Consider the following 72089-nt stretch of genomic DNA (forward strand, 5'->3'; position numbering starts at 1 on the left):
TGGTAGTGATGATCGGGGCCGGTTCGAGACCATTTTTCCACACACGTGCCTTATCATTAGGCGTCTGACTCCCTCCACCTACCGACCGGTCTCCCTCTTTTCCCTTACGCAATTTCAACCACGTAAATTTTCGCTGCTGTGATACGCACATGGACTGTCTAGGCGCTTGTGTCAACTTGGCGCACCTCACAGGCACTACTAAATGTTGTATGTCCTGTATGTAAGCCTCTGGCACCACTCTCAACTTGGCGCCGCAAGCGTCAGCTTTTGTCGCTTGTGCCTTAAACCAGAGCTGGTGACGACACCCTAAATGTTTTAGCGTAGCCTTTGATTCTCATGGAGGTTAAAAAGCTGTAATTTTAAGCTGACCATCACAAGACAGTAGTTAAACATCCTTGCTAGAACTGCACTAAATATTGCATTAACCCTCTCACATTTATAAGCATAGAATGAGATACCATAAATACCTTCAGTCTCCATGTATACCTGAAAAACAGGCATACACTACAAATTTCTTAAATGATCCAATAATATATGTATTGTATACTCTGGTACAGTGCGTGCTGAAGAGGAAACACCTTTCTTATATCAATCTTTAGAGTTTTGCAGTAATAGTTGAGAATAGTGAGTAATGATTTAATAATCTGATTGTGTTAGTTACAGTCTGATTATAGTCAGAGATTGTGCTGTGACTATGAACAGAAGGTTTCTTTCCTTATAAACTTAATGTTCGAGAATTAATTTTAGCAAGATTCAGCATTTTCAGGTACCACATAATTGTTTCTGTTATCTAATTTCTACTACAGATATCTGCTGTTGAGACAGTCTGTGAAAATGGAAGGCAGTCATGCTCAGTCCTGCTGTAAACACGTTCGTGTATGGCTCACTACATGCAAAATAAACAGATCTGTATCTCCTGCCACCTCACACTGACCTAATGTTCCAATCTGGTGTAACACCTGAAACTGTAAATTCAATATATCCGCCATGAAAGTATACCATTTACAGCTCCTCTAATATTACGCATTCTGAGAAAAGTGATGTTCTTCATTCCATCTAGATCCTTACACTGTAGCTATTAAAACTCAAATATTTGACGTATGTAAGATGATCCTTCCAAAACAGAAATGGCTTCGTATGTCAGGAGGTTTGATGAGTTGTGATATCAGAGTGTATAAAGTTGTTTGAGTTCTTTACCAAGCTAATGGAACATATGATTCTGTTTATGAATAGATGAGATGATTGGTATACAGGTATGTTCAGAATGAAACAGCATCGAACGAGATGAAAGTGTTATGACTTGGAAAACAATCGTTGTGCACCAATATAGGGAAATGAATGACTTCGGTTTCTTCCATTTTTAACTTGTTGCATAAAATGGTACAGATAAAGTATTCACTGGAGTAAGACATCAGGAAATATTTTGTTATGTTTTATGATGTAGATTTGGATCTTCTGTATTTTGGCTTCATGATCTTTAGTTCCTCAACACAGCTGTAAACGAAATAAAATGATTTAGTTGGTGTAGCATGACTATGGTTAAAATGTTGTTATCACCTCTTTACTATATCTTCATTTTGTTTTGGTACTGTGAATGACTTGCCCAACTGTATAACAATAACATTAACATATATTAAACAAATAATTTAGAAAGTTTGTTTATTTGATATGTCGTAAGTTACTGATGTGAGGAAAAACCGTTGAAAATTTCTGTGTAGTAGCGAACAGACCAATCAAATAAGCGTAAGTATTACATGCTACCCAATTCTAAACTGTGTCTTAAGAGAGCAATTACATTTTTATTTCAGTAAGTAAAGAATGTAATTAAGTATTTTATGTTGCTTTTTTCCTTCATTCAAAGAATGCTGTAAGTTTATTGACTGCTGTACACTCATTGAAATGAAAATCCAGCTTTATTTAAATTTTTAGTACACAACAGATAGTAAAAAAGTTACATAAGAAATGTTGGTATTCTAAAAGTATTATTTACTACGAATACACATGGCTGTAACGTCCACCATGTGAGTAATGTGAGATATCAGTTGCTGCCATCAACATTTTAACTCTGGGCAGCACTGTGGGTATGGCAAGTTGGGATTCGGTGTGTCCAATACACATCCAGCCGCAACACCTATACTACCACATCTGCAACAAAATAACAAATTTTGAAAGAGAATATAATAACCATGACTTAACCACATAAAATATATAAAGCAGTGAATGCTGTAGACCAACAACTGGAGCTAGAAATGACAGTGGTGAAGTATTAAAACTAAAAAAAATTAAAAGAAAATATTTTTAATTGTCTAGATCACGTACTTTCTAAAACAATAACGTGTGATGACAAGTATCAATTCACTAAGCAAGTATCTTCAGCTCTGAGAACAAACTAAGAACGGAAAACTGCCTTAAGTTAAATTTTACAGACAAAACACGGAACTTATGACAATTTTGAAAGTGGTGAAGTAAACAAGAGTTAATGTACCACTCATGAAAAAATAAATGTCAGCTTGCAGCGTACTGTAAACCCTGCATCCTATATGTCGTTGGTTCTACTTAAGAGACTGGAAATGATAAGCGTGGACCATATATAAATTAACAAAGTCACATCAAAAAGGTTGTGTAAAACGTGCCATGTCCATATGTGTGACACTTTCAATTTAAAACGGAATAACCAGCAACATAAAACCAACTATTTCAAAACCTTTAATAACAAGAGAAACAAACAAAAATTTGTTCTAATCTGACATTGACTACAAAGATAAAAAAACGGTAGTATACAAAAAGCAACCCACCATGTCTAATTAGATTGCAGTCAATCAAAACATGTGTCAAGTTTTTACAAATCTAACCAGATAATAAACTGAGGTAGCACGAGAACATGAGTACATACATTACCCAAGAAGCTCAGTTCTGCCTGATTTGCACTTACAAATCTTTCCCACTGTGTGAAATTGCAAACAGTATTTCTGGCATGTATAATGATAGCTGAACACCTTGAAAGTATCTTTAGGGACCTAGTGATTCTCATACTTGAGTGGCAACACATTTACTCCTAATAGTATTTATACTAAATACTGAGTGGATTTAGCACGAACTATGAAATGCACAAGCACAATACCAGAACTGGAAGCTTTATCCATTATTCTCGTTGGGGTGGCTGTTATGGATGTGTTTTACCCTCCATATCAGTGTTCTTGTATCATCAGCCAATGTCACTGGTCTTAAAAAGTCATCCACTGTCTTTGAGAAACAATTCACGAGAATGTAGGTCAAGAACAGGAGTGCGCCAGGCGTCATACTCTGTGAGGAAACCATTTCAGAGTATCGTCTTTCCGAAATTAGTTTTTCTTCTGGACCCTGTTTCTGTTCTGAAGCTACTACCCCATCAATACGAGGGAAACGTCTTCGATGCTGTACTATTTTAGACTTTTATGACGTTCGCAATTGAAGGGTTTGGTAGCATCATTGAAATGCCTACAGGATATTTTTTCTTCTTTAATTTAGCTTAGTTTCAAGACAATTGAGAGATATTTACAGTGAGACATATACCACTGACAAACTGCCTGCTGGCTTCTTTCTCGGGTTCTTCGGCGGACGTTAGTCACATGATTTTTCTGACGTTTCGCCAGTACGAGTGGCTGCCATTGTCAAAGTTTCACCCTCCATTGCTGGTGGTGGAATGGAACCGAACTCGCAGCCGCAAACTTTATGTACCTGGCGCGCCAACGTCCAAGGGCTTCTCCGCAGTCATTTCCAGTGCGGTTCTCCTCTTGCTATCTGCGACGGTCGTTCGCTGCACCACGGGAATCCAGGACCCGTGTGCCTTGAGACTTTCTTCTTTGTTGTTGAAGCTGTACTGGTGTTTATGTATTTCTACAGCTTCTCTGAGCAACGGATGTGTTAGTTCTTCTCTACAGCCACAAGTTCCTTGGCGGCGGATATTACTACGTGGTCCTTCTCACACAGCGCGTGTTCTGCCACAGCCGATTTCTCCACCTGACTCAACTTGCAATGCCGCTTATGATTTGTGATCCTGGTGTTAGTTGATCGTCCAGTCATTCCGACATAAACTTTTCATATGTGCATGGTATGCGGTATATTCCCGACATTGCAAGTGGGTCCCTTTTTTCCTCTGCCGATCTGAGACACTCATCTTCACTGTCGGTTTGTAAATAGTCTTTACGCCGTGTTTGCGCCATATACGGCCGATTCTGTCTGTCTTTCTTTTTCTAATTTGTCATTTCGCCGAGTGTTGGGTTCTGTTGTACTTCTAATATAACTTGTGGAGTACCCATTGTTCCTCAGGACGCTTTCCAAGTGTTGTGTTTCGCGGCTAATGTGCAGTGGCTCACAAATTCGTCTTGCTCGCGTTACGAACGTATTGATCATGCCATTTTTCTGGCTCGGTTATTGATTTGAAAGTTTGTGCAGGCATCTGTCTGAGTGTGTCGGTTTTCGGTGCGCGCCGTGTCTCAGGCTTTCACCAACCCTTGTGACCAGCACATCTAGAAATGGCAGTTCTTTGCCCTTTTCTACTTCCATGGTCAATTTTGATTTGGCACGGAGGCAGTTCAAATTTCTTAGGAAGTCAGCGAGCTGTTCTTCACCATGGTTCCACACGACGAAGGTATCATGGACGTATCTGTACCACATCTTAGGTTTACAAGGTACCAAATTCACTGCCTATGCTTCGAAATGTTGCACAAGGAAATTGGCCACCACTGGACTAAGATGACTACTCATGGCGACGTCTTCCAAGTGTTTGTAGAAGTTAATATTATACTTGAAATAGCTCGTGGTGAGACATGCATGAAAGAGCTTTGCGATATCTTGCGGGAAAATGAACCGATGTGCTCCAGAGAGTCACTGAGCGGCACTTTCGTAAACAAAGAAACAACACCAAAGCTGACCAGCATGTCGTTTGGTGCAGGTTTGAATTCCTTCAGCTTCTCAATGAAATGTCCTGAGTCATTTATGTATGCGCCAGTATTCCCCACCTACTACTGGAACAGAGAGGCCAAGTGTTCTGACGGTTTATACATCGGTGAGCCAGGAGCGCTAACAATCGGTCTTAGTGGAGCGCTATTCTTATGCATCTTAGGTAATCCACACAGCCGAGGTGGTAGGGCTTCTGTGTTGCTCAGGTTCCTCTGTATGTCCGCAGGCAGACAAGACACCTTGATTAACCGATTCGTATCCCTTGTGATACGCTGTGGAGGATTTGTCCTTAGTTTTCGGTACGTCGTCGGATCTAATAGGTCCCGGATGTTCTGCTCATAGTCTTCCGTCTTAATTACGACGGTACCATTTCCGTTATCGGCAGGCAGTACCACATCCTCTTGTCGGCGTTAAGATCCTTGATAGCTTGTACCTCTTCTTTCTTCAGGTTCCAAGCTCCTTTTTGAAGCACGGATACTTCCTCTTCGGTCAGTTGTCGTTCAGTGAGGTTGACCACTATGCGTGACATGTTGGGAATCGCCTTGTCAGTCTACTGCCGGCATCTTGCAAATTTCTTCTTCTGCTGCTCAGTGCAACGCAAGAGTTCGTTCTGCATAGCCGCGCGGGATTAGCCGAACGGTCTAGGGCGCCGCAGTCATGGACTGTGTGGCTGGTCCCGGCGGAGGTTCGAGTCCTCCCTCGGGCATGGGTGTGTGTGTTTGTCTTTAGGATAATTTAGGTTAAGTAGTGTGTAAGCTTAGGGACTGATGATCTTAGCAGTTAAGTGCCATAAGATTTCACATACATTTGAACATTTCGTTCTGTATGCTCCTGTGGGTGATGCTGTCGATTTTGTCCCAGTCGTCTCGATGCATGATGTTGCGTTGTTGATAGAAAATGTCCAAAAGTTCCTGATTCGTTCTTGTCAAGTCTCTCCGTGTTGTATGAATTCGCTCACGAAGAAAAGCTCGTTCCATTCTGTCGTAGATACGATGTGCTTGATCGGTAGTGAATGGGCGCTTAGGTTTCAAGAACTTCGGTGTAGCGCCTTCATCCCGGCATCGCGACAGAAAGGCGAGAGAGAGTACATCAATCGCGCTTCCTTCCTCCGTCGTTGGTCAAGGAGTCGGTACAATCTGCAAATTTCCTCCCCGTAGCGGCGTAATACAAAAATTGTTAAGGCTTTCATGTCCGCTTGTTGACAAACTGCCTGCTGGCTTTTGTCTCGGATTCTTCGGCCAACGTCGCAGTTAGCAAGAGAACCGCACCGGAAATGACCGCGGAGAAGCCCTTGGACATTGGTGTGCCATGTACGGTATGGTTTGCGGCCTCGAACTCGGCTCCAGTGAACCACCAGCAATGGAGGGTGAAACTTTGAAAATGCAAGCCACTTCTTCTTCTTCTTCTTCTTTATCGTCGCCTTGTCCCATGTCACGTAGGGTCGGCGTTGCTCTTCTGGATCCATCTTCTCCATAGTACTCTATCCATTGCCTCTTCCTTCTTCCATCCTTTCTCCCTTAGGTCTCGGATATCTTATCCTTCCACCTCATCGTCGGTCTTCCTCTCCTTCTCGCTCCTTCAATCTTTATATCTTCAACTCTGTTTCCGATATACTCTTCCCCTTTTCTCTGTAAGTGTCCGTACCACCTTAGTCTGCTGTCATGTATGCCCTTCCTACCGCCAACCCCCTTCCCTTGTTAGAGGGACGGAGGCTTGCTAGTTTTGGTCCGCCCTGGGTATTTTATTTCCCCAGTACCCACCACATCTGGTGAGCGTTTCCCTATCCGCCACCCGGGGAGGCGCCCGATGGGAGACTGGCAAATCCATAGGGGCTTGAAAATGCCAGCCACTCATGCTGGCGAAACGTGGGAAAAATCATCAGACCAACGTCGGCCGAAGAATCCGAGACAGAAGCTAGCAGGCAGTTTCTTAATAAGCGGACACGATGCCTTAACATTTTTTACATTGAACACTGTTAGTTTTTATTCTTATGAACTAAACTGAGCAACAGCGTGGTAATAGTGATACCAGGTTAGCAAGATCCTATTGAGATCTTAGGTCTCCCAAGCATGGAGTGCACAATATGAGTAACGGTACAATAACTCCAAGTGATATTTCATTTACGTTTTCCCTAAGACATTTCTGGCAAATATTGTAGCAATTTGTTTAACAAGACCACTGCTGATTGCTTTCCTTCCTTCCTCCTTTTGTGAAGTTACCCGTAAATTAGGCGAGTTAAACAACAGCCCAGTACTGGTAAGAGATGAATTTGCTTGTGCGCCTGAGCGCCTGATCTCAAAGCGGCCGGCCGGTGTGGCCGAGCGGTTCTAGGCGCTTCAATCTGGAACCACGCCACGGCTACGGTCGCGGGTTCGAATCCTGCCTCGGGCATGGATGTGTGTGCTGTCCTTAGGCTAGTTAGGTTTAAGTAGTTCTAAGTTCTAGGGGACTTATGACCTAAGATGTTGAGTCCCATAGTGCTCAGAGCCATTTGAACCATTTTTGATCTCAAAGTGCCGCAGCTGGTCGAGAGGCAGTGGCCATTGCTGACGAGCACAGGTGTGGTGGGCACAAAGGCTTCTTTCGGAAATGAGGACAATCCCGTTCCGACAACGCATCGATCGCTTAGGGGGACCGGCTAATCTCACAGCAATGGTGGGCTGAGACAAATTGAATGATTTCATCTTACAGCTCTTTGCGAATCTATAATAACTCACAGTCAAATATTAGTGAAAATTTGAATATATCTTCGATCTCAGAAAAAATGAGGCACATCCAATGACACAACAATATTTCAATATCTTTAAAACTACAGAAGCTAATGTTTCACAGCGAATAAACATTTTCACAATGAACTTCCGAATTAACAATTTTAACCGCTTCATGCAATAACAACAAACGATATATTAGATGATATCATTGGATGACAGCTATCGTACCTGAAAGCCTCTCGCCTGGATCTATTTTGTATATTGACTTTGACGTCTTTTATAACTTTTTTGTTACGCGAATGTTTGTCAGAACATTGTACACTTCACATTTACACAACAAATGAGACAGCATGAATACGTCACATTTTGTCATACTTGCGAATTTATTTAACGAAATGTGTGTACTATTTTGCCAGTAACTTCATTTAAATCTTGATTGCAGTTAATATTAAAAGAACTGTACTAATTTAAAAATGGCCTGTCCCGTGCGCAAGTCGACACCACAATTGAACAGAGAACCAAAAGGCATTTGTGTCAAGCACGCCTAACAGTACAGAAGGACAATCTGTTGTCATTTATCGTGAGCACCTTTTTACAAGAATAGTGGCTTATTTATTAATGGCGAAATCTTGATTTTTAATTACTATAAATTATCTGAGTGTGACAGAATGTTTATGAAAGTCCTTAATTTAAATGTTGCTGTCATGCGTTAGTTTAGTCCGGGAAGTGGTCAGCTTGAATCAAAAGTGACTTCTGGCGTACCCCAAGGTAGTGTTATAGGCCATTCGCTGTTCCTTTTCTATATAAACGATTTGGGAGACAAACTGAGCAGCCGTCTTAGGTTGTTCGCAGATGACGCTGTCGTTTATGGGCTAGTAAAGTCATCAGAAGATCAAAGCAAATTGCTAAACGATTTAGAAAAGATTTCTTTATGGTGTGAAAATTTGCAATTGACTCTAAATAGCCGGCCGGCGTGGCCGAGCTGCTCTAGGCGCTTCAGTCTGGAATCGCGCGACCGCTACGGTTCGAATCCTGCCTCGGGCGTGGATGTGTGTGATTTCCTTAGGTTAGTTAGGTTTAAGTAGTTCTAAGTTCTAGGGGACTGATGACCTCAGATGTTAAGTCCTATAGTGCTCAGAGCCATTCGAACCATTTTTTGATCCTAAATAACGAAAAGCGTGAGGTCATCCACATGAGTGCTACAAGGAATCCGTTAAACTTCGGTTACACGATAAATCAGTCAAATGCAAAGGTCGTAAATTCAACTAAATATCTAGGAATGACAGTTACGAACTTAAATTGAAAGGAACACATAGAAAATGTTGTGAGAAAGGCTTACCTATGACTACATTTTATTGGCAGAACACTCAGAAAATATAACAGATCTACTAAAGAGACTGTCTACAGTACGCTTGTCCGTCCTGTTTTAGAATACTGCTGACTGGTGTGGGATCCCTACCAGATAGAACTGACACAGTACATTGGAAAAGTTCAAAGAAGGGCAGCACTTATTGTATTATCGCGAAGTAGGGGAGAAAGTGTCCCTGAAATGATAAGGATTTGGGATGGATATCATTAAAACACAGACGTTTTTCGTTGCGGAGGAATCTTCTCACGAAATTCCAATCACCAACTTTCCCCTCTGAATGAGAAAATATTTTGTTGACGCCGACCTGCATAGGGAGAATCGATCACCATGATAAATTAAGGGAAGTCAGAGCTCGCACGGAAAGATATAGATGTTCGTTCTTTTAGCTCGCTGTACGAGATTGGAATAACAGAGAATTGTGACGGTAGTTCGATAAAACGTCTGCCATTCAATTGAATGTAAGTTGCGGAGTATCCTTGAAGATGTAGAAATCGTGTCTGTAGAACTTAAGAACGATGTATTTTTGGTGGGAATGGCCATCAGCCAGTGGCAAATCAGATAGTAGCGGAACACTACGGGGGTCGATTGGAGACCGGGTCTTCTCGAATGAAGAAGTCAAGTTAAGAGATTCTGGACACTTTATGTCGAGGTTTTGAAGAGGACAGACCTGCCTGCGGTAACGTGCCTGATTAGATCAAGGACATGTTTGATTCTGGGTGGTGCGCGGCCGCTATAATACTTGTGAAGAGACCTTATATTTCGGGTAATCTGAATGTGCTCCCGACTAGGGCTCTAACTTCTGCTCGTATCACGAAACCGACCATAGACAGAGTATGAGTAGCTATTCTTTGCTTTGCGTATGTCAATTTGTGAATCCTGAACTTTGAACTGTTTTGAGCTGACGAATATTTCGTGTGTTGTGATAACGAAATGGACTTTGTTTTAGCGAGTCTTTCATTACTATTTGCTTTGGGCATTACGATACCATACTCTTATTGCTATCAACGCAGCTTTACTGGGTTTGGTAAGGGTATTTCCTCTCTGCATTTCAACTATATAGCGTAGGACCACTTCCCTTTTATTTGATGATTCAAATGGCTCTGAGCACTATGGGACTTAACTTCTGAGGTCATCAGTCCCCTAGAACTTAGAACTACTTAAACCTAACTAACCTAAGGACATCACACAACACCCAGTCATCACGAGGCAGAGAAAATCCCTGACCCCGCCGGGAATCGAACCCGGGAACCCGGGCGTGGGAAGCGAGAACGGTAACGCACGACCACGAGCTGCGGACCCCTTTTATTTGAGATGTCCTTTCTAGAATAAACATTGTTCAACATAATAAATTACAGACTTTAGAACAGAACCTTTGTTATTAAGTTATTCATTTAAGTTTTATTTTGCATTTCTGTATATTTCATAAACTTTCAATTCTATCCAATGCATAGATTGTTTGATTGCAGAATCACAGCTACAGTTTATTATTTACGGCGAATTTTCTGCGCGGCATGAAAGCAGACGTGCGCAGCTCGACTCTATGACTACGTCGAGCTATTCTTTTGAAACAGATCCGGACATAGACCAAGTGCCTAAAGTAGGAGTAACCACAGGTAAAGAGACAACTGGTATGCTCGTATGGGAGACTGTTTTGAAAAGCAACTACTCCGCAGTAACCATTAGGTACCTTCACACATTGTTCACATACTACTCAGCCTCTTGTAACTGTGATGTCAAAACTCTTGTTTTGCATTTTAAATGGGTAGTAAATTTTGCGCACTTACTCAAACTGATGACCTTATCTCTATAAATTTTCTTCAGCACATTGTGGGTTTATTCCGATGACGTGACATGTTTCCAACTGTGGTACACCAGTATTTTAAGAGACCCAAAATCGTATGTAGTTCCAGCTAAATTATTATTTTTACTTGGCCATCGAATATTACTTAATGTTCAACTACTGAAACACTAATTGAGAAGAAATACTTGAACTTCATATTAAAAATTGGCGTTGCTAGGAACGCACTTGGTCATCTGCATATGCGCGGAGCTGGATAAACAGTTTTGTGACAACAGGACTTACCACGTAATTCAGTGACACTTACTATGTTTTGCTACAGTTTAGCAAGCAGTTCTACTCCATCTGTTGTAATTGCACTTGAAATTCAACCTATGAACATTCACTTCCTATTTCTAATAAAAAATATGACAAAATTTCTAAAATAATCCACTACATAATATATATGGGAACTCTCCTCTGCATTCAACAAATTGTTTGGAAGGTTAGAGCTTTGTTAAGAAACAAGATAAGTTATACAATATGTTGATCTGTAAGGTAGAAAGGATCTGTCACTCACTGTTCCTACTTCATATACCTAACATTTGATGTATTTGTGGGAAATAACCTTAGTGGACAGAAAATGTAAATTAAAAGAAATGTTGATTAGGAATTACCTTCGGGAGGCCAAATGTAAGCATTGATATCCATATAAAGTACATACACTAACCTAGCCTACGAAAATATGGACAACATGCGGTCTGGTATTATTTTATTGAAGCACGATGTCACAGAGGTCTCAAAGGCAAGACATAGCTACTGGGCTTAATATTTCAGAAACGTAGTAGCTACCATCCAAGTTATTGGCTATACTTACCAGAAGTGACTGTACTGTATATCCAGTGGTAACACCTACAATCTTATGAATGAAATGCAAATCATCTGTATATTCAGGTTTGATGTTGGTCGCCTTCATGGTGTTGTAGTTTAAATGACCAAGATTCAAATTCTCCCGACATCAACTGGCGTACTTCAACTGCAGTTCGATATTTTTGTTCTATTTCTGTTGATGCTTATCACATAACATCTTTACAAATTACTATCAGTGATGTTCATTGATATTATAAATCTTTTTCTGTCTCCGACGGACTTACAGTGTCAACTGTAAAACTTATTTATTCATGTTGAACTCCAATTTTCTTTCCATTTTTATTTCCTTTATTACTTATTGCGTTGTTTCCTTTTTCTATTTTGAGTCATCAGTCCTCTGACGGGTTTATACTGCAGGCTACGAATTTCTCTCATGAACCATTTTATTCATCTCAGAGTAGCACTTGCAACCTACGCCTTCAATTTATTTGCTGGATGTGCTCCGACCTCTTTCTTCTGCAGCTCCCTCCAGTACCATGGAAGTTATTCGCTAATGTCCTAACAAATGCTATCATCCTATTCCTCCTTCGTGTCAGTATTTTCCATATGCTTGTTTCTTCGCCGATTCTGCGGAAAACCTCCTCACTTCTTATCTTATCAGTCCAACATTCTTACGTGCATCACGTACCAAACTCTCCCATTCTCTCCTGTTCCGGTTTTCTACAGTCCATGGTTCACTGCTATATAACGTTTTGCTCTAAAATACAAGCCGGCTGCTGTGGCCGAGCAGTTCTAGGCGCTTCAGTCTGGAACCACGTGACCACTACTGTCGCAGGTTCGAATCCTGCCTCGGGCATGGATGTGTGTGATGTCCTTAGGTTACTTAGGTTTAAGTAGTTCTAAGTCTAGGGGACTGATGACCTCAAATAGTGCTTAGAGCCGTTTGAACTATTTTTTTTCTCTAAAGTACATCCTCGGAAAGTTCGTCTTTAAATGAAGACCCAAGTTTGAAACTAGTGAACTTTTTTTGGCCAAGAGTGCCCTCTACGACTGAATTCATCTGCTTTTTTGTGTCCTCGTTGCTTCGCCGGCCGCGGGTTTATTGCTTCCAAGGAAGCAGAATTCCTCAACTTCGTCTATTTCATGATCTCAAATTCTGATTTCAAATTTGTCTGTGTTCTCGTTTCTGCTATTCCTCATTATTTTCGTCTGTCTGTTACTTTCGTCTTTCTTCGATTTACTCTCAATCGATATTCAGTACTCATTAGACTGTTCATTCCATTCGACAGCTCTTGTAACTCTTCTTTACCTTCACTGACAATATCAGTGTCATCAGCGAATCTTATGATTGATATTCTTTCACACTGATATTTAATCGCACACATGAACTTTTCCTTTTCTCACTCGTTGCTCATATGTGTAGATTGAACAGTAGGGACGAAACATTATATCTCTGTATTACAATTTTTTTTAAAGCTGAGCACTTCACTCATGTCTCCCAGTCTTATTGTTCACTCTTGGTTCTTCTATATATTTTATATTGCCCGTCTTTCCCTCTCTCATAATTTCGAAAATTTTGCACCATTTTACACTGTTGAACGCTTTTTTTCCAGGCCGACAAATCCGAATAATGTATCTTGATTTTTTTTCAGTCTTGCTTCCATAATCAAACTCAACGTCAGAACTGCCATTCTAGTGTCTTTACCTCTCCTAAACTCAAACTGACCGTCATCTAACAGATCCTAAACTTTCCTTTATGTTATTTTCTATACTTGGGTACAAGAGCTCCATGCACAGACTAAATTGCAAGGGAGACAGGCTACAATGACAGGACCTCTACGTACAGACTGAATTGCGTGGGAGATAGGCTGTAACAATGACTAACTTCCTCTCAGTTACTATTTCCCTTCCATATCCTTCGACTCTTACAAATGCAATCTGGTTTCTGTACAAGTCGTGGATGACGTTTCGCTCCCTGTATTTGTCCCTGAACGCCTCAGAATTTTAAAGAGTGTTTCTCAGTCATAATTCTGCAATGCATTTAGAAACATAAACTATCTATATAACATAAAATTGAGTGAGTAATTAACCACTACAACAGCCACATTAGTACTCACGAGCTGTAGAGCAGCTGGAAGCCAGTGTCGGTGGTCCCACACGAGATGCGCACACAGTCTCCTTTGGCGGGAGCGCTTTCACCCGGGGCGAGCACTAGCTGATTCTCTGGGTCGTAGCACTTCCCCGGATGGTCTGCAAAGCACGAAACAAGCTACTTACAAGCTATTAACTACACTGCTTAACAGCTGTCAGATAACTACGAGATATTCATACAGTTGGTGCATCAGAGCGAAGTGTACGCCCTACGTTATAGGTAGAGGATAATGACAATCAGTCAGTTGCAAGTAATTGTTTTAATTTATTCCACGACCGGTTTCGAATTTTAAAGCTTCATCTTCAGGTGACACAAAATAATTATGGGAGCATAAATGTGTAGTGCAGCAGCCAGTGAACACACGACAGTGAGCGGGAGACGCGCCCTCCTTCGCCATGTCACGTCATGTCCGTGGTTTCCGGAGCGGGATGAAATTAGCCACACAGCGACAGAATACCAGCGTCTTATTCATAAGTCATGTGCACCGGCTTCGCTCTTGTTGCCAGCCTACGCTGCGGGTTTGGACTATGTTTGGTGTTTGGCTAGATTTCTCTTACAAGGGAACCTCCCCATCGCACCCCCCTCAGATTTAGTTATAAGTTGCCACAGTGGGTAGGCCTCGAAAAACTAAACACGGATCAATCGAGAAAACAGGAAGAAGTTGTGTGGAACTATGAAAAAAAAGCAAAATATACAATATCAATCGAGAAAACACGAAGAAGTTGTGTGGAACTATGAAAAAAAAGCAAAATATACAAACTGAGTAGTCCATGCGCAAGATATGTAACATCACAGATAATTGTGAGCGCAGGAGCGCCGTGGTCTCGTGGTTAGCGTGAGCAGCTGCGGTACGAGAGGTCCTTGGTTCAAGTCTTCCCTCGTGAAAAAGTTTAAATTTTTATTTTCAGACGATTATCAAAGTTCAGGCACCCACACATAATCAACTTCCCTCTCCAAAATTCCAGGACATGTTCAGATTTGCAGGATTTGACGTTCTACGCACGGAAAAATTTGAAAACATTAAAAACATATGTTTTGACAGAACACAGGGAAAACTGTGCGACTGTGAAACTGTTGCATTCATTAGTTGGAGTTTATGTGACAAACTCTTATGTTTTCATCACTTTTTTTGGGAGTGATCATCACATCCACAAGAAAACCTAAATCGGGCAATGTAGAAGAATCTTTTTACCCATTCGCCAAGTGTACAAGTTAGGTGGGTTGACAACATATTCCTGTCATGTGACGCACATGCCGTCACCAGTGTCGTGTAGAATATATCTGACGTGTTTTCCTGTGGAGGAATCGGTTGACCTATGAACCTGCGATCAATTGTGTTCGGTTCCCATTGGAGAGGCACGTCCTTTCGTCTACTAATCGCACGGTCTTGCGGTGCGGTCGCAAAACTTATTCCAGTGAACAGAGACGTCAATGAATGAACAGACACATCATAACTTTGCGAAAATAAAGAACGAAAAATTTTTTACTTCAGGGAAAACTTGAACCACGGACCTTTCATTCCGCAGCTGCTCACGCTAACCATGACACCACGGCGCTCCGAGTCTGACAATTACCTGTGATGTTGCCTATCTTACGCACGGACTATTCAATTTGTATATTTTGCTTATTTTTATCATAGTTCCACACAACTTCTTCCCGTTTTCTCGATTGATCTGTGTTCAGTTTTTCAAGGCCTATCCACTGTTTCAACTTATAACTAAATCTGAGGGGGTGCGATGGGGAGGTTCCCTTGTTAGCAGTACGACGGACTTGGATTTTGTTCACGGACTTGCTGTATTTCGTAGTGTCGATTACTAACATGATAACAGCCATCCACAAGTTTGTGTTGTACGACGAACTTTCAACCAGTGCAGTACTTGTAACTAGTGTTTCTGTTCAAATAAAGAGGACAGAAGCAACATTCTAACATTTGGATTTCTTGCTGTTTGTATTCGCAACACGTCTGCTATGTTTTGAAAAGCATATAATCTCCTTCTATCTTCTGGCTGGCGCCTTTTATTGCCCACATGTGGGCAGACTGGCAGCTGCTAAAACCTACGCCACACATTGGTCCAATATGGCAAGGAACGTATGCAATGGCGCCGAAATACAGCAGAATTGTACTACGTGGTTCTCTGGGACCTTATGTAGCGCCTACTGTCACCAAACGTGAGGCCCAGGTTCAACACATCATCGCATAATCACTAAGATGTTGGCCCTTACTGGCGTTTCCTTCGTTATCTGTATTCTGTAATTTCTAATCAATGAGTAAAAGTTAATTGTAGAGAAAGTGCCGTTGCATTTAAGAACTTTGATTATTATCTTCATGAACATAAATTTATTTTTTATCAGCATTCCTAATCGAAATATTGTACTTTGCTTTGCTGGAGAACAACTCTTGTAAAATTGAATTTCAAATTAAAGGCCTAAAAAGAAATCCAAGTTGGAGGCCAGCGTTAGTGGCTTGACTTTTTCTTGTATGTAGTTGAAATTTCTGCATGTTAAACAACTCTCCCTCTCTCTCCCTGTCTCTCTCGCTCTCTATCGTGCTTTCTCAGTTATTGCTGTTCGAACGGTTTGCACGTTTTGATGATGTTGATGTTAGGCTAGGTTTTTATTTCTTAAAAAACTTGCTGGGTTCCCTGCGTTGTTCGGATAAGTATTTATTCTACGCTTCAATTAGTCCATCTTCTCCTCTTCCCCCCCCCCCCTCTCACCACGTCCTCCACCCACAACTCTCGTCCACGTGCTGCTCCCTCCTCTATCTGCCCTCTTCTCTCCCCATTGTCCCCCCACCTGAATAGAAGTTTCCTGGTTCTTACACCGACAGTATTTATTGCCAGATAGTAACATGTGTATTAAGTTTGGTTGAAATCGATCTAAGGGTCTAGGTGGAGCTTTTTGCCCCCGCATACTCAAATATCACATATATTTAACATATTTCACACATACCGGGCGATCAAAAAGTCAGTATAAATTTGAAAACTGAATAAATCACGGAATAATGTAGATAGAGAAGTACAAATTGATACACATGCTTCGAATGACATGGGGTTTTATTACAACCAAAAAAATACAAAAGTTCAAAAAATGTCCGACAGATGGCGCTTCATCTGATCAGAATAGCAATAATTAGCATACCAAAATAAGACAAAGCAAAGATGATGTTCTTCACAGGAAATGCTCAAAATGTCCACTATCATTCCTCAACAATAGCTGTAGTCGAGTAATAATGTTGTGAACAGCACTGTAAAGCATGTCCGGAGTTATGGTGAGGCATTGGCGTCGGATGTTGTCTTTCAGCATCCCTAGAGATGTCGGTCGATCACGATACACTTGCGACTTCAGGTAACCCCAAAGCCAATAATCGCACGGACTGCGGTCTGGGGACCTGGGAGGCCAAGTGTGACGAAAGTGGCTGCTGAGCACACGATCATCACCAAACGACGCGTCTAGCAATATGGGATGGAGCGCCATCCTGCATAAACATCGTTACGTTCCAGCAGGTGTTTATCAGCCAGGCTGGTGATGGTGCGATTCTGTAACACATCGGCGTACCTCTCACCCGTCACGGTAGCAGTTACAAAACCAGAATCACGCATTTCCTCGAAGAAAAAAGGCCCGATATCGGTAGATGTGGTAAATCCAACCCATACCGTGACTTTTTCGTCGTGCAATGGAGTTTCCATGACAGTTCTAGGATTTTCGGTAGCCCAAATTCTGCAGTTGTGGGCGCTGACAGACCCTCGGAGCGTGAAATGAGCTTCGTCGGTACACAACACGTTACTCTACAAATCGTCATCTTCCGCAATCTTTTGAAACGCCCACACCGCAAATGCCCTCCGCTTCACTTAATCGCCAGGTAACAATTCATGATGCCGATGGATTTTGTACGGATATCATCGGAGGATACGCCTCAGTGCCAACCAAACAGTAGTGTATGGGAAGCCGGTGCGACGTGCGACTGCATAGACAAACCCGCTAGTCTCCATTTTTTCCTGAACTGTCTCAGCAGCATTACGCCTTGTGCTCGGTCGGCCACTACGGTGTCTAGCGTCTAACCAACCCGTGGCTTCGAACTTCGAAATCATTCTCGCCACAGCTGCATTTATCAACGGACATTTACCCGTTCGAATCCCCGAATCGATAGGACCGTAACGCTGAACTAGCACATTCCTCATTCTGATAATACAGCTTCACTAAAAGCGCCTTTTCAGGTAGCGTCAACATGCTGCGACTGCTTGCGCAACTGATTCTCTCTCGTTTTTTTTTTTTTTTCTTTATTGAATTTCAATTCCCCCCGAAGGGGGCGGGCTGGCAGCAGCATAGTATGCTGCTCTTCAGCCTAGACTTTGTGAGAAATATGAAGAGAATAAATAATAAAAAACAGGCGATAAAATCGGTGACTTAAAGAGTAACATGGCGAAAGATTCTCTCTCTCTCATTACAGCTCCTTTTATACACGATTGTTATGCGCAGTCACTGACGTTTTGCTCTTCAGCGCCATCTGTTGGACATTTTGTGAACTTTTTTTTGTTCTAATAAAACCCCATGTCATTCCAAGCATGTGTATCAATTTTTACCTCTCTATCTACATTATTCCGTGGTTTATTAAGTTTTCAAATTTATACTGACTTTTTGATCATCCGGTATTTGTAGACGTCTTTCACCCCGCAGTTCCATTTTCACACAGCTCAATGTTAATGGCGTCATATCTCCTGAACTATGTGTCGTACAATGATACAGTTCGCAAGTTCATTTAGTGGCCTATGTGAATACTGTCGGCAAAGTGTGTTGCAAATCGACTTTATAATAAAGAACTAATGAAAGGTCGTGCCTAATGCATCTGTTTTATGCATAAAAAACGATTTTGAGACGGTGTTAGCGAGAAAATGTCTCTTAAAGGTTTTAAATTATATGTAAATTTGGTTAGAAGTCACTAAGTGCTCTCATTCGAAAATATTGTTTGGATATACTCTGTTTTCGCGTCGTGAGGTGCGCTCCTTTCTCAACTACCCTTTTGAGAGTTAGGTACTTCTTAGCGCCACAGTGGTTCTTTCCATACATTAAGTGATACGTGTACCAAGTTTTCTGAAACCGATCCAGTAGTTTAGGAGGAGTTGTGTAACATACATACACACACACACACACACACACACATATATTTTTATACACGGTCCAGTCATGCTAATGAGACCACCGCTTACATTCGACGTAAGCCATGGAAAGGGGGGGGGGGATAATGTAGCCGTTGTCGTCATGCGGAAATGAAGCGATTTATCTGGCGTCCAAAACGGCATTATTAACTTTCAGGTCAATGTGGTAACATTTTCGAAACGGCTAAGTTTGTAAACTGTTTTCATACCGCCGTGGTTCAAATATACCTTGTATGTATAATGAAAATTGCCTTCTCAGAACTTTCGTACTTCAGTTGAATGTTAGATTCCGTATACATTTCGGCCTGACTTGAGTTAATTTTTATATTTAAATTATACATTCCACATCTGAAGATTTCATATATACACATCAAATAAAGTTTTGCATCACCTCGGTTCCGATAGTTGCGGAACCTGTACAAAAAATTGGAATAGAGATCAACATAAACATCATTTCCACCATGAAATTTTCACTCTGCAGCGGAGTGTGCGCTGATATGAAACTTCCTGGCAGATTAAAACTGTGTGCCCGACCGAGACTCGAACTCGGGACCTTTGCCTTTCGCGGGCAAGTGCTCTACCAACCGAGCTACCGAAGCACGACTCACGTCCGGTACTCACAGCCTTACTTCTGCCAGTATCGCGTCTCCTACCTTCCAAACTTTACAGAAGTTCTCCTGCGAAATTTGCAGAACTAGCACTCCTGAAAGAAAGGATATTGCGGAGACATGACTTAGCCACAGCCTGGGGGATGTTTCCAGAATGAAATTTTCACTCTGCAGCGGAGTGTGCGCTGATATGAAACTTCCTGGCAGATTAAAACTGTGTGCCCGACCGAGACTCGAACTCGGGACCTTTGCCTTTCGCGGGCAAGTGCTCTACCAACTCAGCTACCGAAGCACGACTCACGTCCGGTACTCACAGCCTTACATCTGCCAGTATCGCGTCTCCTACCTTCCAAACTTTACAGAAGTTCTCCTGCGATACTTGCAGAACTAGCACTCCTGAAAGAAAGGATATTGCGGAGACATGGCTTAGCCACAGCCTGGGGGATGTTTCCAGAATGAAATTTTCACTCTGCAGCGGAGTGTGCGCTGATATGAAACTTCCTGGCAGATTAAAACTGTGTGCCCGACCGAGACTCGAACTCGGGACCTTTGCCTTTCGCGGGCAAGTGCTCTACCAACTGAGCTACCGAAGCACGACTCACGTCCGGTACTCACAGCCTTACTTCTGCCAGTATCGCGTCTCCTACCTTCCAAACTTTACAGAAGTTCTCCTGCAAAACTTGCAGAGTACCGGACGTGAGTCGAGCTTCGGTAGCTCAGTTGGTAGAGCACTTGCCCGCGAAAGGCAAAGGTCCCGAGTTCGAGTCTCGGTAGGGCACACAGTTTTAATCTGCCAGGAAGTTTCATCATTTCCACCCTTTTTGTTGCTCATGAAAACCACACACTGCATGTCGTACCACCATACATCGAGACCTTCAAAAGTGGTGGTCCAGATTTCTGTACACAATGGTACCTCCAAAACCCAGTAGCACGTCCTCTTGCGTTGATGCATGCCTGTATTTGTCGTGACATACTATCCACAAGTTCATCAAGGCATTGTTAGTCCAGATTTTCCCACTCCTCAACGGCAATTCGGCGTAGATCCCTCACAGTGGTTGATGGGTCACGTCGTCCATAAACAGCCCTTTTCAATCCATCCCAGGCATGTTCGATAGGTTTCATGTCTGGAGAACATGCTGGCCACTCTAGTCGAGCGATGTCGTTATCTTGAAGGAAGTCATTCACAAGATGTGCACGATGGTGGTGTGAATTGTAGTCCATGGAGACGCATGCCTCTCCAATATGCTGCCGATATGGTTACACTATCGGTCGGAGGATGGCATTCACGTATCGCACAGCCGTTACGGCGCCTTCCATGACCATCAGCGGCGTACGTCGTCCCCACATAATGCCACCCAAAAACAGCAGAGAACCTCCTCCTGACTGCACTGTGGCGCAGTGGTTAGCACACTGGACTCGCATTCGGGAGGACGACGGTTCAATCCCGTATCCAGCCATCCTGATTTAGGTTTTCCGTGATTTCCCTAAATCGTTTCAGGCAAATGCCGGGATGGTTCCTTTGAAAGGGCACGGCCGATTACCTTCCCAATCCTTCCCTAACCCGAGCTTGCGCTCCGTCTCTAATGACCTCATTGTCGACGGGACGTTAAACACTAACCACCACCACCTTACTGCACTCGTTGGTCTGTGTGTCTAAGGCGTTCAGTCTGACAGGATTGCCCCTAAACACGTCTCCGATGATTGTCTGGTTGAAGGCATAAGCAACACTCATCGGTGAAGAGAACGTGATGCTAAACCTGAGTGGTCCATTCGGCATGTCGTTCGGCCCATCTGTATAGCGCAGCAGCGCGAGGTTAGCCGAGCTGTCTAAGGCGCTGCAGTCATGGTCTGTGTGGCTGGTCGCGGCAGAGGTTCGAGTCCTCCTTCGGGCATGGGTGTGTGTGTTTGTCCTTAGGATAATTTAGGTTAAGTAGTGTGTAAGCTTAGGGAGTGATGGCCTTAGCAGTTAAGTCCCATAAGATTTCACACACATTTGAACACATTTGTACCGCGCTGCATGGTGTCGTGGTTGCAAAGATGGACCTCACCATGGATGTCGAGAGTGAAGTTGCGCATAATGCAGTGTATTCCGCACAGTTTGAGTCGTAACACGACGTCCTGTGGCTGCGGGAAAAAGCATTATTCAACATGGTGGCGTTGCTGTCAGGGCTCGTCCGAGCCATAATCCGTAGGTAGCGGTCATCCACTGCAGTAGTACCGTTGGGCGACCTGAGCGAGGCATATCATCGACAGTTCCTGTCTCTCTGTACCTCCTCCATGTCCGAACAACATCACTTTGGTTCAGTCCGAGACGCCAGTCCTGACACAAAGTAACAATGCGGACGCGACCGATCCGCGGTATTGACTGTCTAGGCATGGTTGAACTACAGAAAACACGAGCTTTGTATCTCCTTCCTGGTGGAACGACTGGAACTGATCGGCTGTCGGACCCCTCCGTGTAATAGGCACAGCTCATACATGGTTGTTTACATCTCTGGGCGGGTTTTGGTTCAAAATGACTCTGAACACTATGGGACTAAACATCTATGGTCATCAGTCCCCTAGAACTTAGAACTACTTAAACCTAACTAACCTAAGGACAGCACACAACACCCAGTCATCACGAGGCAGAGAAAATCCCTTACCCCGCCGGGAATCGAACCCGGGAACCCGGGCGCGGGAAGCGAGAACGCTACCGCACGACCACGAGCTGCGGACTGGGCGGGTTTACTGACATCTCTGAACAGTGAAGGGGACTGTATCTGTGATACAATATCCACAGTCAACTTCTGTCTACAGGAGTTCTGGGAACCGGGGTGATGCAAAACTTTTTGATGTGTGTATTTGATCACCAAAACCCTTTTTTTCTAATAATATAATTTTATTTTTCATGTCGATCCATTTAGCGACATCGATCTTGTACCTTGAAAATTAGTAACTACAGTTGTTAACTTTCGTGAGTCAAAAACAACTTTACAGTGAAACTGATGCAATTATGCTTTAATTTTCATACAAGCAATATCTCTGTTTTAAGTTTTAATTTTTATACATTAATTTTACCATTGATAATTCAATCGATAATGATACAAAGACAGGAAGAAGAAATTCTTTATATTGTTAAGATCTGGAACTTTCATTATTAATTATTAAAAGCATAAATCTATATATTAATAATTAGTCCCAGAAAACATTATGTAATTTATATCTGAAAAATAATTTCAATTAAAACGTTCAAAATAAAATTCATTTGAACTATATCCTGTTCTAGAAGGATCTGGAAGCTACGTTCGTAATACGTACAGAAAATTTAGATGCCAAACGCGCCATAATAACGTCAGTTGTCGAGATTGGTCAACGTAACTATCAAGTCCTTGTGTTACGTTTTATCAGTAAATACTAACGATGTCAAAAGCAACAATATTCCAGCGACTTCCACTGAAACAAAAAAAAACCTAGAGTCTATTAATTGGAAAGCATAAACAGGAACCGACATTCTAGACAACGAGGCAGCCATAGAAAGATAACTAACGTTCATCTGCTAGCATAATATTTCTGCCCTTACGAAATTATATACCTGTTGACAACACTAGAATAGTTAGTTCAATGCAGCGTATTTACTTTCTGTATATCTACAAACATTTCGATAGTACGTGATATGTAACATTATACGTGGCAAAATGGCCCCATCCAGAAGCGGTGCTGAGGCCTCTATGGCGCAACACAGCCATAGGGGTTAATGACGGTTGAGGAGATGTGTGCAGGGAAATAGATGCGAAACTCATCAAACTGCCTTTCATTAGGGAAATGGAATGAGCTCGACGATTGCGATATAATTTTCAAAATGGTAAAAAGGAACAATTAGTCGTCGTTTCCGTTTTAGCTTTATTAGAGCAGATACAGATTACAGCTAGTAACTAGCGTTTATCAGTGCAACATTTCGGAGTTGTTATAAATGCCTTAATACAGCTACACCTGTTGTTTATGCTCTTACCACACATTGTTAAAGGCTCGAGTGTTTAATGAACTGTGACAATAGCCTGAGTAGGTGCAGACGTATTAGGGCATGTATAACAACTCCGAAATAATGCATTGATAATGGCTAGTTACTAGCCGAAATCTAGATCTGCTCTAATAAAGCTAGAACGGAAAAAAATGTTCAAATGTGTGTGAAATCTTATGGGACTTAAGTGCTAAGGTCATCAGTCCCTAAGCTTACACACTACATAACCTAAATTATTCTAAGGACAAACACACACAACCATGTCTGAGGGAGGACTCGAACCGCCGCCGGGACCAGCCGCACAGTCCATGACTGCAGCGCCCAAGACGGCTCGGCTAATCCCGCGCGGCTAGAACGGAAATGACGACTGATTGTTGCTCTTTACCATGTTGAAAAATGCATAACTGTTGAGGCTCTGACCGCCCCGATGAACCAAGGGGCTATCAGTATTATCTCTTCAACGCCTATTCAGTAAACGTTCCTGCATATAGGCCTCCGCAGCAAGCGTCTGCTTTCGTGCACCTACGCTGACCGCTGTTCATGGGCGACAAAGACTGGAATTTGCACGCCAATATCGCAAATAGATGTCCACTGAGTAGCGACAGGTGGCCTTTTCAAATGAATCACATTTTGTGCGCACCCGACTTGTGACCCTTGGCGTATGTGACACTGCAACAATCGTCGTAAGTGTCTAGGCCCGAGGAGGGACCGTTGTGGTCTGGGGGATGTTTTCGTGGCATTCCCTGGGTGATTTAGTCGTTCTGGAAGACAGAATGGATCAACAGAAGTACACTACTGGCCATTAAAATTTCTACACCAAAAAGAAATGCAGATAATAAACGAGTATTCATTGGACAAATATATTATACTAGAACTGACATGTGATTACATTTGAACGCAAAATGGGTGCATAGATCCTGAGAAATCAGTACCCAGAACAACCACCTCTGGCCATAATAACGGCCTTGATACGCCTGGGCATTGAGTCAAACAGAGCTTGGATGGCGTGAACAGGTACAGCTGCCCATGCAGCTTCAACACGATATCACAGTTCCTCAAGAGTAGTGACTGGCGTATTGTGACGAGCCAGTTGCTCGGTCACCATTGACCAGACGTTTTCAATTGGTGAGAGATCTGGAGAATGTGCTGGCCAGGGCAACAGTAGAACATTTTCTGTGTCCGGAAAGGCCCGTACAGGACCTGCAACATGCGGTCGTGCATTATCCTGCTGAAATATAGCGTTTCGCAGGGATCGAATGAAGGGTAGAGCCACGGGTCGTACATATCTGAAACGTAACGTCCACTGTTCAAAGTGCCGTCACTGCGAACAAGAGGTAACCGAGACGCGTAACCAATGGCAGCCCATACCATCACGCCAGGTGATACGGCAGTATGGCGATGACGCTTCCAATGTGCGTTCAGCGCGATATCGCCAAACACGGATGCGACCATCATGATGCTGTAAACAGAATGTGGATTCATCCGAAAAATGACGTTTTGCCATTCGTGCACCCAGGTTCGTCGTTGAGTACACCATCGAAGGCGCTCCTGTCTGTGATGCAGCGTCAAGGGTAACCGCAGCCATGGTCTCCGAGCTGATACTCCATGCTGCTGCAAACGTCGTCGAACTGTTCGTGCAGATGGTTTTTGTCGTGCAAACGTGCCCATCTGTTGACTCAGGGATCGAGACGTGGCTGCACGATCTGTTACAGCCATGCGGATAAGATGCCTGTCATCTCGACCGTTAGTGATACGAGGCCGTTGGGATCCAGCACGGCGTTCCGTATTACCCATCGATTCCATATTCTGCTAACAGTCATTGGATCTCGACCAACGCGAGCAGGAATGTCGCGATACGATAAACCGCAATCGCGATAGGTTGCAATCCGACCTATATAAAAGTCGGAAGCGTGATGGTTCGCATTTCTCCTCCTTACACGAGGCATCACAACAACGTTTCACGAGGCAACGCCGGTCAACTGCTGTTTGTGTATGAGAAATCGGTTGGAAACTTTCCCCGTGTCAGCACATTGTAGGTGTCGCCACCAGCTCCAACCTTTTGTGAATGCTCTGAAAAGCTAATCATTTGCATATCACAGCATCTTCTTCCTGTCGGTTAAATTTCGCGTCTTTAGCACGTCATCTTCGTGGTGTAGCACTTTTAATGGCCAGTAGTGTATGCATCTATCTTTGGGAACCATGTCCACTCCTACATACAGTGTGTTTTTTCCTCGGCACGATGGCACCTACCAGCAAGGCAATGTAGCGTTTGTCATACTGCTCGCAGTGTACGTTTCTGATTCGGAAAGCACCAGGGACCAGAATGAGTTTACCGTACTCCCCTAGTCAACAAACTCCCAGAATTTCAAAAAATGGTTCAAATGGCTCTGAGCACTATGGGACTCAACATCTTAGGTCATAAGTCTCCTAGAACTTAGAACTACTTAAACCTAACTAACCTAAGGACATCACACACACCCATGCCCGAGGCAGGATTCGAACCTGCGACTGTAGCAGTCCCGCGGTTCCGGACTGTAGCGCCAGAACCGCACGGCCACCGCGGCCGGCCTCCCCGAATTTAAACCGAGTCGAGAATCCATGGGACCACCACAGTTGGGCTGTTTGCGCCATGGGTCCTCAAACGAGAAACCTAGTGCAGCTGCCTATGGCAGTAGTGTCTGTATGTCTCCATACTCCAGTCGGAACCTTCCATAACGTCACTGACTTTCTTCCAGCACGTCAGCGTCGCAAGAGGTGGGTTATTCAGGCATTTTACAGGCGGTCACATTAATGCGACCGGACCGTGTAGTACGTATGGGTGTGAATTCAACTGTGGAGGGAAAGGAGAGTGTACTCCAAGGGTCCCTGTCTTAAGTCCGCTGGTTTCTTTGTATGTGGTTCTTGTTTTCTTGTTCATGACCTTTGTTTACCACTGTTGCTGGCAATTTGAACCACTTTTTGGTCTTTGTGCTTGGCGGCATAAATCATTCAGTACTAGTATTATGTCTCATTAAAATTTAAACTTATGATAAAATTTTGAGGTGACGGTTCTGGTTTGTATAACCAGTGCCATAATACCTACAGCTTGAAGTAGTTCTGCTAGAGGCTCCCAGGGATAGGCTCTCAAACTCCGTCAAAGTTCGATGTTTTGGATCTGTTGTAATTGGCTCAGTTGGGTTTTTTAATGTGATTCCATACACTGTACACCCATATAACATAATAGGCACTTTCGTCATTTTGTAGAGACGAAGCTATGTTCTCGTTTTAAGATCTAGGCTAAGGAACAATGGCGACGTGTACTGGCCTTTTGTACACACAAATAGTTGTTCGTCTGATATGCTACCTAAGTATTAACAGATGGTCACCATGGGATGTTTGTGTCTAATATTCGGAGATTTAGTCTTAGCTGCGGACTTTTCTTTTCTTTTTTGAGAAATATAGCGCTATGGTTATGTCTGCATTTAATTTCGTTCTGTTTTTCTGTTCTAAAATATGGTAAGTGTCTTTGCAGTTTTCAGATGTTTCCAGAGTGCAACACTCTTTATCGGATACTCTTTCCCAGTCTGGGAAAAGAGCCGCAGCATTTCTTGATTCATTGAAATTGATCGCAATCTGTTCTCTAAGGCGAAGAACCTATATTACTGTGACAGTTTTCCATTAAATACGAAAAATTTTCCACGGATAGTAGCGTTTTCCGTCAAAATTACACGTATTTTTTAAAGTAATCTTTCAAAGATCTTACTCATTGCATTTAGAAGGCTAATCGGACGATAACTGAAACTTTGCTTCAAGTCTTAGCGTAATTTTGTACTACAATAACTTTAGCTATCTTTCACGTCTGAAGGAAATATGCTGGAAGTACGTGTGCATTCATAATAACTAATGGTTTTCGCGGTAATGCCTTTAGAAGACTCTCATTCAAACGAGGGACACAGGATGAAATTTGACGAAAGCGTGATTGTTGCCAATACTTTCGGTTTCTGGTACAGTATTTATAAAGAGACAATTGAAATTAGGTTGGCAGATAACTTGATTAATTGAGACAATGGGTTTCCTACCCGGCATCAAAACAGAACGTTCTTCGGTGCAGCCAGTCCGGGAGTTCGAAAATAGTCTCTGAGTGAGATATGTCGTTGCCGCATGTGTTCTACTAGGCCGGCGCCATCTGCCTAGTCTTGGAGGACAGCAACTGTGACGGGAGGCGCATGCGCCGTGTACATTACGGAGGCCTAGTTAGGAAGTCAGTCTGTAGCCTTGGCATCAGGCGATCATTGTAGGCAAAACCACCCCTTCCTTCCGTCTCCTCGATTTCCTCACTATCTACGGCTGTCCTATCAACCTCACCCCAAACTCACGTACCTTGTCGTCAGTCCTGACCGTCGCCTCTCCTGGACCCCCCATCTCCGGACGATCCAAGCCAAGGCACACTCCCGACTCCACCTGCTCAAGCTCATTTCTGGCCACACATGGGGTCTGGACCCCTCCATCGTCCTCCTATAAATCCATCCACCATATCCTGTGCTACGCGCATACCGCCTGGATCGCCGCCCCTCCTACCTTCTACAAATCCCTTCAAATCCTGGAATGCCATGCACTCCACCTCGCCTATGGCATCCGTCTCCCCTCCCCCATGCGGATCCTGTATGACTTAATTGCGTTCCCACACCTCCTTTTCCTCGAACGGATACATATCCTTTACACCTCCCACTAACTTGATCCCCCTCACCCACTTGTCTCTTCCATCCTTTCCCACCCCCGTCTGCTGTCGCACCTGTACTCCCACATCCCACCCACTCTCCATCTCTGCACACTCCGTACCCTTGCCGAAGGTGGCTTCCACCAGCTCCCCCTCCCTGATGATGCCCTCCTCCCCTCCATCTACCCCTCCTACCAACTTTGATCCTCCCCTTCCTCCCCCTGTGTTTTTCCTCTAGGGCACCCTGTCTCCCTTCTCTCCCTCCTCTCTTCCTCCCTCCCTCCCCTCCCCCCGGGCTTCCACAACCCCGCTACCCTCTCCCCTCCCCCTCCCTTCTCTTCTCCCACTGTCACCAACACCCCCCCCCCCTCCTCTCCCTCCTACCTGCACCTCTTCCCTTTGGAAGGTCCCGGGCTTTGTGCGTGAACAATGCGTCTTCATGCGCTGGAGATTGTCGCCAGTGCTCGTGTGTGTCTTTGTGTCAGTGCTTCAGTGTTTCCCCGTTTATGCTCCTCCGTTTATGTGTTTAAACTCGTTCTTCCCCGTTGTGTTTAGTGCTGAACGTTTTTTATTCAGACAGTGCTCCTGTGAACAGCTTCATTTACTTTACTATGTCTGTCTTCCATTTTTGTCCACCATGTTTGTTTGTTTTTCTGTCTTTCTGTCTCCTGTATGTGTTCACTGTGTTCTAAGAGCGGAATGCATAGCCCGCTCCCGGCCCAGCTTTATTGTAAAGGTATTAAAATAACAATAAAGAAAAAAAATCAAAAGCCTTTGCATTAGTTCTCAGCAGTAATCAGCTGCAGCAGCAGCAGCAGCCTTCTCCTGAAGTCGGCGAAAGGTTGATCGCTGAAATATTGAATGGGGTTTATTTTAGGATCCGGCAGCAAACCCGAAGAGACTTTCAAGAATTATGACGCCGGGAAAGCCTACGAAGGCACATCCTTTAGATGTTTGTGATACCATCCAATTTGGACACGAAATGCAGCAGGTTGTCGTCGCTTCCGCTTTATTTCTAACGATGGTTGCCAAGCTACACTGAGGGTGAAACCCCTGACACAATTCGCAAGATTTAGTATCACAAGCAATTCAGTTGCCTCCTTAATGACACTGACCAAAAAAGAATCGTAGTGTACTGTTTCTCCTGGGTGGTCTTGGGTTTAAAAAAATGTAAACTAAATATTACGATATATTTTATAAAGAACCTACGAGTTACACCAAGGAAGAAGAGAGAGAACTACAATGGACATGTTATTCCATGGACTCCTGCGCTTCTATGCAAGAACAATATTTCCTTTGTCATTCGCTTATCTTATCTGCTTGGATTCGGACCTAAGAGGACGTTCTTGTGTAAATCTCATCTTGCTGTACCAGCTAATAATGTAAGTTGTACTTAAAACCAGAAAAAATATAATGGTTATTTTGTCAAAAGAATTTGTGTATGCGGTCAATCAATTTCTAATCTGATACCCGGATTTTAAGTAGATATGGGACTTACCAAAGAATTTTCATTGTTAGGCGCCATCTTAGAAAATCTTTAACATTTTTCTTTTAGCTCATCTACGAGACATGCCGTCGGTTAGGACAATTAACTTTCTTTCAGATCCTACAAGACGGCGGCCACTGATAGTAATTTAACAATTTTTACTTACAGCTTTTATTTATATAGCGAGATAACATCCCAGGCAGAAAAGGTTTGGTCGCAGGATTCCAGTTCCATCATAGGATTTCATTTGTAGATGCTACTCTTGTTACCTTATATTGGAAAATCGAGCCGAAACCACTATATGAAGTTACGTATTGCTGTAGTTTACATCGAACAGACTTGTGAAATATTCTCAGGTGCAATAAGCACACGACTTCTGACGAGCCTGGAATAATATCTGTGGTGTTGGGTAAAGAAGGAAAGGACGATTAATTATCGATGATTATGTAACTACCCTGAGAACTGAGCTAGTTTACTAATTACTAATCTCTGTCGGGCTAACTTAAAAGATATTGCACTATTAAGAAGATTCTTGTGAGTCATTTGCAGAAAAGTGTTTTCAACCGCTATTATTGAGCCATTAGGAATACGATTACATTGGCAGAATGCCGTATATTTTTTACGTATCACTGTTTTTGTATTTTTACACAACACATAGCGCCGGTAGTAAGTGTTCTGCAACATATATGATTGAATTCACTGAACACTTACTAGTGGGGCAGAAATCGAAACTAGTTTTTCAATTGTAACTATTAGTCTAGGGAGTGTTGTGTAGTTGTATGATTTTTTTGTGTGAACCGATTAGTATGAGCTAGCAACATGGTTAGGCCAAATACTAAACGTAACGTTGTGGAGGTTGAGAATTATGAAAGTGATGACCAACTAGAGAATATTCCTGGATCATTGGTGGGAGGGTCGGGGTCTAATGAAAATACACAAGCTACGATCGCACCTGATAGTGTAGTATCGCAGATTGATATTTCTCAACCGAGTATACAATCGCTGGGCAGACAAGAGAATGTCGAGCCAGCGAGAGAAATCAACTGCGAGAAAGCCATGGAGGTATAAGGAGGGGAGATGCCATGACGTCACAAACTTGAAGCCGACAGAAACCGAGCTCCGCCATTGCAGTTTGGTCAGAAGACTCGTTTCCGATTGTGCTACTGTGTAGAGCTGCTGAAGGTTTTTTCATTTTAAAATGCCGGTTTGCGTTGTTTACGGGTGTACTAACCGTTGGAATAGTGCTACCAAGTTAAAAGGAATCACGTTCTATGCGTAAGTGGACCCGTTCGTAAAATATTGTCGTTTATATTCGTGAGATGTGTGGCCTTGTTTACGTTTTGTGAAACTGTTTTCTTCTTATTTTATTTCAGATTTCCGATCAATGAAGCTCGTAGGGCTCTGTGGGTTCATATGCTTATTTTTCTTGACAAAGCACAAACGATGTTTGTATTTACAAATGAAATTTTGTATAAGTGTGTAAACGAGTAAGAAATACCATCCGGCATGTAAACTAGCATAGCTTTCGGGTTCTGTTTTCAGTTTACATCGACACAAATACAGTAAAAGGTGATTTGAGTTTGAAAAGAGCTTTGTACACTGTTATTTTTCATCATTCGAAGTTCGTATCCAAAAGAAACACTTAAGTTAACGAGACCAAATTAGTTGTATTGCTGGGGCAAAAACGCATTAACAACAAAACGAAAACACCTGAAAAAGCTATTCTGACGTTGTGTTATGTATGTAAACATTGTAACACTCATCATCTGAAATTATTTCGCAGACATGACGTTAAATATGAAGAACACGCAATTCTAACAAGAGCTCTGTCACTGTTTTGACCAATCAAACATGGCGGCCCACCGGCTTCAAACAGACGTACAGCAGACGGCCATAGTGCCATCCCCCCTCCTTATACCTCCATGGAGAAAGCAGACGAAAGTGTTAGCGCGCAGGTAGACTTTGCAAATCCAAGGGATATGCTTGTACAGCTATTCCAGAAATTAGAATTAATAGAACAGCAAAGAAAGACAGAACAGTAATTAATAGAACAACAGAGTAAAAGAGAACGCGAGGAGGATATCCAACGCCAGAATGAGATTTCGAAAAAGTTGAGACTAATCTAATCGCCAAAGTGGACGAGCGGTTAGTCAAATACGAACAAGGGTTGATACAAAAACTGACTAGTGCTCTCGACGATAGGGATCAACACATGTCAGAACATGTTAACAGCGAGATAGAAAAGGTTGAAACTGCGGTATCAGAAGCGAAAAGAAATTTACAGGATTTACCCGATAAAGTAAATACTTTGGCCGGAGAGGTATCAGGCATCAAAGAGGTGCAGGAATCTCTCGAGGCCAAAGTTAAGCAATTAACCAAAGGCATCGAGGAAATCTCTTTAACTAGTGAGCGAAAGGTAGAAGCTAAAGTGAAGCTTGTAATGCTTGGCCATGTTGAACACAAGAGTCAGCAAGGTACATCCATGAACCATGAACCCATAAGACCCGAGATTACAGAAAAACCAGTGAATGTCAGTGATAATGGAATCATGAACTGTGCCTCACCCAGTCCCTGCTGCAGTCGTTCATGTAATGCACAGCAGGCCGAAAAGTATGCTTCAAATCGAAGAGCGTGCGGAAACCCACTAGCAAACAATGTAACTTCGCAATGAAGCACACACTCTGATCACACTGAAACAGGAAGAGTCATTACTGAAACATAGACAAATTCAGGTATTTTCCGAAGAGAAGAAATCCATTCATCCTGTAATATTTATAAAGAGTTTTAAGAATATGTTACCTGCATCGTGGCAGGAAAGGCAACAGATACAGTTTATCTCATATATTACCGGAGATGCCGCATTATGGGCATCTGAAGTTGCGGAGAACTGTCATTCTTTTTTTTTTTTGAGTTCGAGCAACAATTTTTGTCCAAATTTTGGTCGGCTAGTATATAAGAGAGATTGTGAAAACAGGTATACAATCCGGAGATGTACAATTTCAAGCTAGGAACAGTTAGAAAATACTTTGAAAAGTATGTTAACAAAACGAAGTTCTGGTCCGAGCCGATCGCTACACGCGACGTGCTTAGGATATTGAAATCTACAGGGTTATTACAAATGATTGAAGCGATTTCACAGCTCTACAATAACTTTATTATTTGAGATATTTTCACAATGCTTTGCACACACATACAAAAACTCAAAAAGTTTTTTTAGGCATTCACAAATGTTCGATATGTGCCCCTTTAGTGATTCGGCAGACATCAAGCCGATAATCAAGTTCCTCCCACACTCAGCGCAGCATGTCCCCATCAATGAGTTCGAAAGCATCGTTGATGCGAGCTCGCAGTTCTGGCACGTTTCTTGGTAGAGGAGGTTTAAACACTGAATCTTTCACATAACCCCACAGAAAGAAATCGCATGGGGTTAAGTCGGGAGAGCGTAGAGGCCATGACATGAATTGCTGATCATGATCTCCACCATGACCGATCCATCGGTTTTCCAATCTCCTGTTTAAGAAATGCCGAACATCATGATGGAAGTGCGGTGGAGCACCATCCTGTTGAAAGATGAAGTCGGCGCTGTCGGTCTCCAGTTGTGGCATGAGCCAATTTTCCGCGGGCTACGCGTGAAACTTGCCCGCACGCGTTCGTCCGTTTCTTCGCTCACTGCAGGCCGACCCGTTGATTTCCCCTTACAGAGGCATCCAGAAGCTTTAAACTGCGCATACCATCGCCGAATGGAGTTAGCAGTTGGTGGATCTTTGTTGAACTTCGTCCTGAAGTGTCGTTGGACTGTTATGACTGACTGATGTGAGTGCATTTCAAGCACGACATACGCTTTCTCGGCTCCTGTCACCATTTTGTCTCACTGCGCTCTCGAGCGCTCTGACGGCAGAAACCTGAAGTGCGGCTTCAGCCGAACAAGACTTTATGAGTTTTTCTACGTATCTGTAGTGTGTCGTGACCATATGTCAATGAATGGAGCTACAGTGAATTTATGAAATCGCTTCAATCATTTGTAATAGCCCTGTAAGTTGCCGATCTCAATAAGGAGAGAATTGGTACTCGTACCTGATAACGATTTAGAGACATTCATGTCGGTCGTAGATTCTCTAGATTTGATACAAGAGGATGCACGACAACAAAGCAATAACCGTGAGGGGATAAATAATTTCACCGTAGTTAAGCAAAGTCAGGCTTGGCAAGCACTTGGATGGGTAACCATTCAGACCGCCGAGCGCTATTGGCACGCGCGGTGCACTCAGCCCTTGTGAGGCCAGTTGAGTAGCTACTTAATTGGGAAGCTAGCTGGTCCCGTTACGAAAACATGCCACTCCTTATCCGCAAACAGTGACGCCTGTGATCTGAGGAGGACACGGCGATCGGTCGGTGCCGTTGGGCTTTCAATGCTCATTCGAAAGGAGCTTGGTTCATTTCTTATCCTCATTTATATTTGTGTCTGTAATGCACTGAAAATGTCTGTATAACACTGCAAATGTCGGCGGTACACACTGTACACTCACGGCACTTGTTGACAATAGTGAAGCCTGCTTTACAACCCCTAGACTGCGTTTAGTACTGTTAGGTTCTGAGTTTGTTGTTCGTTAACAGCGGCATATGGCAGTGCGGATAGGTTTACTGATGACGAGTTTACCAAAGTGCATCTCGTGAGTGGGCTCATTGAATGCAATGGAAGAGCGACAAAAAGAGACGTTCTCCCCTCGGCCGCAACCCCACCATCCTATTGTTGCATTTCGTTGACTGCTGTTGCATTACTCTTTGTCTTGTGCTATCGTATAACTTTTCACTGTTGTGAAAATATTTTCCCATAAATAAAGATAACTGAAGTAATAAACCGAAAAAATTATAATTAAATCATTACTTCGCAACCAGCCACCGGAGACCGCGGTCCCTTTTACCAACACACTCGAAAAATATCCCTGAACAACCTTCGAAATTTTGACGGTGGAGTTCCGGCTCACCCTGTATAAATAGTACAGTGTTTGAAAGTAACATATCTACATCTACGAGGGCAGTTCAATAAGTAATGCAACACATTTTTTTTCTCGGCCAATTTTGGTTGAAAAAACCGGAAATTTCTTGTGGAATATTTTCAAACATTCCCGCTTCGTCTCGTATAGTTTCATTGACTTCCGACAGGTGGCAGCGCTGTACGGAGCGGTTAAAATGGCGTCTGTAACGGATGTGCGTTGCAAACAACGGGCGGTGGTCGAGTTTCTTTTGGCGGAAAACCAGGGCATCTCAGATATTCATAGGCGCTTGCAGAATGTCTACGGTGATCTGGCAGTGGACAAAAGCACGGTGTCGTTGGGCAAAGCGTGTGTCATCATCGCCGTAAGGTCAAGCAAGACTGTCTGATCTCCCGCGTGCGGGCCGGCCGTGCACAGCTGTGATTCCTGCAATGGCAGAGCGTGCGAACACACTCGTTCGAGATGATCGACGGATCACCATCAAACAACTCAGTGCTCAACTTGACATCTCTGTTGGTAGTGCTGTCACAATTGTTCACCAGTTGGGATATTCAAAGGTTTGTTCCCGCTGGGTCCCTCGTTGTCTAACCGAACACCATAAAGAGCAAAGGAGAACCATCTGTGCGGAATTGCTTGCTCGTCATGTGGCTGAGGGTGACAATTTCTTGTCAAAGATTGTTACAGGCGATGAAACATGGGTTCATCACTTCGAACCTGAAACAAAACGGCAATCAATGGAGTGGCGCCACACCCACTCCCCTACCAAGAAAAAGTTTAAAGCCATACCCTCAGCCGGTAAAGTCATGGTTACAGTCTTCTGGGACGCTGAAGGGGTTATTCTGTTCGATGTCCTTCCCCATGGTCAAACGATCAACTCTGAAGTGTATTGTGTTACTCTTCAGAAATTGAAGAAACGACTTCAGCGTGTTCGTAGGCACAAAAATCTGAACGAACTTCTCTTTCTTCATGACAACGCAAGGCCTCACACAAGTCTTCGCACCCGAGAGGAGCTCACAAAACTTCAGTGGACTGTTCTTCCTCATGCACCCTACAGCCCCGATCTCGCACCGTCGGATTTCCATATGTTTGGCCCAATGAAAGACGCAATCCGTGGGAGGCACTACGCGGATGATGAAGAAGTTATTGATGCAGTACGACGTTGGCTCCGACATCGACCAGTGGAATGGTCCCGTGCAGGCATACAGGCCCTCATTTCAAGATGGCGTAAGACCGTAGCATTGAATGGAGATTACGTTGAAAAATAGTGTTGTGTAGCTGAAAGATTGGGGAATAACCTGGTGTATTTCAATGCTGAATAAAACAACCCCTGTTTCAGAAAAAAAATGTGTTGCATTACTTATTGAACTGCCCTCGTACATCTACATAGCTGCTCCGAAAGCCACCATACGGTGCGTGGCAGAGGATACCCTGTACCACTACTAGTCATTTCCTTTTTTATTCCACTCGCAAATAGAGCGTGAAGCACACGACTGTCTGTACGTCTCCGTACGAACTATAATTTCTCGTATCTTATCTTCGTGGTCGTGTGACTAGGGCCTCCCGTGCGGTAGACCGTTCGCCGGGTGCAAGTCTTTCGTTTTGACTCCACTTCGGAGACTGGCGCGTCGATGGGGATGAAATGAACTTGATTATGACAACAGAACACCCAGTCCCTGAGCGGAGAAAATCTCCGAACCAGCCAGGAATCGGACCTGGGACCTTAGGATTGACATTCTGTCGCGCTGACCACTCAGCTACCTGGGGGCGGACATCTTCGTGGTGAAAAATGGAAATGAGCGTAAGGCATTGTGGGCCGGGAGTCCCCCATTCGGGGAAGTTCGGGCGCTGAGGGCAGGTACTTACTGCTTGCGACGCCACATTGGGCGACTTGTGCGTCGGAGATGGGAATGGAATGATGATGAGGGCAACACAACACTCAGTCTCTGAACGGAGAAACTCTCCTGCCCCAGCTGAGAATCGAACCCGGTCCCCTTCACGTGGCAGTCCGCCGCGCTAACCACTCAGCTACCGGGGGCGGACTTATCTTCGTGATCTTTACGTGCAATGCATGTTGGAAGCAGTAGAACCATTCGGCAGTCAGCTTCAAATGCCGGTTCTCTAAATGTTCTCAACAGTGTTTCTCTAAAAGAACGCCGCCTTCCCTTCGGGGATTCCCATTTGAGTTTCCAAAGCATCTCCGTAACACTTACGTGTTGTTCGAACCTACCAGTAACAAATATAGCAGTACGCCTCTGAATTGCTTCGATGTCTAAACAGAGACGTTAAATGTTAAAATTGTTCATGAACCGTATCAAAAAGCACGTTCAAGGGAGGTGTATCAGTGAAGACGAGATGTCACGCTACATTATTGCTAATTATGCCACAAATAACTGAAAGTGCATTTCTTTAGGATATTTCTTTTCGACAATAACAGAGAGGATAAAGAAGATGAGGTCAGCATTCTGCGTGACGAGAGAGATATACAATAAAAAGAATATATCCACAGAGGCAAAGATAAGCCACTGCAAGGCAACGACGAGGAATGCAGTATTATATGCTGCTGAGACGATGACACTGGGAAGAAATGGGGCATAACAACTAAAGAAAAAGAGAGAAAAATATTGAGAAAAATACTACGTCCCAAAAGAGGTGGAGAGAGTTCGATGCGAAGACCTAGGGAAGAATTGTACGGGAACAAGGAGAACACTATCCGAGGAAGTCAGACACAAAAGGGCATGATTTGCTGGACAAGTAGTTAGGATGAGTATGGACAGAATGATGAATAGCGAGTCGGAAACAACAGGGAGGACAAGGGGAAAGACAGGAACCAAGTGTGTTTTTGAACTTCGGAAGGACTGGCTGGAATTGGGGATCAAGGTCGAAGGATAGGAAAATTGGAGGAAGAAATATACACCGACCTATATGCCGGAGATTAGAGTGTCACCAGTGGAGCCGACAGGGGAAACGGACACTGAAGATCTCGGAAGAAGAGCGGGAGAGAAGAAGAGAAAGAATGAAGAGATTCTGGGTGAAGAAGAGGAAAATGCAGTCCACGAAGGGGCTACCCGTGGTCCTACAGAGGCTGTAACGCAAGAAGAAGAAGATATTGCTTTATTGACTTTTGTCGTCTGATGCGAACAAGCAAAAATTGCATAAGGGGCAATAACCGACTGTATAAATTTTTTGGTGCAACTGGAGCTGTCATTCACAAAACTGTTACGGAAAATTGTGGATGTCCTGTATCTATGGAAAAGAATGTTGGACACAAGAGTACGTTTCGTTCTTTGAAGAACGAAACTGTTTACCGGCAAGAGCTGCTGATAAAGTTTCTTTATTGAAAAGCTGGTATAGGTCCACGGAACGTCATCAAATTCATAAAACATTTGCATCGTAGAAGGAATAAATGGCGTCAAACAATAAAATGGATGAATTCTCAACTACTTTTATATCGCCTGGTATGATGTTGCAAACGTTTTATGAATCTGATAATGGTCTGTGGAGCGAGACTGCTTGTTCATTAAATACGTTTTATGAGCAGCTCTTGGAGGTAAATCACTACGTTCTTTAAATATTTACGAACTAAGAGGCATTAAAGTGTTTCACATTGTTATATTAGTGACTACAGCAATAAGGCGAAGAGAGTGTCTCTGAAGCATCACGGTAGTATTTTTCATGCTGTTTTCTTAGTGACTTTAACAAATCTTCGAGGAGTGTGTAGCTGGAATTTCTCAGAGGTGGGGTTTAACCGTGAAATGCTGCTGCGATCAGCCTCTAATAATAACGAAGGTCAGCTGTTTCAAAGGTTGGCGCCAGTAACTAGACGGCTTGTGGAGAGCAGAGGTGAGTCGGTGAGTAATAAATCGCAGCTCCCGGTAATAAGCATTACAACATCTCATTGTCAACACATATGTACACGCCATCTTACTCTAAAGATAAAACGAACGTTGTGAGTCTAATAACCAATATCTCGCCACGTGACAAACAGCTCTTCGAGAAACGAAGACTGAGGTTTAACGTCTCGTCGGCGGCAAAGTCATCACAGAAGAAAATTCCATTCCGTGTGTGGCTCGTAGGCTTCCTTCAGCTCACAGCAGCTGCAGGAATTACGTATATTTGTGTCGTTTGATTGGAATGATTTGAGAGATAAATCGTCTAGTAACTACATTCGAAGACTCGCACTTTCTCCCTGAATTGCTCAACTCGAATTCTGAGGCATTCGAACAAAAGCATTTATCACTAAACGTTTGTGGTGCAAATTATACAGTGTTTGCAGGATTTATTCATAATGCTGTAATCTTCGTTCATTGGTGTTAAAGCAAGTAGGCGTTCTACAATGACGGTAATCAGTAATACCGCACCATGGACACCTCGACCGAACGTTACTAAACTAATGTTGCAGCATTTCCATGTCTGAGATGTCTATTAATTAAACTTTCATCCTTATGCGAGTCAATTTTCAGTATGGGAGAGTGTTGTACCTAGAGGATAGTGTATCTAGGAACACGCGACGTGTTCTGCTCGGTACTTTAGTCTGGTGACTGAGTACCCAGCATTGACTGGGTATGTATTTATTCCATTTCTATTAGCGCATCACCTTCCTCCTCTCTGTCCATCTCCTACTCACCACGTCTCTGTACTTATGTTCCTATCCACTCTCTCTGTCCATATGCCTCTGTAGATCTCCTGCTTTCCTCTGACTCCAGCTCTTCCTGCCTCGTCTCGTCCTCCCTGCCTCCGTCAACTGTTGACCTCTCTCTCTGTCCATCTCCTCTCCTTCTGCCACCTCCTTCTCTTTTCCCTCTCTCTCCATCTCCTCATCTATTTCTCTGCCTATTTCCTCTTCCCACCTCTCAGTCTATCTCTTCCCCCATCATTCTGTTCGTCTCCTCCCCCCTCTTTCTGTTCATCTCCTCCAATTTACATCTGTTCCTCCTACCTGCTATGTCCATCTGCTGCTTCCCCTCTGCCGATTTCCTTCTCCTCCCACTGGGTCCCGCCCCACACCCTCCTCACTCCTTCTCTCTCCGTACATCTCCTCTCCCCTTTCTCCAACTATCTCCTCATGCCCTCTCTTTCTGGTCATCTACTATGCCTTTTCTCTCTAACCATCTCCTGCTCCCTCTCTCTCTCTGTTTGCTCTTCCTCCTCCTCTCTCTATCCATGTCCTCCTCTTTCCTTCCTCTGTCAATCTATTTCTCCCCCTTCTCTATCTGCCAATCGGCTCCTCTTCCCTTTCTCTGTTCATTTCTCCACCCACTTCACATCTGTGTCAGTGTCCTCCCTCCCTCTTTCTTCACATCTCTTCCTCCCTCCCCACCTTTCTCTCTCACCATATCAACACCCCCAGTACAATAACAGGTAGATGGTAGTTACTTCTACAGTATTTCTTTCTGGATGGTAGGCAATATGTGTAGCAAGTTTGGTTCAAATCGATACACGGGCTTAGAACGACTTTTTTCACATGCCTTTCCCCGCATATAAACGCGTCATATACGCTACTGGCCATTAAAATTGCTACACCACGAAGATGACGTGCTACAGACGCGAAATTTAACTAACAGGAAGAAGATACTGTGATATGCAAATGACTGGCTTTTCACAGCATTCACACAAGGTTGGCGCCGGTGGCGACACCTACAACGTGCTGACATGAGGAAAGTTTCCAACAGATTTCTCATACACAAACAGCAGTTGACCGGCGTTGCCTGGTGAAACGTTGTTGTGATGCCTCGTGTAAGGAGGAGAAATGCGTACCATCACGTTTCCGACTTTGATAAAGGTCGGATTGTAGCCTATCGCGATTGCGGTTTATCGTATCGCGACATTGCTGCTCGCGTTGGTCGAGATTCAATGACTGTTAGCAGAATATGAAATCGGTGGATTCAGGATGGCAATACGGAACGCCGTGCTGGATTCCAACGGCCTCGTATCACTAGCAGTCGAGATGACAGGCATCGTATCCGCATGGCTGTAACGGATCGTGCAGCCACGTCTCGATCCCTGAGTCAAGAGATGGGCACGTTTGCAAGACAAAAACCATCTGCACGAACAGTTCGACGACGTTTGCAGCAGCATGGAGTATCAGCTCTGAGACCATGGCTGCGGTTACCCTCGACGCTGCATCACAGACAGGAGCGCATGCGATGGTGGACTCAACGACGAACCTGGGTGCACGAATGGCAAAACGTCATTTTTTCGGATGAATCCAGGTTCTGTTTACAACATCATGATGGTCGCATCCGTGTTTGGCGACATCGCGGTGAACGCACATTGGAAACGTCTTCGCCATACTGGCGTATCACCCGGTGTGATGGTATGGGGTGCCATTGGTTACACATCTCGGTCACCTCTTGTTCGCAATGACGGCACTTTGAACAGTGGACATTACATTTCAGATGTGTTACGACCCGTGGCTCTACCCTACATTCGATCCCTGCGAAACCCCACATTTCAGCAGGATAATGCACGACCGCATGTTGCAGGTCCTGTACGGGCCTTTCTGGATACAGATAATGTTCGACTGCTGCCCTGGCCAGCACATTCTCCAGATCTCTCAGCAATTGAAAACGTCTGGACATGGTGGCCGAGCAACTGCCTCGTCACAATACACCAGTCACTACTCTTGATGAACTGTGGTATCGTGTTGAAGCTTCATGGGCAGCTGTACCTGTAGACGCCATCCAAGCTCTGTTTGACTCAATGGCCAGGCGTATCAAGGTCGTTAATACGGCTAGAGATGGTTGTTCTGTGTACTGATTCCTCAGGATCTATGCACCCACATTGCGTTCAAATGTAATCACATGTCAGTTCTAGTATAATATATTTGTCCAATGAATACACGTTTATCATCTGCATTTCTTCTTGGTGTAGCAATTTTAATGGCCAGTAGTCTAGGTTTCACACATATTTGTACTCACATTTCATCTGTATCGCTAGCGAATATTGCCCTGCAGTTTCGTTTTCACACAGCTCAAACTTTATGACGTAATATCTCCTGAACTATGTGTCCTACAACGATATAGTTTGTAAGTGTCCGCCTGCTTAGCTGGGTGGTAGCGTGTTTGCCTCCCGTACAAGCGGTCCCGTGTTCGCTTCCCGGCCGGGTTGAAGATTTTCTCCGCTCGTTGACTGGGTGTTGTGTTGTCCTCATCGTCATTTCATTTCCATCACCGGCGCGCCAGTCGCCCTATGTGGCGTGGACTGAAATAAGACTGGCACTTGGCGGCCAAACGTCCCCGGATGGGGCCTCACAGCCAACGATGCCACACGCTTATTTCAATTTGTTTTGTAAGTATACTTAGCGGCATATATGAATACAATCTGCAAAATTTGTCGTGACTAGCGGTTGTAGTAAAAAAGTAATAAATTTAAACGTCACGCATAAAAAGGCAGTTTTCTGCATGACCACGAAAATGTAGTAGGCAGTAAACTTCTTTGCTTTCATCATTTTTTGGACGTTACCGTCTAGAAAAATGTTTCGTAATTGTTTGAAATTATGCGTAAACTTTGTTCTAAGTCACTAAGTGCTCTCATTCTAAAATATGAAGAAATGAAATTATGAAGAAACGGGTCAGTGTTCAAAAATCCTGCTCGAATGAGGAGATAAAGGTGCATTTTAGAGTGCTTGAGACTTTTTGTTTTTTAATTGAAGAGTTAAAACAATAGCTGGGGTATCTGAAAGTGTGTTAACTGTAAGTTCAGCGATAGGCACCACAGACCTGAATATCTACATTGCCCAACTGAATTAAAGATTCACTTTTTCAAAACCCCATATCTACTACAATGGTAGAAAAGCGTATAATCCTGCGACGTCACCCTCGGGTTTGACAATGCTTCAAACAGCAAGATGTCGACACTTGCGAAGAAAAAAAAAGCCACAGATCGGAAATTGATGTGATTTGTAAGGTGGGTTAATAATGTCACATTGGCACCAAATTTCATCATAATTCTGACCAATGACACTGTGGACGTCACTCGATGAGCACATCGTCACAACCCTTGTTACTTAGATTTCACCCCTTCTTTTAACGTCTGTGCGATGGAAGTTCGAACAGCGATACCCAGCGTAGAAGTCATCAGGTTTGCTAATGGGTGGCAGAAGAATACACCTCAGACATACCGCCGGTTAGAATCGACAGGAGAAGGCCTAAGGGTGTGGTATAAATAGCGTCAATGAAACGACCACTTGCCCTGGGGCGTTGATTCCAGGACATTTTGTAGTTGAAAACGACAGTTCGCAGAGCGTTGAACGAAATGACGATGTTCTTGACAACCTTTGACATTTCAACCTTTCTCGAATGATGTTGTGAGGCTACATCCTCATTGATATTTTTGTTCTCGTGTAAATGTTGGAACGACTAAGGACCGTTCAAAACCAATCAAACCGAGCGAGGTGGCGCAGTGGTTAGCACACTGAATTCGCATTCGAGAGGACGACGGTTCAATCCCGTCTCCCGCCATCCTTATTTAGGTGTTCCGTGATTTCCCTAAATCGTTTCAGGCAAATGCCGGGATGGTTCCTTTGAAAGGGCACGGCCGATTTCCTTCCCAATCCTTCCCTAACCCGAGTTTGCGCTCCGTCTCTAATGACCTCGTTGTCGACGGGACGTTACACACTAACCACCACCACCACCAAAACCAATCAACGAAATGTTAACGTGATCCGATGCAGCAAAGGGCACTTAAGCTTCTTCAATATTCCTGTGGCGTGATCGCACGGGTGTGCAACATTAATTTGTATGTGAATAAAACGCGAAAGGTTCCCTCTAACACCGCCCCCCTGTTCGATAACACCCACGCACCTTTGTTGAGCACGTTAGAAATGTACCTTCAGGAATTTCGACAACTAATGGCCTGGTTTCAGGACTGGCGCCTGAGCATTTGGCAACCAATACCGGTTTTGTGGGATTTGCCTAACTTCAGGCGCTAGAGCAGCCGCGAAGCTAAACTGGTGTCAAAGTTTCTGACAGGTACATTTGTACTGGGGTGTGGGTGGGGGGAGGGGGTCTTAGAGGGACCCTCTGCCGTTTCATTCACACACGTGTTCATCTTGGACTCTCGCGTGGTTGCTCCACAGCAAGGTGGACAATACGAAGCCTGGAAAACCTAAAGTACCCTTTGCTGCTTCGCATCACTTTAATATTTCGTTGAAATGTTTTGACCGCTCTCTAGTGGTTCCAACATGTACACGAGAGCAAAAATTGTGAACACGTTCAATTGGAATGCAGCCTCACAATGTCTTCCAAGAAACGCCCTAGGGTTTCATCAGTGCCAAAAGGTGTCAAGAACATCTTCCTGTCACTCAAAACTCTGCGAACTGTTGTTTTAAACTGTGAAATGTGTGGGAACCAACGCCCCAGGGCCAGGGGTGGTTTCATTGAAGACATCTATGCCACCTCCTGAGGCCTTTTCATGTCGATTCTAAACGGCGGTGTCTCTGAAATTTTTTCCTCTTCTACTCGTTAGCAAGCTCCGTGACTTCAAGGCTGGGTGTCGTTGTTCGGACCTCCATCGCAGAGACGTCAGAAGAAGAGGTGAAATGTGTGTAACAGGAGCTCTGGCAACTTTCTCATCGTGTGACACATGCACTGTGTCGTCGGGCAGAATTGTAGTAAAATTTGGTGCCAATGTGACATCATTAACCCACTTTACAGCTCACATGAATTTACGAGCTGTGGTTTTTCTTTGCATGTGTCGACACCTCACTATTAGAAGCATCGACGAGGCCGAGGGTGACGCCGTAGGGCACTACGTGTACAGAGAAAGATTTTAGGAATCTTTGAGCCAAATTTAAAATCTATACGTCGAAGGGTCCATTCAAGTGAGTGATCCTTTAATTTTGTTGCACAGTGCCCTCGGTGGCTCAGATGGATAGAGCGTCTGCCATGTAAGCAGGAGATACCGGGTTCGAGTCCCAGTCGGGGCACACATTTTCAACATGTCCCCAATGAAGAACATCAACGCCTGTTTGCAGCTATGGTGTTCATTTAATTATCGTTTCACTTCGTGTATTAATTCATGAGAATAGGACAACTGAGAAATCATATGCTGAGGACTAGTTGGCTGAAAGAAGACACTCGTCGCCTTGTAATTGCGATCTATACGTAACAGAATTAGCATGGGCGAAAAAGAAAGGCCTTGTTAGGGTGCGCAACGTATCAGGGTACGTGTCTGCCGCGAATGTACGGAGTCTCGTAGACACTTCTTTTCCACCAGTTGCTGCTGAAGATTGTGACGGATACTGCAAAAAGCGTGCAAGAGACTGGGCTGGTGTTGACTATATTGTTGTCGATAAATTTATCTTGAAAACAATCACATCTGAAATCTGAAGTAAGTGATGATGAGTCAGACACACACACACACACACACACACACACACACACACACACACACACATACACACACACAAGTGGATGACGGTAAAAGTGAAATGAAACTTCCTGGCATATTAAAACTTTGTGCCGGACCGAGACTCGAACTTAGGACCTTTTTCCTTTCGCGGGCACGTGCTCTACCGTCTGAGCTACCTAAGCACGACTGAAAGTGAAATGGTTGTGCAAAGCTACCAGTATGTAAAGTATGACAGCTTCAATAAAAGGGAAAACGTCTTCCATACACTGTGTTGCAAGTTTTACCTCTGAAGAAAGACATCTCATCAGGCTGTAGTTAAAATATAAGGTGTAACAGGTGTAAGTACAGATATTTTTATACGTGGTGCCTTAATATGGCCGACCGTGGTGGCCGAGCGGTCCTAGGCGCTGCAGTCTGGAACCGCGGGACTGCTACGGTCGCAGGTTCGAATCCTGCCTCGGGCATTGATGTGTGTGATGTCCTTAGGTTAGTTAGGTTTAAGTATTTCTAATTTCTAGGGGACTGATAACCTGAGAAGTTAAGTCCCATAGTGCTCAGAGCCATTTGAACCACTTTGAAGCCTTAATATGTAAGCACATCAGTGTGTTGGTTGGTCTTTCTCGAAAAGTCGTTACACAAACACTTCAGAAACTTCAGGACCTGACGTTTTCTGCTCTGCCGAAACTACACCTCTAAGTAAGTTTCATTTCAATACATGACCTTCTGTCCATGGGAAAACAAGCATTAGTGGCTTACCTGTGCCACGCGTACGTGTAAGTACTATCCAACCTAAAAACAAAACTTGTAATAGCTGTAATTATTAGTCTGCAAACGGCGTAAATACTGATGTAATGTTGTGCAAGACACCGGCCTCAGTCAGCATTAGAAATATGTATATTTATACCCAGGACTCCCTATATTTATATGCACTACTTGTTTCGGGCTGTCGGGATCACCCAGGAAAAAATGATAGTATTACTTCTATATGGTACTGTTTCCTTTCCTTTTAGTAAGTGCATATAATTGTTGCAATTAATAAATTCGCTGATCATGTCGTTAATGAGATAATTTCAGTTTCGATTACGAACAATACATAAGCGATCTGTACTTCAGTTTGTGACTTCTGCTTCCATGGAAGCATGAAACAGCGGTTTCGATACCTGCTCACAGGGGAGTTGCTATGTATCTAGGGGCCAGATTTGCTTCTTCTGCTTCCCTCAGAAATCCTCTTTCGTAGTCGCCAAATTACAGTTAACACTAGAATTACAGGCTGCATCGGGTATGATGGTAGTGCTATGTGTGGCATTAGGCGGGAAAAAATACCCAGACGGGGGGGAGGGGGGGGGTGTATGTGTATGACAATAGCTGGAGGGACTTGCTGGGAGCAAAAGAGCCAAGCTGGTCCCCTAGACAGACGGAGACGGTGACATGGTGAGGAGCATTGAAGGGTGGTTCCCACTTGCCGCCCTTTGCCTGGTATTTCGGTGTTTGTTGCATGTATTCCAATCTCTGCCTTCCTCTTCAATTTTTACTCTCTACAGCTCCCTCTAATACCATGGAAGTCGCTACCTAGTGTCTTAACGGATGTCCTATCATCTTGTCCCTTCTTCTTGTCAGAGTTTCCTAGAAGTTCCTTCCCTTATCGATTCTGCGGAGAATCTCCTCATTTCTTACCTCTGCAGATCCGCATAATTTTCAGCATTCATGTCTAGCACTACATCCCAAATGCTTCACCTCTCTTCTGTTCCGGTTTTCCCATAGTCCATATTTCTGTGCTCCAAACGCACGTTCTCGGAAATTCCTTCTTCAAATTAGGGCCGGTGTTTGATACTAGTAGACTTCTCTTGGCCAGGTACGTCCTTCTTGCCAGTGCTAGTCTCCTTTTTATATCCCCCCTTGGTCGGTTAACCATGACGAATTCCTCGATTTCGTCTACTGCATCATACATAATTATGATGTTAAGTTTCTCTCAGTTCTCATTTCCGATACTTCTTATTACTTTCGTCTTTCTTCGGTTTAATGTCAATCCATATTCTGTACTCATCAGACTGTTCACTCCATCCAGCATATCCTGTTATTCGTCTTCCCTTTAACTAAGGATAGCAACGTCATTAGCGAATCTCTAATCATTGATACCCTCTCGCCTTGAATTTTAATCCCACTTTTGAACCTTTCTTTTACTTTTGTCACTGTTTCTTCGATGTACGAGTTGAAAACAATAGTTATACTCGTTTTAATCCGAGCACTTCGTCGTTGATACTGCAGTCTCGTTGTTTCATCTTAGTTCTTGTATATGTTGTATATTACCAGTCCTTCCCTTATTGTCCTTAGAACATCTGACACCATTTTATGTTGTCGAACGCTTTCTTCCTGGTCGACAAATCCTATGTACGTTTCTTAATTTACCTTATGTACCTCTACCATAATCAGCTGCAACATCAGAACTGCCACTCTGGTGCCTTTACCTTTCCTAAAGCCAAACTGGCTGTCATCGAACAGATCAGTTTTCTTTTCCTTTTCTGTATATTTTTCTTGTCTGCAACTAGCATGCACGCGCTGTTACACCGACTGTGCCATAATTTTCACACGTGTCGGCTCTTGTCATCTTCGGAACTGTGTTGATGATACTCTTCTAAAAGTCAGTTAGTATATAGCGAGACTCATAGACTTTACACACGAACGTGAATAATCGTTTTGTTGCCACTTACCTCAATTATTTTAGAAATTCTGATAGATTGTTATCTATACCTTCTTCCTTGTTTGATCTTAAGTCATTCAAAACCAAACTAAAACTAAACTCCGTCCGAACAGGCCTTGGAACGCGGAACAGTACCGACAGGCCGCCGTGTCATCCTCAGGCCACAGGCGTCACTGGATGCGGATACGGAAGCGCATGTGGTCAGCACACCGCTCTCCCGGCCGTGTGTCAGCTTACGAGACCAGAACCACTAGTTCTCAATCAAGTAGCTCCTCAGTTTGCCTCACAAGGGCTAAGTGCACCCCGCTTGCCAACAGCGCTCGGCAGACCGATGGTCACCTATCCAAGTGCTAGCGCAGCCAGACAGCGTTTAACTTCGGTGATCTGACGGGGAGCGGTTTTACCACTGTGGCAGGGCCGTTGGCGCCAAGTCATTCAAAGTTCTTTGAAATTCTGATTGTGATACTAGATCCCTTATCTCTTCGCTATCGCCGGCCGCTGTGGTCGAGCGGTTCTAGGCGCTTCAGTCCTGAACCGCGCGACCGCTACGGTCGCAGGTTCGATTGCTACCTCGGGAATGGTTGTGTGTGATGTCTTGAGGTTAGTTAGGTTTAAGTAGTTCTAAGTTCTAGGGGACTGATGACCACAGATGTTGAGTCCCATAGTGCTCAGAGCCATTTTAACCATTTTTTCTTCGCTATCGACTTCTGTTTCTTTTGCTATCAAGTCATCAGACAGGTCTCCGTCATGGAGGCTTCCATTGTAACCCGTGAATCTGTCCGCTCTCTCCTCTGCATTTAATAGTGATATTTTCACTGCACTGTTAACGTTACCACCAATGCTTTTAATTTCGCCGAAGGTTGTTATGACTGTTCCGCATGCTGTGTCAGTCCTTCGGACAGTAATTTCTGTTCCGATTTCTTTACCTGTTTCATGCTTGCCTTAGCTACCCTGTACTCCTTATTTATTTCATTCCCAATTGACTTGTGCAGTATTTCTGTATTGCTAAATTTCGCTGACCACTTTTACTTCCTTCATCCATTGATCAGATGGACTATTTTTTCTATTATTCATGGTTTCTTCGGAGACAGCATGTGATAACAAGCTCGTAACACACTATTTGTACAAATGTATCCAGACACCCCTACGCAGCGCATATTGGCCACCAGATTTCACCAGAGGCGGACCTGTCAGTGCAGAAGATGGCGGAGAGTATTATGTTGAGGGTAGAAAATCAGAAAGAGCAGAATACGTCGCTTATGAGAGTTCGGTTACTTTGAACGTGGAGTAGACATTGTGTGTCACCCGGGTAACACATCTATTAGGGACATTTCAACCACTGTAAAGGCTGCCCAGTTGGTTATGTGACTGTAAAGTGGAAATGCGAAGGAACAACTGCAGCTAAATCGAGATCAGACAGACCTCACCTATTAAAGGACATAGACTGTCGAGCGCGGCTGAAGGTGAATGTAAAAACGCGATACAATCAATGGAAATAATCGCTCGTGAATTCCAAAGCGTCAACGGCAGTCCAGTTAAAACAACGACAGTATGTAGGTGTAATGTCTCTTTCTGCTATAAGTTATATGAGGATTCTATTAAGTTCGTGAAGTTGAAATTTCGTAAAGCTGTCTTTCATAAAACCTCGTAAGAAACAATTACAAATAAGCAATATTATATTTGCAGTGTGCCAAATTAAACTTTAAATTCTGATTGCTAACGAGCGCCAGGTTCCCTAAAAATAATATCACATGCGTTAGCGTAATAAAATTTATGCAAAGAGGCACCTGACGCTTAATAAATTGTATCACTGAAAATAGTGACTTTATGATAAAATAAATCTTGTGATTTGATGCTAATTAATTTTTATAGTATTTTTAAATAAGTTCTTCTGCTCCGGCTTCGTCGTATTTCCTGTGGAAATAAAAAGTTAAAATGCGCCGCGCAATGACGGCGAACTTTCTAAGTCAAAGATGATCGCAGCTAGCTCCACAGCAGCTGCAAAAAATGCTACACAAACTCTTGCGTTATAACAAATGTTGCGTGAGCTCCTTAAATGATTACTCTGCACTCCAGATTAGCATATTATATTTTCGTGACTCTTTTATACATCAATTCTGTTCTAGTAATTAATCGAGAGCAAGACAAAAGCTATCGCAATACAATCGTACTTTCTGCACTCAAACAATAGCTGAGACACAAGAAAACATCAGAAGACGGCTAGGTTCATTGTCTTCCCGTCCTTTAATAATATAACAAAGATTATAGTGTTCTTTAGTTTACACATTTCATCTTATATCACGTAGAATAATGTCTTTTTTCTATTATCAGAATCGATAAATTGTCTTTAAAGTTATTTCGTCACTTTGTCCGTATTATAATTAGGCATTAAAGTTCACACAACATTATGCATGTATAGTTCTTTCGCCGTTATTTATATTGTTCATGTCAAATATATAGAAAGGAACACTATAAAGGGAGTTAAGAAAAGTGGGGTACAGTTCTCGAACAGCTTCTCATAAGCCGCACATCTTTGTACTCAATACTGAGCGACGATTGAAGTAAACGCCACTGAACGATGGATGACTGGAAGTGAGTGGTTTGGAATGGCGAATCACGCTAGGACCTGTAGCAATCGAAGTTTTTGGGTCTAGCGAATGCCTGGAAAACGTTACTTGCCATCATGTGTACTGCCAACAGTGAAGTACGGAAGGGGTAGTTTACTGTACGGCGAGTTTTCGCGGTCTCCAAACAGCGCTTAACAAAACGCTAAATGCTGAAGGATATGAAGACATTTTACAGAATAGTGTTACGCGCATGGTAGAGGAGACAATGACTGTACTCGAATCGGCGTGATAGCGCATCATGCCGTAAAGCAGCACCTGTGAGGGTATGGTTTTTCAACAGTAACGTTCCTGAAATATACTGGCCTGCACAACTACACATATTCCTGCCCAGGGCACTTTTTGGATAAGTTAGAACGTCGACTTCGCTCCCGAAACCGGTTTGCTACATATTACCTTCTCTAGTTTTGCTTTTGAGAAAGAATGGCCGTTCATTTCTCCATGGACATTCAGACATCTCGTTGAAAGTGCCTCCAGAACAGTTCAAGCCGTCATAAAGCAGGTGTTAAAGCCATGGGGTGCAGAGGCCCTACATTAATGTCCACTAACAGGTATCAGGATCCATTTGATCAGATAATGTACTGTTATACACGCATCTGCAGTGTGTACTCTTGCGTTGTACTGCATGAAATAACGGCAGGTGTTTTAGTCAGTTGTTAGTTTTTTGAAAAAAGTGGCAGATAAACAGCCCTCACCTGAAAATACCGGAATTAAATAAATCGGTTACCTATGGCAAAGCTTATGCAGTGCCGCGTAATTAACATAACTAGCAAATATAAACTATGTTTCCCAAATATTTTTGTGTGGCAGGATTAATCCCATGAATTAAAAGAGTTACAATTACTGCCACAGCTCCATCTAACAATGAAAATATTTTCAGATCACCGCAATGAATTCTTATTTGTTTCAATTTTTTCCTGTCTTGCCGCAGCTACACAACGACGCTGACAATGCTACAATCACTAAGAACTGCGTACTATCTGATGATCGGTCGGTGGGCGACTCGAAATCCGTAATGGGAAAATAAAAACTGTAGCGTCAAAAAGGCGACTGGCAGCAGTTTCAATAGTGGGAAATAGTATAAATGTATGGATTTTTCCAGAAAAATTAACATTGTCGGTTGGAATAGTTGCGCGCAGTGTATTTGCAATACTGACTAATGCAGTCAGATAGTATCGCAACTGATGTCAGTAGTACAGTACACAACAAGAACTCAACGATTTAGATGGCAGAACGTGGAACTTAGTATAAAGGCAGTCGGCTCCGTGCGATGTTAGTGTGTGCGTACATGCATTTCCTGCAGATAGGAAATAGACACCTTTAGTGGCATTGCGAATTGTGTACACAAACAACGATTGTGACGTAGCCACAAGGAAAACAATTATCATGTAATGGAAAATCAAAAATCGGTGCGTGGAAGACAATGGGACTCTTTGATCACCAGACCGCGGAGAAGTTGAACCGTTCAAGTACAGTGATTTATAATTTGGTTAGATTCGGCCCACGATACGGACAAATCGGAAAATATGTGCAAAGTAATAAATTATCTGAAGCATCGAAACGGTTATTTTTGCGCAAAGTAAGGGCAACAAACCGTTATTCTTCTCAACTTGCTGCTCATTTACAATTGTCGGTAACTGACTTACGTTTACCACAAATTTTGTCAGATGAAAACATTTTGCATTCAAGAAACGTTGCAGAAATGTAGTATAACACCAAAACTAAACAGGTTAGATTGGAGTTTGCTGAAAAACGTGTGCCCTGGACTTTAAAATGAGACAAACTGATCTTCAGTGATAACAAGAAGTTTAATTTAGATAGGTAGGATGAATTTAAATATGACTGACGTGATTTGTGGGCAGAGTAGCAGGTAGAAATGAACAGTGGATGTGTTATTATTTCGGCAGCATTCTGCAGTAAATGTAAATCACGCATTGCTTGGGTGACCACTAAAATGAACTGTAATATGTACTGAGATTCTCGAGACAGAATGGATTAGAATGTACAAGCAACTAAGGGACGAAAATCTATTTTTTCAACAAGATAATGGATCTCTACAGATTTCTGTACAACAAAAACGTGGTTTGAAGATAAAGATATCGATGTCTTGTACTGGCTTGCATGTAGCATGGATACGAAACCCGCAGCAAACCTTTGTGAAATACTTGCAAGGCGCGTTTGTCGCAATAAAAGACAATCTGAAGCCGTATGTGAGCTGAAGTGAACGACACGAGAAAAGTGACAGTTTCACTACCTTAGCAAAAATCAATATCGAAGAGAATTTTTGACGTAATTAGGAAGAACAGAGGGTGGACAAAGTACATCTACATCCATATGGATTCTCTGCAAATCACATTTAAGTGCCTGGCAGAGGGTTCATCGAACCACCTTCACGATTCTGTTATTCCAATATCGTATAGCGCGCGGAAAGAACGAACACCTATGTCTTTCAGTACAAGCTCTGATTTCCCTTATTTTATCATGATCGTTTCTCCCTATGTAGGTCGGTGTCAACAAAATATTTTTGCATTTGGAGGAGAAAGTTGTTGATTGGAATTTCGTGAGAATATTACTCCGCAAAGAAAAACGTCTGTGTTTTATTGATGTCCATCCCAAATCCTGTATAATTTCAGTTACACTCTCTCCCCTATTTCGCGATAATACAAAACGTGCCGCCCTTCTATGAACTTTTTCGATGTACTCCGTCAATTCTATCCGGTAAGGGTCGCACACCGAACAGCAGTATTCTAGAAGAGGACGGACAAGCATAGTGTAGATAGCCTCCTTAGTAGATCTCTTACATTTCCTAAGTGTCCTGCCAATAAACCGCAGTCTTTGGTTGGCCTTCCCCACAACCTTTTCTGTGTGTTCCTTTCAATTTAAGTTGTTCGTAATTGTAATACCTAGGTATTTAGTTGAATTTACGGTCTTTAGATTTGACTGATTTATCGTGTAACCGAAGTTTAACGGATTCCTTTTAGCATTCATGTGGATGACCTCACACCTCGTTATTTTGGATCAGTTGCCAATTTTCGCACCATACAGATATCTTTTCTAAATCGATTTGCTATTTGTTTCGATCTTCTGATGACTTTACTAGTCGATAACCGACAGCGTCAGCTGCAAACAACCTAAGACGGATGCTCGGATTGTTTCCCAACTCGTTTACACAGATAAGGAACAGCAAAAGGCCTATCCCACTACCTTTGGTAACACCACAAATCACTTCTGTTTTACTCAATGTTTTCCCGTCAGTTACTACGAAAGGTGACCTCTCTCACAGGAAATCGAGAATCCAGTCAAATAACTGAGTCGATATTCCATAAAAAAGCAATTTCACTACAAGCCGCTTGTGCGGTACAGTGTAAAAGGTCTTCCGGAAATCCGGAAATCCAGAAATAAGGAATCAATTTGAAATCCCTGGTCAATAGCACTCAACACTTTGTGCTACGCAAGCACGACTCAGACCTCGTCCTCACAGCTTTACTTCTGCCAGTATCTCGTCTCCTACCTTCCAAACTTCACAGGAACTCTCCTGCTACGAACCGTGCAATAACTCAACAGGACAGTGAGTGCCTTCATATCAATTTCCATCCAGGGAATGCAAACAACTTATTTTGTAACTCGTTTTATGAAACTAACTACGTAATTCTGTCATGATTATGTCTTACGTGTATTTACTACTTTGGCAATGAAAGAAAAAAAAATGAAATGATCGTACGGCATTGTTGGCCGGGAGGTCCCATTCGGGTTTGGCCGCCAAGGGCAAGTCTTTCAGTTGGCGGCACATTGGGCGCGTTGCAGCAGATAATGAGGACAACACAACACAACACCCGGCCCACGAGTGGTGAAAATCTCCAATGCGACCGGGAATCGAACCCGGGCCCGCTGCATGGTAGGCAAGCACGTTACCACCTAGCGAAGCAGGCGACCACTTTCACAATAATTCTGATACATGTATGCTTCAGACATTGTGTATTTCGAGGGTCACTCCAAAAGAAATTCTCACTATTGTTTTTAATCCATCTTTTATTCCACATGTTTGAAAGTTTTACAGTGTGTAGATGCATCCTTTAGGAACAATATTTTCATTTCTCCACATAATTTCCATCCCTCTCAACTGCGTTACGCCATCTTGGAACCAGCGCCTGTATATCCGCACGCTAAAATTCTGGACCAACCTGTTGGAGCCACTGTTTTGCAGCGTCCACAAGGGAGTCATCATCTTCAAGGCTTGTTCCACGAAGAGAGTCTTTCAGTTTGCCAAAGAGATGATAGTCACATGGAGACAGGTCAGGACTGTAAGGCGGGTGTTTCAGTGTTGTCCATCCGAGTTTTGTGATCGCTTCCATGGATTTTTGACACGTGGCCGTGCATTGTCCTGTTTTTGCCGATGTCGTCGAACACGACTCAGTCGAGCTTGAAGTTTCTTCAGTATCGTCACATATGCATCAGAATTTATGGTGGTTCCACTTGGCATTATCTCCACAAGCAAAAGTCCTTCGGAATCGAAAAACACCGTAGCCATAACTTTTCCAGCAGAAGGTGTGGTTCTGAATTTTTTTTCCTTGGGTGAATTTGCATGATGCCACTCCACTGATTGCCTCTTCGTCTCTGGTGAAAAATGATAGAGCCATGATTCATTACCTGTCACAGTTCTTCCAAGAAATTTATCTCCACCATTCTAGTACTGTTCCAAAAGTTCGCTGCATACCGTTTTTCTTGTTTCTTTGTGAGCCACTGTCAACATCCTGGGAACCCACCTGGCACAAACCTTTTTTAACGCCAACACTTTCAGTATTCTGCAAACACTTCCTTCCCCTATCCCAACATAGGATGACAATTCGTTCACTGTGATGCGTCTGTCAGCAGTGACCAATTCGTTAACTCTCTGCACATTGTCTGGCGTGTGTGCAGTACGGGGCCTGCCGCTGCGAAGACAATCCTCAATATTGCCGTGCCCACTTTCATCACGTAACCTGCTTGCCCACCGACTAACTGTACTGCGATCGACAGCAGCATCTCCATATAACTTTTTCAACCTCTTGTGGATGTTTTCCACTGTCTCGTTTTCACAGCACAGAAATTCTATGACAGCACGTTGCTGCTTACGAAGTGTAGCAGCCATCTTGAAGACATGCTGTGACGATGCCACTCACGGGAACAGGTTGAACTAAGTTTGGAAACAAGCGGGGAGGATGTATCTACACACTGTAAAGCTTTCACACATGCAGAATGAAAACAGTATTTTTACAAAAATAGTGTGCGTTTCTTTTGGAGTGACCCTCGTACATGCGTAGGAACCTGGCCGTTACATTGATTTCCACTACTGTGTTACTGAAAAACATTTGTACAGTCGTTTCTTTCTCGCTCCATTTGCAAGTGGAACATTAAAAGAAATGACTAGTAGTGATGCATGGTATGCTCTGCCATGTTTGCAGAGTACGTGTGGATCTACCGAGTGATCAAAAACTCAGTATAAATTTGAAAACTTAATAAACCACAGAATAATGTAGACAGAGAGGTAAAAATTGACACACATGCTTGGAATGACATGGGGTTTTATTAGAACAACAACAAAAAAACAACAAAGTATTGCTAGACGCGTGAAAGATCTCTTGCGCGCGTCGTTTGGTGATGGTCTTGTGCTCAGCCGCCACTTTCGTCATGCTTGGCCTCCCAGGTCCACAGACCTCAGTCTGTGCGATTATTGGCTTTGGTGTTACCTGAAGTCGCAAGTGCATCGTGATCGACCGACATCTCTAGGGATGCTGAAAGACAACATCCGACGCCAATTCCTCACCATAACTCCGGACATGATTTACAGTGCTTTTCACAACTTTATTCCTCGACTACAGCTATTGTTGAGCAATAATGATGGACATATTGAGTATTTCCTGTAAAGAACACCATCTTTGATTTGTCTTACTTTGTTATTCTAATTATTGCTATTATGATCAGATGAAGCGCCATCTGTCGGACTTTTTTGAATGTTCCATGTTTTTGGTTCTAATAAAACCCCATGTCATTTCAAGCATGTGTGTCAATTTGTACTGAAACAGAACTTGTTGTACCGTTCCAATGTTTTATTAAATTTCTAGCATGCAGAAATTATTAGCAAGAGTTTCTTCTCTTGATGGTAATACCTCAGCTGGTGTCCAAAAGGAGAGAATGGACTAAACATTGTTATTTATTGAATATTTTTCCGTTCCGTACCACGTTTCCCATTTTCCTTTCCTTTGTGTGGCTTGGTCAGTATAAATGAGTGAGTGTGTGAACTAGCAGAAAGCTTTAGGCACAGATTGTAACACTGCATGAATGGTCGTTCTGGGGTAGGGTAGTACCAACCCCCCCAAGCGTGAACAAGTTTTGCAGAGACCAAGTTTGCAGGTCAGGGCAAAGATGACACGTAGGCGCGCATATTGGGTCTGTCAGGTTGGCGTGCCACCCCCACCCTGTTTGTAAGCGGAACGGTTAGGAGAATTCGGTTGGAAGAGCACTTGTTCCTGGGTCGTGGTGCTGGACAGACATGGAGACGCAGCTCTCGTTTTGGTAATGTTAACGTAGGTATTAGATTGTCTGAAATCTGCTCTGTAATGAAGTCCAGATGTTGAAATCACCTGCGAAATTACCACTGAACCCCATACGGGAATGGATTTTCTTAATTTACTCGAATTTCAGTAGCCCTTGCGTTAGTGCCTTGTTCAGGTAACGCACTATGTGCCTTAAGCTCACGGTCACGGTATTGCTCAGTGCATAACGGAAATTCACTCATTCAATGAATTTTAATCTGGTCTTTCATTTAGAGTAATATTTTGGGGGTTTTTATTTATTTTCCATATGTTTTCTTTGTGAACTTGCTTTCGCGACACGTGGTCGGTTGGAGCAACCGCCGCATTGATAAATTGTAGTTTCGTTCTGAAAATATATTGTACACGATGAATAATCATACGATAGTGAGCGAGTGTAAAATAGGGAAGGAATAATCGTGTGTGTCCATATTTTTCTGGGTTTCTGTTGGCTACTGAAACTTGGCCTTGTGGGTTGAACAGCATTGAAGTGATGTTTCTTGTGCACCCCCATAACGAGTTGATTTGTTGGCGATGTTGTGCGTTAAGTAAAATACTCGTGCCACTAGGAAAAGTATCGGATTTTAATGCCCACTGATTTGATAAAGATTTGCAAAATACTGTACTCTTCCACCCTGATCTAGTTTTGCTTGTTCTGAGTAATCTATAGTAACTGAATGTAATGACCGAGGGTTTAGGTATAATTGTGCGGTTGTATAGAATTACATTGAAGCCAGGTCTGCGCTCCTCTGTCCCATTCCATAATTACGTGGCGAAACTGAACCATGTTAACTAGAGACCTGTTTTGATGACGTACATTGCAAGAGAAACACGACTAGTTGTTGAAATACCATCGGTACTGAATAAATATCAATTAATCTCTACCCTCGACTGATTATTTACTCCTTCCATCATAAAGAATAGGCGGCAGTCAGTACCACAGTCGAACTCTGGGTCATGAAAGCAAATAAAAGCTATATAATGCCTATTAAGCCCTGTGTAGGTGCTTTCTGTAGTGGTTCAAAAAAATGCGTTCAAATCTCTACCAGTTCGTTAAAACCGTCCGTTAGAAATTATTAATACCCAGCAATAACTCGCAGGGGTCAGTAATTTCGTGGACCACACGAATTTAAGAAACCATTTACTATAGACGGTAGCTTGCAGGAGCGGTAGGACATGTCAAAGCGACGGTAATCTACCTACTTAGGTGGACTTATACCACCACCAGTACTGGAAGGTTACGTTGCAGTACCTCTCTATCTACATTATTCCGTGATTTTTTCAGTTTTGAAATTTATACTGACTTTTTGATCTCCCGGTAGATGGAGCGCACTGTAAATCATAATTAAGTGGCAGGTTAAGTTGTGGTTTTACTCGTAGCGTTAATCTGTTTGTGGTCGGTACGAGCGCCGGTGGCTCACCTGCACTGGGCGACAGCGGCTTGATGGCCTGCGCCGCCTCCGCCACGGCCATCGCCGCCGCCAACAGCGCCAGCGCCGACACCAGGATTCGGGATGCGCGCATCGCTCAGCCGGTGCTTCACAGGATAATAATGACCAGCGGGCAGAGCGGCGCGCGCTTTTAACACCGCAGCAGCAGCAGCCATTACTTCAGCTGCGGTGCTTTCCCGTCTTCTTATTTTTCACGCAAGGTGGCTGGCCTTGAGGAGTTCTGGAGTACCTGGGAACGCGCTGACACCATAAGTTAACTCCATCACTTTCGACGTTTCGTGTTGTTGTTTCTTATTTTTTTATTTTTCTCGGAACAGAACGGAGAGTTAGCCAAAACTGACGAGGTTAAAAACACACGGTAAGTAGTGACTCCGGCCCGCCTTCATACGGGCAGCATTAAGTATCTACTACCAGACGACTTGTGCACCGTAGCGTATTACGTTTTAAGGCCATCGCGTACAGTTACGAATAAAATTCATAGAACAACGACAGGTAACTGAATGAAATCACTTTGAACTACACAGTCCAGTCACATTAATGTGACCACCGGCTATGGTCGATCTCAACGGGCAGTAACCACTCACAGACAGCAGGTGGCAGCACCACCAGTGGTGGGTACATAAAGCGTGTGTGTGTGTGGGGGGGGGGGGGACGCGGAAAGCAGTGAAGTCGTTGTCGGAATGCGCGAACCGAGTGCTTTATCTGACGTCCGAAAGAGTATCAAATGGTTCAAATGGCTCTGAGCACTATGGGACTTAACATCTCAGGTCATCAGTCCCCTAGAACTTAGAACTACTTAAACCTAACTAACTTAAGGACATCAAACACATCCATGCCCGAGGCAGGATTCTAACCTGCGACCGTAGCGGTCGCGCGGTTCCAGACTGATGCGCCTAGAACTGCTCGGCCACTCCGGCCGGCTGAAAGAGTATCATCATTGGATTTCGGGCCACAGCTAGAAGCATTTCCGTGCCGCTGCCGTCTTTAAAGTAGACTGTGCATGGTGAAATGTCGCTACCCAAAACCAGCGCTGAGGTAATTGGGGTGCACCACAGTCTATAGTTGACAGTGGAGAACGGCTGCTGCGGAGATGTTGTAAGTTCCCCACTATGTCAATAAAATTCTTCTGGATTGTTCCGACGTTTCGGCGACTATTGCAAGACGCCTCCCTCAGGGTGTATTGCTAACTGCTGAATGAGCACTAGTTTAGCATCGCCTAGTCTAGCATCGACTAGAGCGCGTCAGCACTCTGAGTACCGTCCACCGCTGACGCGCCCTAGTCAATACTAGACAGTTCGTAAACAACGCTGAGCTGCAGTCGCCGCTCAGTTTCCTATTCTCCGATTTCCACCAGTGGCAAGCAATGAAGGAAGCTCCAATGGAAAACGCCTATTTGCGCCAATGACAACAAGCAATGCAAAGACCAATAAAAGAACACCTAATACCCTTCCACCTCAGCCTCATATCCAATGACAGCACTCCTCCATAGCATATAAATAATCAAATTAGTGCTCATACAGTAGTTACCAATACACCCTGACGGAGGCATCTTGCAATAGTTGCCGAAACGTCTCAATGTTACAGTTGACAATGCGGCCTCAAACCCAGAAGAATTTTATTGACTGCGACAACGGCCGCGAAAGCCTACGTTTACATTCCCCACTACGTATTCCTGTATGAAAGTTATCCGAAATTTACCTCCCACTATATAAAAGGATATTTATTACCAAAACAACAAAATGTTATCCAACTTAAACTCGTCTGCTAACCTTTGACTAAATACATTAAACCTGAATGGAACTGTAACTGATCTGAATACAACTTGTCTTTACAACCAAAATTTCCATTTACACTGTTGCAGATTTCTCGAAAGCAAACAGCAAGCAGGCAGCGGCTTAGCTAGATTGAAATTTCTAAATGAAATTTACAAACAGTATGCAAAATGTTGCTTACCACATGGCGCAATGTGGTAATATGTAATCATAAACAGTGGGATGGGGAGAGCAACTATTCCTATGAAATGATATTCCAAGACAACGATTTCAGAATGCCGTATGTATTCAAAAATACAGAGTAAAACTTCTCGTGATCTCGAGACATAACATTAGTCTAAACAATACTACGCTGAACAAAGTGAACAATGATTTAAAAAGAGTATAATGTTAACAGAGAACAGCTTAATAAATTGATATTTGATTGGGTGACTCAGGGAAGTGGGGTGGTCTTACTCTCAGTTCTGAGCAAGTGAACAAAGTTAACTAGCTGACTTTCTTCATCTAACAGATACCATCACAAATCAAAAGAGCACTCCTGAATACGTCCGGCACCTGCCACACGTCAACTACGAGTGTGTCAGACTGCGCAGAGGCGAAGACTGTGCCGCAACAAGACCAATGACTGTTTAAAATAACTTCCTCTCTCTCTGACGTGCAAATCAATAACTTACAAAAATGAAAATGACGTGCCCACCTTACAATGCGTACGGACGAATAGAGGTGCAAGTGTTGAGGATGCCAGACGAACTAAGAATCTACCAACAGTGTCTCCTTAATGACCGTTCAGCGAAAGTTCCTACATACGGGCTTCTACAGCGTCTGGTACACACACCCATGCTGACTGCTGTTCATCGGCGACGAAGTCTGGAACTTTCCAGTACCCGCAACTGGACGCCAACCACGTGGTGGCACGTCACGTTTTCAGATGAATAACGTTTGTGTTCCGTCGGACAGAAAGCAGACACCCTGCAACAGCGGTCGGAGGGGGCCTTAGTGCAGGAGGGAGCGTTGTGGTTTGGGAAATGTTAAAATGGCGTTCCCTGGGTGATCTCGTCATTCTGGAAGGCACAACGGATCAACACAATTACTCATCCATCCTTGCAGCAATGAATGAGATTTTCACTCTGCAGTGGAGTGTGCGCTGATATGAAACTTCTTGGCAGATTAAAACTGTGTGCCGGACCGAGACTCGAACTCGGGACCTTTGCCTTTTGCGGGCAAGTGCTCTACCAGCAGGAGAGCTTCTGTAAAGTTTGGAAGGTAGGAGACGAGATACTGGCAGAAGTAAGGCTGTGAGGACCGGCCGTGAGTCATGCTTGGGTAGCTCAGTTGATAGAACACTTGCCCGCGAAAGGCGAAGGTCCCGAGATCGAGTCTTGGTCCGGCACACAGTTTTAAATCTGCCAGGAAGTTTCTTGCAGCAATGTCTACCTCACTAGAGTGACAGTGTATGTTCCAGGACAATTTTTATCTGACTTGTGATTTCACCCTTGACCCGTGATAGGATAATAACTTGAATAATTGGTTACTAATTGGTCTCTTACGTAACAGCACACTCTGTCTTTCCTTCTCTCAATCACTCCATAGTGTTTTTGTTTTAATTTTTATTTGGGGGGGGGGGGCGGTGTCCAATAGTGTTTGAGTATTGACCAATGGGCTCCTGACCCCAGGGACTTCGCGTGGAGAGTAGCATTTCACACTGGTGACCGGATGAGTGCTGGTAGCGCCCGTCGTACGTCAGCATTATCAGCAGCAGCAGCAGACACATAAATTCGCAAAACTGAAACAAGATATTTTGAGCACCAGCAGTAATCAGTAAGTATTTGTCAAATATATTAGTCATATTGTTTCTATTATCACTGTTTCTCATTGATACTGTTTGCTATTATAATTGTTTACTTCAGCAGTTTTGCTTCGCTGCAGCAGCGCGATGTCAGAGCGTCAAGCATCGGCAGTATAGCCGGGCTAGTAAAGAGTTGCATTGGTGCAATTTACTTTCGCGACAAGATGCAGTGTCGTAGCCAGGTGGTTGTAAACGTTAATTAGTATTTCACGCGGTGGACACTACAGTATTTGCTACGAAAATTGATCTGTTTACTAAGAATAATGAGTAACATCGCATCTTACAACAAGTAGATATTTACACAAGTAAACCCGGAAATATTATTAGTTTGTGACGATGCTATAAGACTCGTAAATGCGATCCTGCGAGAATGCTGACTGTGGATGAGATCCGCCATGGGTCCCATACAGAATAGAAAGACATGTAATTCCCACAATATTGAGCTAATGCTTCTCTACCAGCCCACAACCCAATAGAAGAGAATTCACTGTAGAAATGTATTAGAGGCTGACAAACAGTATTTACTAATGTACAGAGCAGGTGAAGTAATGTGGTTAAGCTCCAGGTGCGGAGTAAATATATATAACAAATTTATATATCAAATCAAAAACCTGGGAGTGAGAAAAGTTGTCGGTAACCTCCTGATAGATTTTATAAAGTGTTTCAGACTACGAGAAACTTATATGTCCTCCTCTGCTCAAAAAAGAACGTTGTATTTACAATGTACTCCAAGCCAATTGCTTCCAGGTGGCGTCAATGAACGAATATCTTACAGAATAGCTGCAGCACGGTGTTTATTAACGTTCTGCAGCTGTAATAAGGAAACACGAGAATTGACTGGTATGCACATATCAGATAAGCTTATAAATTATGTCCTGACTGCCGACAGTTTTAATTATCTACCAGCAGACTACTTGGCGAATCTTAACATCAACTCCAACAAAGACGATATACGTACTACACAGAACTGATATATTAAAGCAGGGGTGGCATATTTCTCTCAGTTTAGAACATTGCTTTCCACGCTACCATCAAATATAGACATTTTCGAATTAGTCTGGCTACCACAAGAAATGTTATTCCTCGAGTTAATGTGTTATGTGCACGGCAACAAAAACTGGTGTATATGACTAGAGTGCTGAATATACATAGCAATTAGAAAAAAAGAGGCACCTATTGCAGACGAGGCTTACATACTGCTTTAAATACAGCGTATGTAGAAATGTGACTGTGACTGGAGAGTACAAGGTATCTGCCTTTACAGTGAGCAGCAACGGAGACTGGTCACATGTCGGAGTACTTGTCGGAATCGTCAGTGGCATTGGGAACGTTTACTAATACATTAAAGGACGCAAAAAACCTGTCTATAAAGCTCCATTCTCACCTGGATCTGCTTAACAAGGATGATATTAGTGTTTCTAAAAATTATGTGGCCATGAATAAATGCACCTAGCAACAGAACTGCCATTTACAGAGCTTACACTGATGGAATAACTGCATTTAATGGACAATCGTTTGCAAAAGTTGTAAACTTATAAGTTGTATATGGATATTCCTCAAGAATGAACTACAAAAGAGTTGGCAGCGTGGCGTGCGTTAACAGCTCCACTATGCAGGAGGTATGAGGGTGAATTAAACTTCCAGAATGCTCTCAGGTAGAAGATTTGCAAGAAGGACTGAAACCAACTGTTAAAGCTATAAACAGGTAGTTCGTGGGAAATACTATGAACAGCAGTGGTGGGCGGCCATATGTTAGTGCACTAGTGAAAAATGTTAAAACTGAGACCATATACCACATTAAGGTATATATACAAAACTTTGTTTATAATGTTCCACACACATCTGGACTTGTTGTACTGGATATGTTGTACATCTAAAAACATAACAACCGTTTGCAGAGTTTAAAACCGGTTCATAATGCTGTGGTGACCTATCGTCAGCTGTCTTTACATTTCTCCAACTAGATAGTGAAACGTCCCCTTAGAACAATTTATACACTACTGTGCTTAACCTGACACACAATATTTTTAGCGCAACGCAATCTGACTATCAAAGATCCCTGCAAAAGAATGGCCCTGAGTAACATTAAACTATACCTTTCAGAAATCACTTACCTCACAAAAATCTTCATTACTCGAACTACTGCAATACAGCGAGCGCCACTACTGCCAGCTAAATAAAAGATTCAAACTACGGAAGGCACTAACTACTGATAGGGATAGTTAGCAAATGAAAGATTTTAATAGAGAACAAACACTGTATTTACCTTAATATCATATAAAGTCATAATATATGTAATTTCAAAACTCCGCCATCTCCTCACATCCACCACTGCTGGCGGCTCACTCTAACTGCGCAACGCTACGCGCTGTTGGGGGCTATGTAAGTAGGCTGTTTAGATTTTTATATTGGTAATGCCACGTAGCGCTCTGTATGAAAATCACTGGCTGTGCTGTGTGCAGTCTGTGGCTAGTTTGCATTGTTGTCTGCACTGTAGTGTTGGGCAGCGGCAGCTGGATGTGAACAGCGCGTAGCGTTGCGCAGTTGGAGGTGAGCCGCCAGCAGTGGTGGTTGTGGGGAGAGAGATGGCGGAGTTTTGTAATTTGTCATGAACTGCTATATATATTATGACTATTAAGGTAAATACATTGTTTGCTCTCTATTAATATCTTTCATTTGCTAACTATCCCTATCAGTAGTTAGTGCCTTCAGTAGTTTGAATCTTTTATTTAGCTGGCAGTAGTAGCGCTCGCTGTATTGCAGTGGTTCGAGTAATGAAGATTTTTGTGAGGTAAGTGATTTCTGAAAGGTATAGTTTAATGTTACTCAGGGCCATTCTTTTGCAGGGATCTTTGATAGTCAGATTGCGTTGCGCTAAAAATATTGTGTGTCAGTTTAAGCACAGTCTTGTATAAATTGTTCTAAGGGGACGTTTCATATGGCGACTCTGCCAATAAGAAAACATAAACAGCCTACTTACAATAGTTGTCCTTATTCTTAACACTAGCAAAGAAAACCAGCGATGCTGTGGCCAGCTTTAGTAGCTGCTACTAGTAGTTGGACTACTGTTTGGAATCATAAACGATTACTACCTGCAGGGGCACACGAGAAAAAACAATTTATGCATCTAAACCTGACGACGATCTTATTGCGGGAATCAGAGTAAGTCATGTACTAGGCCCTGTGCATAGATAGAAAAGCAGTAGTTGCAGTTACACTGTGCGCTAATCAAAACTGTTCTATAGTCTATTCAAAATTACTTTTGTATTGACAGCTGCGACGGAAGTGGTAGGGAGAATGCCGCGCCGGAGGCACGGCTCGGATGCAGCCAATCCCGTGATGACTGTAGCCGCAGCCCAGCGGGCACGTGCTCCCTGAGTTGCCAAATCTCAGTCCACAACACTTCCCGCTTGTGCTGCGATTTAGTTGCAGTGAGTAAGTCAGTGCGATCGCTGCTCGCTGTGTTTGTTTCTTTGCAGTATAGGTTCAAATGGCTCTGAGCACTATGGGACTTAACATCTGAGGTCATCAGTCCCCTAGAACTTAGAACTATTTAAACGTAACTAACCTAAGGACATCGCACACACCCATGCCCGAGGCAGGATTCGAACCTGCGACCGTAGCGGTCTCGCGGTTCCAGACTGAAGCCCCTAGAGCCGCTCGGCCACACCCGCCGGCTGCAGTTTAGGAGCTACCGTATTATTTCTGTTATATTTGTTGTGTCTTAACATGTCAGAAGAAAGTACATCGAAAGTAAGAAGTGGAAAAGTTCGATGTCGTTTTCGTTGACAGGTCATTGCTTTACAAGGACAGTGTAGAGAAATGCTTTGTTCCTTAAGAGATTACTTTGAGAATAAAAAAATTAATGGTGGCCCACTCTCTCCGTTAGCAAGGTAGTAGACGGAATGACAGCAGCCGTGAATATCAACCGAAACCCTGTCGTAAAAAATTGGGAAGGAACTGTTCGAGACAGAAAAGGAAGTTGGAGAACAATCCAAACTTGGTACTCCCAGGAAGAAACGTTCTATGGATAAGTGTGTTACGAATTTAGATTCATTTGCAGAGGATGCAATTCGTCGACATGTTTACGATTAATGTCGCAGAAAGGAATATCCCACACTCTCAAAGTTATTGGTGAAACTTGAAGAATCAGGAGTTTTTCAGGGCAGTCAAACATCGTTATTCACAGCTTTGCACAACGTAGGATTTCACTACGGAAAGTTTTGCGGTCGTAAGCTATTGATGGAAACGGAGGATATTGCTGCATGACGATGCCGATTTTTAAGGCAAATATTTAGCATAAATGTTAATGATGTGGTTTGGCTCGATGAAACGTGGGTTAATTCTGGTCACGTAGTTAATCAGGAGTGGACAGACAACACGATTAAACGAACAATGCAGACGCCATCCGGTAAGGGGGGCAGATTTATTCTACTGCATACAGGCACCTCACAAGGTTTCGTTCCAAACTGTCTCCTCCTCTTCATATCGAAGAACCAAAAATTTACGCTCTCCGCAGTAGAAGCACGCACTAAAGAAGCTATTACTCACGCTACCTCTGAAGACTGGAAGAAAGCCGTCAAACACACACACAACATTATGGAAAGAGCATGGCTGGATGAAGGTGCTTTGGAGACGTCAGTGGAAGAGATGATTATCTCTTTAAATGACAATAGTGGCATTGAAACTTCAAGTGTCTGTAATAGCGACGTGAGTGATGTCAGTGGAGTTTTACCATTATCCACATAGAGATGCAGCACAAACGGATTCAGCTCCACGTTTGGAGTGCACAGTTTGCACTTGTAAGCACTGGCATAACAGAATTAATTCACACTAAGTTTTGAAATTTTAATATGGCGGCATTATCAAATATTAATTCCAAAGAAAGTACATTTCCAGAATAGAATCTATGCATGAATATTACAGTATACAAAATAATGTCTGCAATACATTGGCCGTTTTTGTATTGTTTTTGTTTCTCAGAATAGATGTCCTATTTAAGATACCAAACAAACATTATTTTATTTTTTTGTTGTTTTAGAAATAAGGACGCATATCAGAAATATATCAGGTCTTTACAAATATAGAGATCTGTTGCCTGTCGCTACTGTACGCGAGCAGACGATTGCGCGTCATATTATTTACAGTCCTATATGTCGCGTTAGGAATCTTCGACACCGCTAAGGTTTGAAACAGATGAAAATTTGATGTTTTCTTGACATTTAATTCGCATAATGTGTACACCTAACTTCAATAACAAAAGACTTTCTCGCATGTAGAAAATTTGATAATGTAATCGGAAAGTTGCTTTTGAAAACTGTCGTTTTACTGTCTACATAAACCTTTTTAAAAATAAAAATGAAACCATCACATAGTGAAACTATTTCACAACGAATTACAGTCGGCTCCACATTTAAAGATCTAATAGTTCGTGTCTGTGAGCGAGTTGAATGAAAAATGAGATTATGCGAGAGTTCTGTGCGGGACTTGGCAACTTTGTTCCACGCTCACCTGTGCTACTTCCGAACTGTCAATCCTAAAGTAATTCTGAATGCAGTATAGTCGAGACCATTTACTGGATTAAGGGACACTATAAACACTTGGAAGAATACGATGTAGATTTCCATGCTGGTTTAAACACAGGGGGGGGGGGGGGGGGCTCGCATTTAATGTAGGAAAATAGCAGTGGTGGACAGCCATACATTGTATTTGTAAGTGGAAATCAGTTGTATGTACTTTAATTCTCTGTAGGAGAGACACAGGACTATCTATGTCTTAGCATGACAAAAAGATGACGACATATCATCTTCTTCTGGTCACACCTTCTAAACGTGAATGGTTATGAAAATCCAGTTACACGCTATTTTGTGTGTGTGCTGCTACGATACAGGTAATCGAATATGTGCCTACTATTTGCTCCGTATTATGCTTGTGCAAACACTAAGCTGTCAGTAAAATAGACTCGATGGAGGCAGCCACGTCCATTAATCCAACCTGACAAGTGTATTCGACTGTTGATCAAATCAAGTATTTTGTCGTAATACACACCACGAAAATCCTAAGGATCCAATGCATGTGGTAATTATGGACTCTAAGGTATATACAGGATGAGTAACCTAACATTACCGCTGCATATATTTCGTAAACCACATCAAATACTGACGAATCGATTCCACAGACCGAACGTGAGGAGAGCGGCTAGTGTAATTGGTTAATACAAACCATAAAAAAATGCACGGAAGTATGTTTTTTAACCTACGTTTTTTTAAACTGAACCACGTTAGTTTGGTTAGCACATCTGAACATATAAACAAATACGTAATCAGTGCCGTTTATTGCATTGTAAAATGTTAATTACATCCGGAGATATTGTAACCTAAAGTTGACGCTTGAGTACCACTCCTCCGCTGTTCGATCGTGTGTACCGGAGAGCACCGAATTACGTAGGGATCCAAAGGGAACGGTGATGGACCTTAGGTACAGAGGAGACAGGAACAGCACATTACGTCCACATGCTAACACCTTTTTATTGGTCTTTTTCACTGACGCACATGTACATTACCATGAGGGGTGAGGTACACGTACACACGTGGTTTCCGTTTCCAATTACGGAGTGGAATAGAGTGTGTCCCGACATGTCAGGCCAATAGATGTTCAATGTGGTGGCCATCATTTGCTGCACACAATTGCAATCTCTGGCGTAATGAATGTCGTACACGCCGCAGTACATCTCGTGTAATGTCGCCGCAGGCTGCCACAATACGTTGTTCCATATCCTCTGGGGTTGTAGGCACATCACGGTACACATTCTCCTTTAACGTACCCCACAGAAAGAAGTCCAGAGGTGTAAGATCAGGAGAACGGGCTGGCCAATTTACGCGTCCTCCACGTCCTATGAAATGCCCGTCGAACATCCTGTCAAGGGTCAGCCTAGCGTTAATTGCGGAATGTACAGGTGCACCATCATGCTGATACCACATACGTCGACGCGTTTCCAGTGGGACATTTTCGAGCAACGTTGGCAGATCATTCTGTAGAAACGCGATGTATGTTGCAGCTGTTTGGGCCCCTGCAATGAAGTGAGGACCAATGAGGTGGTCGCCAATGATTCCGCACCATACATTTACAGTCCACGGTCGCTGTCGCTGTACCTGTCTGAGCCAGCGAGGATTGTCCACGGACCAGTAATGCATGTTCCGTAGATTGACTGCCCCGTGGTTTGTGAAACCCGCTTCATCGGTAAACAGGTAGAACTGCAACGCATTTTCTGTTAATGCCCATTGACAGAATTGCACTCGATGATTAAAGTCATCACCATGTAATAGCTGATGTAGCGACACATGAAACGGGTGAAAGCGGCGACGATGCAGTATGTGCATGACACTACTTTGACTCAGTCCACCGGCTCTCGCAATGTCCCGTGTACTCGTGTGGGTTCATGGCAACAGCAGCTAACACACCAACTGCACCCGCTTCTCCTGTGACGGGCATGTTACGGACCTGTTTGCGTGCTACGACCATACCTGTTGCATACAGTTGGCGGTAGATGTTTTGCAATGTGCGGCACGTTGGATGCTCTCTGTCCGGGTAACGTTCTGCATACACCCTGCAGGCTTCAGCTGCATTTCGTCGACACTCGCCTTTTCAGAGTTCGAATACACCATGGTCACAGTTCCTACAACACTACACTATCACAGACGTCTGGTAACACGGTGTAATACAGTTGGTCTGCGTGCGGAGACGAATGCAGAATAACAATAGCAGCAAGCGCTACATGCGGACACTGCGACAGCTAGACCAAACCACAACAGTGCATTACAGCCACACTCGTAAACACGGTCGTCATCGTAAACATGTCCCTGCAGATGCTGCTCGCCGACCGTGGCCCGTGTTTGTTACAACACGCAACTGAACGTCGGAGGTTTCAAGCGTCAACTTTAGGTTACAATATCTCCGGATGTAATTAAAATTTTACAGTGCAACAAACGGCACTGATTACTTATTTGTTTGTATGTTCAGATGTGCTAACAAAACTAACGGGGTTCTATTTAAAAAAACGTAGGTTTGTGTTAAAAAACATACTTCCGTGCATTTTTGTATGGTTTGTATTAAACAATTACACTAGCCCCTCTCCTCACGTTCGGTCTGTGGAATCGGTTCGTCAGTACTTGATGTGGTTTACGAAATATATCCAGCAGTAACGTTAGGTGACTCACCCTGTATTTACAGAATTATATGGACATTAGCATTTTGTGGTGACATATAACACACACCTGTCAGTCATAACTGCGAACGCATCTACATCTACATCATACTCCGCAAGCCACCTAATGGTGTGTGGTGGAGAGTATTTTCGATACCACTATCTGATCCCTCCAATCCTGTTCCACTCGCATATAGTGCGTGGGAAGAAAGATTGTCGGTAAGCCTCTGTATTGGCTCTAATTCTCGAATTTTCTCCTCGTGGTCTATACGTGAGATGTATGTTGAGTAATATATTGTCTGACTCCTTCTGAAAAGTGCTGTCCCGAAATTTCAGTATTAAATCTCTCCGTGGTGCACAACGACTCTCTTGTAATGTCTGCCAGTGGAGTTTGTTTAGCATCTCCGTAACACTCTCCCGCCAGCTAAACGACCCCGTGACGAAACGCGCTGCTCTTTTTTGGATCTTGTCTATCTCCTCTAGCAGTCCTATCTGATAGGGATCCCCGACAGATGAACAATACTCAAGAATCTGGCGAACAAGCTCCTTATAAGCCAATTCTTTCTTGGATGAGTTACATGTCCTTAAGATTCTTCCGATGAATCTGAGTCTTGTGTCTGCTTTTCCCACTACCTGTTTTATGTGGTCATTCCACTTAAGGTCGCTCTGGATAGTTGCGCCTAGATATTTTACTGCAGACGCTGTCTCCAACTCTTGGTCATCAATAGTGTAGCTGTACAGTAGTGGATTTCGTTTCCTATGTATGCGCAATATGTTACATTTATTTCCGTTCAGGGTCAACTGCCAGTCTTCACCATTCATCAATTCCCTGCAGTCATTCTGCAAATTCTTACCCTCTTCTGGCTTTGCTAATTTGGTACAAACAACTGCATCATCTGCGAATAGCCTTAAAGGCCATCTGTCGCTTTCTACTATATATTGTGACCAGCAACGGTCGTATTACACTTCCCTGTGGTACTCCGGATATTACTTTTACATCTGTCGATTTAGTTCCGTTAAGAGCGACGTGTTGAGTTCTATCTGCATGAAAATCTTGAATCCAATCACAGGTCTGCTCCGATACTCCATAAGCTCGTACTTTTTTCATTAAACGGCAATGCGGGACGGTGTGAAAATGCCTTACTGAAATCAAGAAACACGGCATCAGCGTGAGCGCAGTTGTCCATTGCGCTGTGGATCTCATAGAGGAACAGAGCGAGCTGTGTTTCGCAGGATCTCTGTTTGTGGAATCCATGTTGGTTTTTATAGAGGAGCTGTTCATTTTCCAACAACGTTATAATTTTTGTGCGTAAAACATGTTCCATAATTCTACAACAGATTGACGTCAACGATATAGGTCTATAATTGTGTGAATCTGTCTTACGGCCTTTCCTAAAAACGGGAATGACCTGCGCTTTTTTCCCGTCGTTAGGTACCTTTCATTGATCTACGATAAATTACTGCTAGAAGGGGAGCAAGTTCTTTCGCATAATCTTTATAGAATCTTAAAGGTATCTCATCTGGTCCTGAAGCCTTTCTACTACTAAGCGATTGTAGCTGATTTTCAATTCCGCAACCGGTTATCTCAATATCTGCCATTTCGACGCATAGTAATGCATGCTTCCCACCGCAAGTAACAGATCAGACGAAGTGATTCAAGATTGGGACTATAAAAAGAAAATTTTAATAGGTAATGGGCTAAGCCTACTCGACAAACAAACCCTCCTTTACGAATCAGGAGAGCAAGACAGCTGGGGCTCACCTTGACATTAACAGAATTACTGTTACTAGAATCTTCCATATTCTTAACATTCGT

The 72089-nt window shown here is 43.3% G+C and overlaps 1 protein-coding gene across 1 annotated transcript; it reads right to left on the bottom strand.

The window, feature by feature from the left end:
- Positions 1-1894: 1894 nt before the first annotated feature.
- Positions 1895-58570, bottom strand: LOC126092145 (uncharacterized). The gene is made up of 3 exons (XM_049907613.1): positions 58423-58570; positions 13786-13918; positions 1895-2145 (listed from the first exon to the last, which is right to left on the bottom strand). The coding sequence occupies exons 1-3, from the start codon at positions 58523-58525 to the stop codon at positions 2052-2054; spliced, it is 330 nt and encodes a 109-aa protein (XP_049763570.1). The 5' UTR covers positions 58526-58570; the 3' UTR covers positions 1895-2051.
- Positions 58571-72089: the final 13519 nt, after the last annotated feature.

The sequence above is a fragment of the Schistocerca cancellata genome, chromosome 7, assembly GCF_023864275.1.
Source record: "Schistocerca cancellata isolate TAMUIC-IGC-003103 chromosome 7, iqSchCanc2.1, whole genome shotgun sequence".
Classification (NCBI taxonomy): domain Eukaryota; kingdom Metazoa; phylum Arthropoda; class Insecta; order Orthoptera; family Acrididae; genus Schistocerca; species Schistocerca cancellata.

What these genes read in the sequence shown, in the direction of transcription:
- LOC126092145 (XM_049907613.1), bottom strand. Translation starts at nt 58,525, where the DNA reads ATGCGCGCATCCCGAATCCTGGTGTCGGCGCTGGCGCTGTTGGCGGCG. An exon ending in GCCGCTGTCGCCCAGTGCAG is followed by an intron (nt 13,919 to 58,422) that starts GTGAGCCACCGG and finishes CGTGCTTTGCAG; the next exon opens with ACCATCCGGGGAAGTGCTAC. An exon ending in TTCCAGCTGCTCTACAGCTC is followed by an intron (nt 2,146 to 13,785) that starts GTGAGTACTAAT and finishes ATTTTGTTGCAG; the next exon opens with ATGTGGTAGTATAGGTGTTG.